At 39.3% G+C, this 71,686-nt stretch overlaps 3 protein-coding genes and 1 long non-coding RNA gene across 9 annotated transcripts; 2 read left to right on the forward strand and 2 right to left on the reverse strand.

Moving 5' to 3' along the window:
* The first annotated feature begins 7,149 nt into the window (after window positions 1–7,149).
* On the forward strand, window positions 7,150–13,979 carry LOC114263473 (B12D protein). The gene is made up of 3 exons (XM_028204022.2): window positions 7,150–7,357; window positions 7,555–7,643; window positions 13,630–13,979. Exons 1-3 carry the CDS (start codon window positions 7,319–7,321, stop codon window positions 13,775–13,777), a joined length of 276 nt encoding a protein of 91 aa, XP_028059823.1. The 5' UTR covers window positions 7,150–7,318; the 3' UTR covers window positions 13,778–13,979.
* A 2,668-nt stretch (window positions 13,980–16,647) lies between these two features.
* On the reverse strand, window positions 16,648–21,324 carry LOC114263474 (E2F transcription factor-like E2FF). Of its 4 annotated transcripts, none has more exons than XM_082899914.1 (11): window positions 20,777–21,324; window positions 20,630–20,697; window positions 20,487–20,539; window positions 20,292–20,369; window positions 20,154–20,207; window positions 19,773–19,854; window positions 19,573–19,640; window positions 19,421–19,493; window positions 19,093–19,154; window positions 18,592–19,000; window positions 16,648–17,005 (listed from the first exon to the last, which is right to left on the reverse strand). In XM_082899914.1, exons 1-11 carry the CDS (start codon window positions 20,866–20,868, stop codon window positions 16,914–16,916), a joined length of 1,131 nt encoding a protein of 376 aa, XP_082756040.1. In that variant the 5' UTR covers window positions 20,869–21,324; the 3' UTR covers window positions 16,648–16,913. The 4 variants fall into 4 exon arrangements, with proteins under 4 accessions (XP_082756040.1, XP_082756054.1, XP_028059824.2 ...); XM_082899928.1 differs by having other exon boundaries at window positions 16,648–17,048; XM_028204023.2 differs by having other exon boundaries at window positions 19,093–19,166.
* On the forward strand, window positions 21,054–25,067 carry LOC114263475 (uncharacterized). Its single transcript, XR_014347206.1, has 3 exons — window positions 21,054–23,246; window positions 24,378–24,473; window positions 24,796–25,067. It is a non-coding gene; the product is annotated as an uncharacterized LOC114263475 (long non-coding RNA).
* Window positions 25,068–30,005: 4,938 nt separating this feature from the next.
* On the reverse strand, window positions 30,006–36,179 carry LOC114263484 (F-box protein At5g03970). 3 transcript variants are annotated; one of them, XR_014347234.1, is made up of 5 exons: window positions 35,842–36,179; window positions 31,852–31,927; window positions 30,870–30,947; window positions 30,462–30,566; window positions 30,006–30,375 (listed from the first exon to the last, which is right to left on the reverse strand). XR_014347234.1 is itself a non-coding variant. In XM_082899942.1 (5 exons), the coding sequence occupies exon 1, from the start codon at window positions 35,956–35,958 to the stop codon at window positions 34,552–34,554; it is 1,407 nt and encodes a 468-aa protein (XP_082756068.1). In that variant the 5' UTR covers window positions 35,959–36,090; the 3' UTR covers window positions 30,006–30,309; window positions 30,462–30,566; window positions 30,870–30,947; window positions 31,852–31,927; window positions 34,421–34,551. The 3 variants fall into 3 exon arrangements, 2 of the variants coding, with proteins under 2 accessions (XP_082756068.1, XP_082756065.1); XM_082899942.1 differs by having other exon boundaries at window positions 30,006–30,309; window positions 34,421–36,090; XM_082899939.1 differs by having other exon boundaries at window positions 34,421–36,090.
* Between the last annotated feature and the right edge of the window lie 35,507 nt (window positions 36,180–71,686).

Here is a 71,686-nt window from a genome sequence, read left to right on the forward strand (position 1 = left end):
GGTGGGAACCGCGCTATTTGCGTTGCTCGGCAGGAAGGCCTTTGTTTTACCCCGCGTGACCTATTTCGAGTTCGGCTCTTCCGAAATGCAACTGAGCTCGATCGTTATGGAGCTCGGCTAGTGAGCATTCGGGCATGCGGCACAGCACGGCCGGGTGAGGCCGAGGTGATTCCGCCGGTCTGCCGGGCTCCGTCAAGATATCCTGACAGTTTGGTTATGTGGTGATTGCTGGATTTGTGCTGACAGATGGGATAGCAGTACCACGTGTCGAGAGACTAATGGGAGTAGATTTGGGGCACAAAAGGTATATAAGCGTATCTGCGCCCCCCATGCTTGGACAGATGATTATTTGGTGAGATACACTTAGACATTCAACTCTCTCATCTCTCTCTCTATCCCTAAGTGTGTGCTAACTTGACCGTCGGAGGGGTTTTTCGGCCACACACCGCCGGGTAGCTTACCGCCGTTGTGTTCGCAGGTTGATCGGACAGACAGGGAGCTTGGAAGAAAGGAGTACGGGCTCGCCGGAATATTTGCTCCCCGTACATTGGTTAACTCACTTTTGGTTATTTTTTCATTAGGAAGAGGTTATAAAACTATGGGGCACAATTAAACTACGGTTATTTTATTACCTAAAAAAAATTAGGGTTTGTTTGGAATGTGAGTTGGCTTTTTGGCTTTCTGATTTTTTTAGCTTAGGCCTAAAAAATCTCGTTTGGGGTAGGTTTTTTAGATTTTTTGATTTTTGTGAGAGAAAAAATGAAATGATTATAGTTTTGATGTGACATTTGATTTTATTGAACTAAAAAGTCCATTTTATCTTTTTGTGGCTAAAATAATCCTAATCTCACCCAATTTCACATGCCAAACGAGCACTATGGAGCACAATTAAAATTTTGAAAGTATAGGGAATTATTATTTTACTTTTGAGAAAGAACAGGGTGAAATTCGTAAATTAAAGTATATTTTTGAATAAATTACACGTCTACCCTGAGGTTTTGATTTAATACATATCACTCATACCGTTTAGAAAATTACACCAATCTCTTATCATTGTAATTATTTAGACGAAACGAATATATTGAACTCTGTGTGTGTCAATTTCCGACCACACTGCCAAACAGGTACTCAGCTGGAGAACACCGGCAGAATAGATTGAGCCCGAATGACTTGTCAACAAAAAGATAAGATTCTAGCAGTGGTTCGTCCACCCGGGTGCACTCCAACGATCAAGTCAGTTATCTCTCAAATATAGCAAAAGTGCTTAACTCGCTATTCAGAATACAAAAGGCGTACTTTAGACCCATGAAGGTACCTCTCTTTTATAATGGTCAGTGACCTAATCCCAATAGAAACCTAGCTTCGATGGACTCTGGCTCAATGCTAATCCTGAACTCCCAGTTAGATTGGGATAAACTCTCTAAAAGTCTAATCTTTACCCAAACTAAAGTCCTCTCTCATTCTAGGACTCTTGTCCCTTATCCGCTTATCTCGGAATCCGGTATCTTCGTAGATAACCTCGGCCTAGCCGAGATCCTCTCGGCGTCATGTCCAAGACACGCGGCACCTCGGCTGGCACCCCGGTACCACCTCGGCCACATGTTGTCATTCAAAAATTATGTCCCCACAACTGCCCCCTAAGTTCTATTACCTCGGCATCCTGAGGTGATAGAACCTATATCGTTTCTTCTATTTAGTACATCGGCTAAGCTCGCTTTGTCCTTCATTATTGAGGTCATCATTCGTTGGCTTAATATGACCAAGATTTAGTCTATTTTGTCAATGCCTTAGAACCAAAACCCATTTTTTTTTTCCAAGTTCTTTAGCCGAGATCATACCCATAGTCGAGATCTTGCTCCATTAAATCAAGAACTCTAAGAGCTCAATACGCGTATGAGCTGTCAAGTACAGTGTTTCAACTGTTTTTGCCACGCATTTTCCCCCCATTGGACCATGCCTGACACGCGCCTTTAAGTCATATCGCACCTGCGTGCGCCGTCTGACAAGCACGTCATCCTAGGCACACTAATTGCCATTTTGCTGCCATTCTGCGTGTTTGATCAAAATCATTTCTCTCTCTCTATCTTTTCACTTCTTTACCATCGTTTTCATGCAAGTTCTCTCTCTCTACTCTCCCAAATCCCCCATTGTTTTAAGCTCTCAAGCTCTGCAACCACTTCCATTCTTCCCCTTCGGCGAAACTTTTTCTGATCTTTTCCGATTGCTGCCATCATTTGACTCCAGCGTGCTCAACACTAGCTTCACTCCCCTGGTAAGCCACTGCTTTCCTTTGTTTCAGTTTCTTGTTTCTCCTCAAACTATTACGTTTGTATACTGCTTCTATGACTTCATTCATGTTGTAAATTTCCCTTACTTGCAATTTATTTATGGATATATACACGTATTCACACACTCGTTCAATTTTGCCACTGTTTTTGGCCTGATTGACGATAAGCTGGAAGTCACAGAAGACTATTACTTCATCAACTTCCATTATTATTGTCAGCTTTAATCCTGCGATCAGTGCTTCATACTCTGCTTCATTGTTTGAGGCTTTAAACCCCAAATGTATGGATTGTTCCAGTATCTGCCCGTCCGGAGATACTAGCACTACTCCTGCCTCCACTCCTTGTCGATTTGAACTCCCATCAACAAACAGCCGGAAGGAGTCGCCGATGTAAATACTGCATGGCCTGCAACAAAGGCTACTATCTTGACTGGACGACAACCCTCAAAAAGATGTCTGTCCCCGAGGACTCACCCCTCCATGATATGGGTCAACTCAATGTCTCTTTCCCTTGCTTTCCTAATCAATCTGAGGATGAGGCCGAGGAAGTAGAAGAGGCTGACGACGAGGAGGCCGAAGAGAAGGAAAAGGCTGAGGCTGACGTTGCCGAGAAAGAATCTAAAGCTACTGTTAGGGCCAAGTCCCCAACTCTAAATGAACAAGTTCTTAACTTGACTCAGGATGGAGAGGATGATGTTCAAAAGACCACTTTTGAGGCTGAGATCGAGACTGCCAACAAGAGCCTAGATGACACACTGTGTGAAATCGACGCCGAGGTCCAAGATGAAAAATCTGCCCAGCTGTCTGCCGAGGCTGACACAACACCAATTGCTAAGGCTGGGCAGACTATGGAAAATGCATGAACTTTGGTTTTTCCTCCTTTTTATACTTTTCCTTCTTACTTTTAGACAGTTGTAATCTTTTGTTTGAAAAATGTTAGCTTTATATTTGATCGATGTGCCCTTTTTGTCTTTGTAGATGAACAAGTGACCTCTTATGCCAAGCCGAAGTGCCTTTTTGTATCTGAACAATTTTTTTCCCTGAATGCAAGTCTTATATTTTCTTCCAAGTGTTGAATGTATGCCTTTTTTTCTATGCATGTTTGCTGCTTTCTTTCATGCTTCCAAACTTATAATATTTTTGCATATCTTCAAAGTGTACCTTAACTATATAATAACTCTGGGATACAATACCTTGAATAAACCTTGACTGTTTGCCTCAACTAATCATTTTTATACCTCTGCTAACACTTTAAAAATAAAAATATTTTTACAAGTGTTATTGTTTTTTTACCTCTATACACTATCTTCTATTAAGACTCCAAGTTTTGACAACTTGGTTGGTCACCTTGGGTAACATGTACCTCGGATACTTTATTCATCATTGCATCGGCTAACTCCAACTTGTAAATTTCTTCGAAATTTCAACAAGTGTTAAGCCCATTTTTTGAAAATTTTAACCAGTGTCAAACTCTTAAGTTTGTTCATCACTCCAGCTCCCTGCCCCCTAATGCGAACCTAAGTTCTACTTAAGTTCACATTAAGCATGTGACTATGGTCTTTTGTCGAAGTTAGATTCAAACAAAGGCTTCCCGAGGTGTTTCAACCTTGGTTTCTCTGTTAATGAACTTAGTTCTATTATGAGTTTGACTCTACCAATATGGCAAGTCTAAGTTAATTCAACTTAGTTCAACTCCATTATATGCAAGTATAATTCAACTCTGCCATATGCAAGTATAATTTGACTCTCCCATATAATAAGTCTAAGTTATTCGTCATATTTCATTCAGAAACATCGCTAACTTAGTTCAACTCTATTATATGCAAGTATAATTCGACTCTGCCATATAATAAGTCTAAGTTATTCGTCATGTTTCATTCAGAAACATCGCCAACTTAGTTCAACTCTATCATATGCAAGTATAATTCGACTCTCCCATATAATAAGTCTAAGTTATTCGTCATGTTTCATTCAGAAACATCGTCAACTTAGTTCAACTCTATCATATGCAAGTATAATTCGACTCTGTCATATAATAAATCTAAGTTATTTGTTATGTTTCATTCAGAAACATCGCCAACTTAGTTCAACTCTATCATATGCAAGTATAATTCGACTCTTCCATATAATAAGTCTAAGTTATTCGTCATGTTTCATTCAGAAACATCGCCAGCTTAATTCAACTCTATTACATGCAAGTATGATTCGACTCTCCCATATAATAGGTCTAAGCTATTCGTCATGTTTCATTCAGAAACATCGCCAACTTAGTTCAACTCTATTATATGCAAGTATAATTCGACTCTCCCATATAATAGGTCTAAGTTATTCGTCATGTTTCATTCAGAAATATCGTTCAACTCTATTATATACAAGTATAATTCGACTCTGCCATATAATAAGTCTAAGTTATTCGTCATGTTTCATTCAGAAACATCGCCAACTTAGTTCAACTCTATTATATGCAGGTATAATTTTACTCTACCATATAATAAGTCTAAGTTATTCGTCATGTTTCATTCAGAAACATCGCCAACTTAGTTCAACTCTATTATGTGCAAGTATAATTCAACTCTACTATATAATAAATCTAAGTTATTCATCATATTCACCATAGGAACATCGCCATAAGACATTTCGGTCTTATCGCACAATCATGGATTTCAACAACATTTTCACGCTTTTTTACAAAGGTTTCGACATCCTTTTGCATGTAGGGTCACCAAAATCCCTATGATATAGCTCTATGGGCAAGGGATCTGCCCCTTGCATGGATCTCGTGTAAAAAGTCTTCAACCTGGAAAGGATGTACACATCGCAATAGAGGTCCAGTAAAAGTCCTTATGTGCAGATGGCCTTCTACCGACATGCAGAACCTGGCTGACTTCAGTCTGACCTTGTGTGCTTCTTTTTTGTCTTATGGGATTTGGGATCTGCTCATTTAGGTTGAGCTGTTGTCTTCTCGGACTTACTCATCTAGGCGTAGTTCTTGTCTTCTGGGATTGGGATCCGAGATCTGCTCACTTAGGCTAAGCTCTTGTCTTCTCGGACCTAATCATCTAGGCCGAGATCGTGTCTTCTAGGATTTGGGATCCGGGATTTGGAATCCGGGATCTACTCACTTAGGCTGAGCTCTTGTCTTTTACTCATCTAGGCTGAGATTTTGTCTTCTGGGATCTGGGATCCGGGATATAGAATCTGGGATCTGCTCACTTAGGATGAGCTTTTGTCTTCTCGGACTTACTCATCTAGGCCGAGATCTTGTCCTCTGGGATCCAGGATTTGGAATCTGGGATCTGCTCACTTAGGCTGAGCTCTTGTCTTCTGGGATCTGGAATCTAGGATCTGCTCACTTAGGCTGAGCTCTTGTTTTCTCGAACCTAATCATCTAGGCCGAGATCTTGTCTTCTAGGATTTGGGATCCGAGATTCTCACTTAGGCTGGGCTCTTGTCTTCTCGGACCTAGTCATCTAGGTCGAGATCTTGTCTTTTAGGATCTGGGATCTAGGATTTGGAATCCGGGAGCTGTTCACTTAGGCTGAGCTCTTGTCTTCTCGGACCTACTCATTTAAGCCGAGATCTTGTCTTCTGGGATCTGGAATCCTGGATCTGTTCAGCTATTGTCTTCTCGCACCTAATCATCTAGGTCGAGATCTTGACTTCTAGGATATGGGATCCGGGATCTGGAATCCGAGATCTGCTCACTTAGGCTAAGCTCTTGTCTTCTCGGACCTACTCATCTAGGTTGAGATCTTGTCTTCTAAGATCTGGGATCTGAGATCTTGAATCCGAGATCTACTCGCTTAGGTTGAGCTCTTGTTTTCTCGAACCTAATCATCTAGGCTAAGATCTTGACTTCTAGGATTTGGGATCCGGGATCTGGAATCCGGGATCTGCTCACTTAGGCTGATCCTTCTATACTTGAAATTCATCTCCTTGGGAACGCTCATGCCCCCTGTCTTTGCATCCCTTTTGGAAGAGTCTTCATTCCGTTAATGTTGACACATTTTCCATCTTCACTAAACCAGTCGTTACCGACATGTTGATCTTACACGATAATGGCCATCTATTCTAACTAAGTTTTCACAGACGGCGCCAAATTATGTGTGTCAATTTCCGACCACACTGCCAAATAGGTACTTAGTAGGAGAATACCGGCAGAATAAATTGAGCCCGAACGACCTGTCAACAAAAAGATAAGATTCTGGTGATGGTTCGTCCATCGGGGGCACTCCGACGATGAAGTCAGTTATCTCTCAAAGATAGCAAAAATGCTTAACTCACTATTCAGAATACAAAAGACGTACCTTAGACCCACGAGGGTGACTATCTTTTATAGTGGTTAGTAACCTAATCCTAATAAAAGTCTAGCTTCAATGGACTCTAGCTCAATGCTAATCCTGGACTTTCAGTTAGATTGGGATAAACTCTCTAAGAATCTTATCTTTATCCAAACTGAAGTCCTCTCTCATTCTAGGACTCTTGTCCCTTATCCGCTTATTTCGGATTTCGGTATCTTCAGAGACAATCTCGGCCTAGCTGAGATCCTTTCGGCATTATATTTAAGACTCGTGGCACCTCGGCTAGCACTCCGGTACCACCTCGGCCACGTGTTGTCATTCAATAATTATGTCCCCTTAAACTCATATCCTCTTCTTTTTTTTTTGCTTTACTTCTGTTCTTTTCTTTTCTTTTCTTTTCTTTTTTTTCCTTTCATTTGCTTTTTTTTTTTTCCAATGTAATTTATTCTATTTTTTTATTAAGAGTTATTATTTTTTATATAAGTAAAAGTTTGTAAAATAAGACTATTAAATACAAAAATAAGAATGTAATTTTTTAAATGTCCAGATATAATGTAATTGGATTAAATATTAGGTATAGTGTAACTTACCCTAGTTTTTTCCCTCTTTTTCGACCGAATATTCGATCCTATAAAAGGCAAGGTCGGAGTAAGTCGTCATTCTCGATCGTCCGTATCTTCTAAAAAATTGCTCTCTGCGTGGTGCCCTCTTCCGTCTTCGCTGTCTGCAGATGGCTTCATCCACTGTCAACCGATGGTTGAGGCCCGAGGTTCGCATCCTTCTCCCCTGGATCTCTGCTCTCTCTCTCTCTCTCTCTCTCTCTCTCTCTCTATATATATATATATATTCATGTCGATCTATGTATGAGTAGAGATCTGTCTTGTCTTGATGGAGGATTTGAGCTATATTTTTCGAGATTCTTGATTTAGTGGATAAGATCTGATGGTGAGATGTGTATGTGTGTAGGTTTATCCATTGTTTGCGGCCGTAGGGGTAGCTGTAGGGATTTGCGGATTCCAGTTGGTGCGCAACATATGCATCAATCCTGAAGTCAGGTAATTCTCTCTTCTCCCAATCTGTTGTTGTATGTAATATTTTGTATCGTTATCGATTTTGAAATTTAATTTAATTTTTTACTCTTGTTTTTGGTCTTTGGGATTAGATGTATACCAGATGCAAATATATATAAGCAATCTCATTATAAAATTTTATTTGTCATCTTAATTGCAAATAAATTTAATCCTAAATACTTCATCTGAAGATTTTTTTTAGGTAAATTACGCTGAGGTTTAGAAAAAAAATATAATTGGCTTCATAAGTTTGGCATAATTACACGAATCTCCCATTTTATTAAAGCTAAAATGATTGGAACTAATATAGATGATGTGAAGATATAGTGTGACAAACATGGTACAATATACATCATTTTTTTTATTACTCTTACCAATAAAAATTGGGTTCAGTGATGTGAATTAAAATTTCAAGGGTATCTAATGCAATTATACCAAACTTGTGGAGCTTGATGCATTTTCTTCAGACCTCAAGGAAGGTTAGATAATTTACCCTATTTTTTTTTGTTTTGTTTCACCAATTGCCCTGATATTGGTCACGGTATATATAGAAATCATAGCAACAACACATACATGAACAGTATTAGAAGTTGTTAAGTGACGCTATCATTTAGATGTTAAACATGTTCAACATTGATATGAAACACAAGTTGCATGGATAATCAAGGAAAGAAAATGGTAAGATTACTTTTAACATGTTTTATCATGGATCTATGGTCCAGTTTGCCTTTCCCTACTATTTGGCCAGTTGGTCTCCTGCAATTCTAATCATTCCTACTTAGCTATATTATGGTGGCAATAGTCAAAAACTTAGATTTTATGTTTATTCCTGGTTACACTTGTTTCTACTGAACTAGACGCTTCCCCTCTAAGTATTCCTGGGTTCTGTCTCTGGTTGTGGTGGCAGTGCAGTTGAAGTTGCTGAAATGGTGGTGTCAAGGGTGCGTGTAGTGTTGGCATGTTTGTGAAGTTGTACTGACTAAACTAGTAGCCAGTTAACGATTTTTTCCCATGTTGCCATGTCAAAACTGAAATATTTAAAAGTTAGGAAGCATAGATACGGGTACGATACGATACGGATACGGCGATACGACAAAATCTGAAAAAGTAAGATACAGATACGGTGGGGATACGTTCAAAAAAAATGTTATTTTTACAATTTTTAGTAATGTATCATACATAAAATTAAAACTTCAACAATTTTTAGTAAACCATCATCAATTCAATTAAATTTTAACAATTTCAACAATATAGCATCACCCATAACAACCATAATGCAATTCAAATTAAGGAGAAAAAAATTTACGAAGTTCATTTATTTATCAATGAGTTTATTTATTTATTTATCTAGACGAGACAGAGTTTATAAGTTTATAAGTTTACAAAAATAAATAAATAAATAAGAGGTAATGTACGGAACCAAAAATAAATAAATAAATAAATAAGAGCCCAAAAAAAAAAAATTCATCGAAGGAGGTGATTCAGTGAAGAAAGGAGAGATCAATGAAGAAAGAAAGAAGAGCTGCTGAGCAGCGAAGAAAGAAGAAGAGTCTTCGAATTTGAAGAAAAAAAAACAGAGCAGCAGACCTGGAGTGGAGTCGCAACGAAGAAGAGAGAGGGAGGAGAAGAAGAAGAAGAGGAAGAGGAAGAGGAAGCAGTGTACCTAGAGTCGTTTGCCCAGGTCAGGCTTCGTTTGATATTGAATGATTGAATCTCTCTTTCCCCAGGTCAGTCTTCTTCGTTTGCCCTAATCGCAGTAGGTGAAGCTTCTCTATTGCTTTACTTCTTTGCTTCTCTCATTTTAGGTCCCGATTTTGCTTTTAAGTTGCCTAAAAAATCCTTCAAATCTGGATCGCATGGAGTCGCGATCCAGATGCGATCCTACCGATCCCGTCGATCCCACAACGATCCCACCACGATCTTACGATCCGGATCGAATAGTGTATATTGAGTCGTAGGATCGTACGATCCTACGATCCGGATTGCGATCTTAACAACCTTTCTCTTGCCTCCAGCAAGTTTCCCACTTCCTCCGCCACTATCTCCGCGTGGTGGAGTGCTGATCTGCGAGTACGCTGTATAATTGGTCTAGCAGTCGGGTGGACATTCAGTTGGTGACAGATGAAGTTTGGGTCAATGCCAGGCATGTCGTATGGTGTCCATGCAAACACTTCGATATTAGAGGTTAAGAATTCTATGATCTCTATTCTCTCAGTGCTAGACAAAGACGAGCCGAGCAAAAAGAACTTTTCTGGGTTCTTTTCGTCTATCCTTATCTCTATCAAGTCTTCCACTGCCTTCTGTTCTGCTGCCTTGCCAACACCCGCAAATAGTTTATTGCTCTCTGGCTCTTCTACCATGTGTACATATCCTTTTGCAGTCCGGCTGCTGTTTACTGTGACGAAGCATTGTTTTGACATGATTTGGTCTCCCAAGACCTCTTCAATTACCTCGGCTTTGTAGGGGAATCGTAGTGCTTGATGGTAGATTGACGCTACCGATCGCATGGCGTGCAACCATGTTCTTCCCAGGATTATGTTGTAAGTGGAAGGGACATTCAATACTCAGAATTTCACTTGTTTCGTCATGGTCCCAGCTTTGACTGGGAGGATTATCTTGCCTACTGGCCATTCTGGCATCGAGTTAAAGCCAACTAGGGGGGGATGTTGCAGGGGCCAAGTCTTTGTCCTCTAGTTTCAGCTGTTTGAAGGTTTCATAATACATTATCTCGCACGAACTTTCTTGGTCAATCAGGATTCGCTTGATGTCGAAGTTCTTGACGTGTAAAGTTACCACCAGTGCGTCATTGTGAGGGCAATGTAGCCTTGCTAGGTCCTTGTTTGAGAAGGATATGACGTTCGTAGCCTCTGTATTGCCCTTTTTGATGGCGGGTTGTGCACTTAGTACCTCTTTCAGGTGCTCTGCCTTCTTTATCATCCCCCTGAGTTCACATACCCGCTCAGGTTCAATGATCCCATGAATAACATTGATTATGCCTTGGGGTGGTCCGTCCACCGGCATCCTGTTTGGCCTGTTGAGGTCCTGGGGGGCTGGCTGTGTTCCTCCTTCAATATACTGGTCTAGGTGACCAGCAGCTACTAATTCTTCTAGATGTTGCCTCAGGGGTGTGCAATTTTCAGTTAGGTGCCCCTTCTCATCATGGAAGGTGCAGCGGGACCTCTCGTCGTAACCCTTTTGCGCTATTCCCAACTTGGCTGGCCGTCGAACGAAGGGTTCATTCTTTATCTCGCTGAGAATTCGGTAGATGGGTTTATTGAACACGGTGGTGATGGCAGTGCGAACTCTTAACCTCCTTTTTTTTGGGTCCTTCCTGTCGACTCGCTTGCCTCGCCCATTCCTGTTTGGTTGTTGTACCGTGTTGACTTTTGCTGCAGTTTTTTTGTCTGGCATTACTGTTGAGCTAGATTTTGCTTTAGCCCGGGCGCTATCTTCCTCTACGCAGATATGTTGGTGTACCCTCTCTATTAGGGCCTCTATTGTGAGGGGTGGCGTCACAGTAATTGAGTCCCTTAACTTGTTTCCGACTGGTAGACCCCTTTTGTATTGCGCGATGGCGAGATTTGTGAGGTAATCTCCTATCTGGTTGAAAGTCTCCCAATTCCGACCATTGTAGGATCTCAACGTTTCCTTGTCGCCCATCTCAATGGAGAGTAGCCGATCGATCTCCACTGGTGTCTTGGTGTTCGCTCTGAACCTAGTCACGAACGCCTCTGCCAATTGTGCCCAAGAGGCGATGCTGCCTTCTGGTAGCCTTTTGAACCAGGTTAGACCTAGGTCGCCAAGGCTAGATGGGAACAGGATACACATCAGGGCCTTATTCTTCCGGTACACTACCATAACCTGATGAAAGTGGCGAAAGTGCATGTAGGGTCTGTCTTCCCCTCATAAGTGGTGAATTTGGGCTGGTGGAAGCCCGAAGGTAGTGGTGTTATATATATATATATCTTATTTGATTATCTTCTTGACTTTTGTTCTCCCCTTTGGTCTTCCTCTCTCTGTCCGTGTCTACCCTCATCTCTCAACACCCATGTTTGTTTCAAACTCTCTGTCACTCTTCATCTCTCGATGATGCTGAGATGATAATCTAGGGGATGATCATGATGTCTGTGCTTCCTATCCATCTCCAGACCAGAGAGAGAGAGAGAGATCGAGCGAGAGGGAGCGAAAGGAAAAGAGAGAGGGACGAACCTGATCGTGATCGACGAGCGTCGAGCTGTTGTTCGTGAACCTGATCGACGAACCTGAGCGAGAGACGACGACGAACTCCTCCTCCTTCGCCGCTGCTATTCGACCTAGGTAAGTTTGGTTGATTAATTTTTTTTTTTTGTTTTATTTTACCTTATTTTGACATTTTACATTTTGACCCCCAGTTTAAGTTTTTGAATTTTTTTTTTCCCGCCGTATCCTTGCGTATCCCGATCGTATCCTTGCGTATCCCAAACGTATCCGAAATTCAAAAATTAAAAAAAAAAAAGGATATTTTTTTCCTGTATCTGATACGTATCCCGCCGTATAGAGTGCGTATCCGTATCCGATACGTATCCGATACGCGTACGGGGCCATTTCAGAGTATCCGTGCTTCATAGTTTAAAAGGAACAAAAAGGTTGTTTCATTTATTTTAGAGAGAAAAAATAGAAACATGGGCTTATCCTTGATCAGAGTTTGGATTCATCTTTGACACCTCTCTCCATTGCCAATAATGGATTTTATGCCAATGCAATTCAAGCATTTGGTTTAGTTATGATATCTTTGTGGGAAAATGATAAAAATTCAATTATTGTGGTTTCATCTACTTTTCCTTTCTTTTAGACCCCGTTTGGGGACTTATCTTTTTAGCCAAAAAGTCAAAAAGTTATCATTTTAGCCAAAAAGCCAACAACTCATACCAAAAAGTTAAAGATTCTCTTTTCTCTCTACTTTTTGCACATCTTTTCGTAATTAGCCAAAAAGTCATCCCAAACATATAAGTTTTTTTTACCTACCTTTTTAGCCAAATAGCCAAAAAGTTACTAAATTAGCCTGTTCCCAAACGAGGCCTTAACTATTTAAAGGTTCACATCCCTCTGTGACTATGATATTCCCATGGGAGAGAGAGCTTGGGAATGAGATTCTTGCTTCGTACGACATTTTCATTCCATCTTGGAATGCTATTCAGGAATCACATTTCATTCTTGAAATCGTCCACGTGATGGAATGAAGAAGACCTCGAATGAATAAAGAAGGCTTAGAATATTCCCCTTCTCCATTCCTGCCACACAATCTAAATGGTTGGTCAAAATCATGCTGATGCATTTAAATTTGTTGCGTCTAATTCTGTCACAGAAACATAGGAAGAAATTTTGTACATGTTCTTGTTATACAGATGCCCCCAGAAGTTCTTGTCACAAGGAACATGTTCCTTCTTCATAGTGAAAAACTTGCAGTTGCTAAAAGCACTTCAAGAACTTGTGTTTGGTTTGTGTTTTTCAAAAAATTTTGAGAAAAATTCTCTACAAATAAGTTTTCAAAAGTAATCAAACCAAACAAATTTTTTCAAATTTTTTTTTCAAAACTTGTTTGGTTTACAAATTTTCCAAACAAATCTCTCTCTCATACACATCAAATCAATCACTTTTCCAAACTCTCTCTCAAAATAATTTTTCAAAACATCTTTTGAAAAAAAACCAAACCAAACAAATTTTCGTACTTTTTATCTCAAAACATGTTTCTCCAATACAAACCAAACAAGGCCACATCGTAGAAGTCATAGTCTCGTGTTTTTCCCTTTATGGGCAAATATTGTTGAACACTTTAATTTGTTACGATTTGAACTTTGAATGGAAAAAAAGTGGCATGTTTTCTTTCTTACACTGAGAATATGTAGATAGAGCATGAAGGTGGCATTGGATTGAGATGAAACTACTATTTTGTGGTTCAGCTAACAATTTTTTTTCTTTCACAAAATAATAGGGTGAACAAAGAAAAAAGGGCTGCAGGTGTGCTGGATAACCATGCAGAAGGAGAGAAGTACGCCGAGCATTTTGTTCGGAAGTTTGTCCGCAACAAGTCTCCAGAGATCATGCCAGCCGTCAACAAATTCTTTACAGACCCAAACTAATGTGTTTCTTGATCATTGAGGCTTGTTTTCATTGTTTACTATGCTAGTGTGGGAATGATTTTGATTGAATTAGAAATTGGGACCTTTGAATATGCTTTACACTCGTATGGTAATGGTACAAGCTTGAATAAGTTTGATGGATACACTTGCCATTGTATGTTTAAAACTGAAGCAACTATATTGATATAATTTTCGTTTGATACTTTTGTTCTGTTTTTTTTTTTCTTTTTCTTTTTTCTTTTTTCTTGGAAATTCATGTGTTGTTATTCTTAGTTTTCATTGTATATGAAATGCTCTGAGAGTCTCAACTTCAACTGCATCAATGCCCACAAAACATAGTTGATGTCTAGTCCGAGGCTCACCTAGGGTACCCGACTGATCATATTGAATAATATAGAATAATTCATAGAAATGGTCATAAGAAACATGTTTTGAACTTAAAACCTCTGAAGGGAAACGTGTTGAGCTCTTTACTGGGTAGTTTAATTTTGGAAAATTGTTTTTGGTGTTTTTTTTTTGTTGATTTTTTCCTCCTTACGTTTAGATACATTTAAAAAATAAAATATTTATAGAAAATAATTTATTATATAATAGTATTTTCATTGTCTTTGGTGAATTTTTTTAAAGATAGATTACACTTTATACTCTTACACTTTATATTAAATCTCACTTTGGTTGTACACAAATTTATGATAGTTAATCCTATGCACTTCTGGTTAAATCTTATTTTGGTCCACATACATGAAATCGTGACAATTAAGCTCTAGTACTTTTGCTTAAATTGTGATAAGTATTAATCTCTCTTTTCTGTTACTTCATTTTTAAATCTTTAACAAAATTCAATCATGTAACAAAAATGTGATTACCAAATGAGGGTAAGAAAGAAAAATCATTTATCTTTTTCACCAATATATTTTGTCCTACGTGAGAGTTATATAACATTATATATATATATATATATAATTAAAAAAAAAATCGTGACAAAAAATTAAAGGTTGTGTCACCGTGTCGAACAAAATTTCATGATTTCTATTTATGCAAAACTCTAATTCTTCTTCTTAAACGTTCACAATTTATGTTTTGTTTTAGTCTAAGAGCATCTCCAATGGTTCACCAAATTTTTCATCAAATCTGAGTAAAAAAAGGATCATTTTCTCAGTCTAATATAGACTGCTCCAATGGTTCTCATCAAAGCAGGGGTCCACAGGTGGGTTGACTGGTTAGTGTATTTTTTATTTATTTATTTTTTTACCTCTTTGAACTTTTTGACCTGTTTGAACCAACTTATTTCCAAGGGAACTGGTCAACCAGTTGGTCAACCGGCCGGTCAACCGGCTGGTTGACCGGTTGGTTTCCTCCAACGGTCACACACAGTAAATTGGTGAAATCTTCCTCCTGTTCTCACTTTGATGAAAAATTTGGTAAATTCTCGTTTTGATACAAATTTGATGAAATCATTGGAGCTGCAAAAAGTGACTTTTTCACTAAATTTCAAATCTGATGCAAAGTTTGGTGAAGCGTTGGAGATGGTCTAAGTCATAATTAAATGTAAAGTGTGTATTAGTGAAAAATGTAAACGATTTTCCTCTTACTCTCATGTCGCAATCACATTCTTATCACATGACTAGATTATGTTAAAAATTTAAGCAATTGAGTAAGAGAAAAAGGACATTAACACTTACGTAGACGTTAAGATGAGATTTGACAAAAAAATACAAGGAATTGACTGTCACAATTTCCTGTGTAAGGACCAAAATAAAATTTGCCTAAAAATACAAGGGGTTGACTGTCATAATTTCATATATAAGGACCAAAGTGAGATTTAATCAGCAATACAAGAGGTTGACTATCATAACTTCATGTGTAAGGGTCAAATTAAGATTTGGTACAAAATGTGAAAGTGCAAAATATAATTTACCTTTTTTTTTTTTTTTTAAGGGTAAATTACAAATACGCCTCTTGAGATTTAATTAAAATGCAAATCGCTCCCTGTGATTTTGAAAATTATTCCACCCCCTGGAGTTTCTAATTCCATAACAAATCATCTATTTTATTAATAAACATTCAAAGTCAATTAACAATTTTTAATGATATTAGAAATATGTTTCAATTAATAATTTAGATAATTTTATTATTATATAAGAGAGCAATTGTAAATTTTATTTTTTAATTAATTTTGTTAAATAAAAAATTCTAACAAAGAAATATTTGTAATTTTTCAAATCATAAAGAATAATCTATACTTTAAACAAACAAAGAATGTATTTGTAATTTACCCTTTTTTTTTAATATTTTAGTTTTTTTTTTAACTTTTAGATGCACTTTTTCATATTTTTCACAAAAATATTGAAGTGCATTTAAATTTTTTTTAAAAAAATTAAAATAATTGAAAAAAAAACTCAATATTTGAATTTGAAAACTAAACAAGATGAGGAGATTTCAGTTTTGTAATGCATATTAATACGAAATCAACAGATGATACATTTTGAAATGTGTATTAATAAGAAATCGACAGATGTAATACTATCGTTTTTATGCCGGTAAAAACTAGGGCTTAACAAAGAATCCGTGAAATCCGTAATCTGATCCAATCCAGTCAAATCCAGTAGATTTGGATTGATTTTTTTGAATCTGTGGTTCGGTTTCAGATTGAAAAATTAAAAATTCATAGTTCACAAATTGATTCTGGATTAAACCTCACGGTTTCAGATTGAAACTGATTCAGATCGTATACAAATAATCTATATTTTTATAAAATTCTTACTACAAAATGTTGAAACTCTAAACAAGAACTTTGTTAGAAATATATATATATATATATATATATATATATATTATTACCCAATAATGTGCAAAGAAGAGCCAGAAACTTCTCAAAACACGAATACTTGCTAAACATATTCATCATTGAGGCATTACTTACATGGTCATCCATCCAAGCTATGAAACTAGGAGTATAAATTACAAACATGGAATTGAAGAAAGAAAAATCATCAATGCTATAATAAATTGAAGCTGGCTGCTCTGGCTGGTGCATCTAAAAAATGCATCCAACAAGAAGCCATAAACTCATCAAGAATCAGTGGAGTTATAGGGTTTCCCTGTTGAACATGTGCGTCGTTATGTGAGTATGGCGTCAGGATACTTCTTGAATTTGCTTCTTCCCGGCAACTTCATCATACCATGATTTCCATGCCTCAACATAATGACCAAAGAGGTCACTAAGAGCTGCCACACCATCAAGAAAACCATCTTCTACATCATTCAAATGCTGCAGTTGTATGAAGTTTATGATATGAGTGTACATGACATGCAGATCCACATGAGTTCGTGATGCACACACTATACATGATCCATGACCAAGCCAAAAACAATCCAGAAAGAAGGATATCAAACACCAAAACTGCTTTGCAATTTTAAACTAGGGATACTCCAGACTATTGGCAATTAAAATACTAAACTAATGCAAGAGAGGCAATAAAAGTGGTGTGTGGCCAAGTGACTCTTCCTAAACATTGTAACTTGGGCATGGACACAGAATAATAGGGATTGCTGGTTTTAAAAAAGAACAGTAACAAAACAGAAGTAAAGATCAACACACAATTCGATAGTTAGTATATCTCAGAAGCATTGTTAGTAATTGGGTCGCCACTTGAAGTGATTTCATAACAAAACAAAAAGGGTGTGTTTGATTGGACGGACTGGAAAATGAGGGATTGGAATTCATCGGACTTGAGTACTCAGACTGTGAATCCCCCGGACTATTTGGTTGGATTGGATATGTATCCTGTGTTTGTTTTTTCATGGGATTAGATGTCTGAATAGGACTATTTTCAGTGAATCCAACGTTTGGTGGGACGGATTGGATAGGATAAATGAACAAAAGACTATTTTACCCTTTTTCAATTGTTTACTAAGTAATAGCAATATTAAACATATCTTTAATATTTTAATTATTTTTAATTAAATAAATTCGTTTTTTTTAAATTAAATAAATAAATAAATAAAATATCAATAAAATTTGTTTTAAATCATTACTGTATAACAAATCATTATTTTTTTTTACATGCAAAACTTTACTGTGTTTGTTTATTTACACAATAAAATAAATTTATTTTTTACACAATTAAATAAATAAATAACCACTAAATTTGATTTAATAAAATTCTGTATAATCTGTATAAAAAATTTATATTATTTTTTTAATTAAAATTTTAAATAAATTTTAAATAAAACACATATTAAAATTTAAAAAATGAAATTAAATAAATTATAAACAAAATTTTAAAATAAAACATGAATAAAATATCTATAAAAAATTATTTAAAAATTTAAATAAATAAAACATCAATAAAAAGTTAAATAAAATTATTTTATTTTTAAATTGAGACATTTAAATTTTATTGAATTTTATTAAATATAATACATAATTAAATAGTAGAGGGTTAAAATGGTCATTTTCGCATCTAATCCCAACAGTGAATAGTCCCCACATTCTACCCACCCCCTAGGGCACAATAGTCCCCCATATGAGGGACATGGAGTCCGGCCGGACTCCATGTCCAGTGGACTAAAAAAAAATCAAACAGCGGATAATGAACACTATTTGGATTGTAATCCAAATAGTGGATAGTCCCACCTCCAATCTCCCCAATCAAACACGCCCAAAGAGTTGAACAAAAAAAATCTGTGATATTTTCATACTTAATCAACCCTATGAAATGTCATTACGATTTGCAATACTGAACTATATCCCAGATATAACCCCAACAGGATACCAAAAAGAACTTGTAATAAAAAAAATTTAAATGTACCTTGGTTGCGATATAGAGGACGATAAGAAGAAGCCAAGTCCTCCAAGCCTTGAACTCGCCTCGCATTTTTGTTTTCTGAATCTCCTACCTTGGGCATGTTGGCTGGAGTGAAAGGGCCAAACACAAAACCCTTGGAGCTATGTTTCCCCTGCTGCTCTGTTGAGTTCCTACCATGTTCATCTTTCAAATTGTTGCGTCTCTTATGCGTTGGCATATCTGCATTCTGGTTTGAATTACAATCAAGTGCAGAATCTGTTTTATATTTCTTTGGAAGAGTGTTGGTGATCTCAGTTCCAAACATTCTTTTTCTAGACTCATTCAAATCCAAAGAAGTTGCATGTCCATTCTTTGGACTTCCTTTCAACCCCAACCACCTGAATGCTGGTTTCCTGCTTTCTGGGTGATGAGTCTGCAAATCACATAGATGAGAAATTATGAAAGATGTTCTTTCTTATGCTTCTTTCCATTTACTAATTCATGATTTTCTGAAATGGATTTTACCTTTTCAATGAGATTCATGGATGAAAAGACATTTGCAATATCATAGAGGCGCCTGACTTTTGCTGCAGAATTATCTTAGGTAGACAGTGTCAGTCAAATCAATACAATTGTTTTTTCTCCCTCCACTAAAATAAATAAGACTAATGCTGTGTTTGGTTGGAGAATTTAAGGAGGGATTTGAAAAAAGAAATGAAAAAGATAGGTAAAATATGAATAAAACATATCTATATTTTACCTAGTTTCACACACCTTTTCATTTTCCCTTTCCAAATTCTTTCTCAAATCCCCCAACCAAACACAAGGTAAAGATGAGTTAAAGGTCAATTACTTCTCATAGCTGTTGGATCATGGATGTCACCAAGCAATGCTGTTGCAGCAGTATCAAGGGAAATCAAATCCACCTAACCAAGGAGATGGAGCATAATAAATAAAAGAAAAAACTAACCATTAATGGATCAACAATGTATGTGTCTAGCTTACACTGGAACAAATGAAAAGCTTGATAAAATTCTGAGTAAGAAGCCCCAGAGATTTCTCCTTCCTGTTGTCTGCCAAAATCATAATTAGAAGCCTATGAAGTCTATTTCAATGAGAATGGCAATCTTAATTAACTTCATGTTCCCTCAAAATCAAGTAAAGGACATAGAAACAAATGATAGAAAAGAACAGAGAGAAATTACCAACTTTACATGACGCTGAGGATTTTTCTTGCCTATCAGTTTTAGAATTGGAAGGCCCTCCCTTGTGATTTTCACTTGAAGCCTATTGAAAGAAGCTCATATTTATTATTAGGGAATAATAGGAAATGCATAAAACACCATTTGGTTGCTAAAATGTAGGACAGAAAAAAGAAATTCAAATGAATCAAAATCTCATATTAGATTAAATAACCAGCTAGGTAATCCACAAACTCTAGCCATATACCAATTGGCTGAGTTGAAACCGATTCTTCATAACCCACGACAAAATAACACGAGCTAAAACATTTTTGATTTTCCTTTAATTAACTCAACTTTTCTCAGTACACAAACAGATTGGGGAACTAGAGCTAGGTAACATACATTGGCAGAATGGAAGCAACCTGAGGTGGAAAAGTTCTCCCTCAATGCTTCTTCCTATTAAACAAATCAAAGTAAGGACAGATGTTCAGCAATTTTTCAATCCCATTTTTTATTTTTAACCACTGAAATTTTGAGTACCTTTAGCTGATCTAAAGCCTGAGGGATCGCACCAAAACCCTTCCAAAAATACTGATTCTTTGCTTTTCTTGATAAAACCTGAGAGAATTGATGAATCCAAATGCGTCAAAAATATATATATATATATATATATATATATCAGCTCAATGAGAGAAGAACCCTAGTCAGAAGAGAAGGAAATACAAAAGACCATACTCCAACACTCTCTAATATGTTGACAATATCATAGATTCGCCGCCTTTCAACACCTGAAAGGTATTATATTCAATAAACAGTCAATAACGAGAAGTTGATAGTTTTTTTAAAACAAAAATTGAGATTAGAGACTAGATCCATACCTAATTGGTTTGCAGCATCGTCCAATCCAATCGATTCCACACCATCACGATTATACAACTTTAGAAAACTGAGTGGGGAGAAAATCAAAATCCGCCTATCTATATATATATATATACACACATTGTGACAGAGAGAGAGAGATTTACTTGGTGCACAAGACGCCAAGAGATTTTTCTTTGCGGCTGTAATAGTATGGGTTTCGAGTTTGAGATTCTGGAGGGGGTGGCAGGGACGACATTCTTCAACCAGCTTTTGACGAATCGATCTCCTCTTCAATGAGATGAAAAAGGAGAGTTCTAGTTTGGTTTAGATGGAGAATTTTGAGAGAGAGAGAGAGAGAGACCGTTAAAAAAGGAGAGGGAGAATTATTGTTTCATTATTGAGAATCACATGGACATGGCGGGTTAATGAATTCAAATGGGGGAATCGGATCTTGGGGGAAGTAGAGAAGTGGGAAAACAGTGGAAATTTTTGAATTGGAGATGAATGCGCGGTAAAAATTTATTTTACCCCGGATCATGTGACCCCTTCCTTACTTGAATCTTGCTATTCGATGGCATAGTTGGTAATTCACATGGGCCCGTTTGTTTGGCCGTTTCAGTGGCCAGATTGAAGTAGGATTGCGGTGTGTGAGTTCTACTTGCGGTATGTTTCGGTGTTGTTTGAAAAGGTTGGCTGCACAATTTGGATGACTTGGTAATCTTTTTTGGCAAGGGATTAACTTGGCTGAAAAACGAGTGACGTTAATGTTATGTTTGGTTGGGAAATTTGAGGAAGGATTTAGAAAGGGAAAGGAAAAAAGTGTGTGAAACTAGGTGAAATTTAGGCATGTTTTATTCACATTTCACCTACATTTTCCATTTTCTTTTCCAAATCTCACCTCAAATTCCCTAACCAAACACATCATAAGCAAATAATGAGCAACTTTAGTCTATCCAATCGTCTCTTCCTAACGTCCAGTACTATGTGAATTTTTTGTTTTTTATAAACATAGCCAGCCAGCCAAAAAAACATTCTGCCGGACAAAAAAATAGCTGGCCAGCCAATTTTTTTTTTTTTTACAATCCCAATTGCACCATTTGTTTTAATATTTATTTTAATATAAAAATAAAATTTTAATTTATTTTATTTAAAAATAATTTAACAATCACATCATTAACCTTTCTTACACTAATACCAAAATAAACTCATTTTTACTTAATCCTCTTCCTAACAATCCTTTCTAACTTAATCCACCAAACAAGTAGGGTCATATCTTCTTTTTTTTTTGCATTTGTATAATGACTTCTAGTTGTTGGTTATGTGAGACTCGCACATAGGTGCGTGGCATTCACCGGTCAAATTGATCTAATTTTATAATATGATTTTAAAAAAAAAATAAAATTATAATTGAACTGTTATATTTTGCAAAATTACGCCATAATGTTCTAGAAAAATTAAAATGGTAATTGAATTGTTACATTTGTGAATTTAGATCATAATTGAACCGTTAAAATTGATTTAGTTTGGTTTAGTTTGATTTTATATTTCTATTCATTGTGTTTGGTTTTAATTTTTTGAAAATTAAATTTTTTATTTTATGTATTTTTTTATTTTTAGTGAATCTTTTCAAAATTTTAAATAATTTTTTATTTTTTTAGATGCACCTTACTTTGATGTATCTAAAAAATAAGATATTTATAAAAAAAGAATAAATACACAAAAATACGAAAAATGAATTATGATTTTTTTTAATATATATATTTGGTATTTAGTGAATTTTTTAAAGATTTTTTCACAAATATTATACTTTTAAGTGTATTTATGTTAGTTGTATTTAAAAATTAAAAAAATTACTTAAAATATTTTTAAAAAATCAGTAAAAACAAAAGAATACGGAAAAATTTCAGTTTTCTGAAAAGTTAATTACGAATCCTAAAACCAAACAAACTAATTAATTTTATATAACAATAAACATGATATATTTTTCATCTTAGTATACAAACCAAAAATAATTAATTTGATTAAATTTATTATAGCTGATCGATTTCATAATCAATACTGGTATTCAAACCTAATGATAAACTTTTGTTTTTGCAATTTTTATATATAATAATGACAAAAATAATAATAAATATATCACGGTGTGGTTGGATTTAAAACAACAACCTGATATGTAACCGAAAATCGGATCAATTTGAATAATTCCATCGTTCAACACACTCACAGAGATTCAAGCTATAATTACCGGTTCAAATGGGCCATTATTTTGGATTTGATGATTTAGAAATTTCTAAATTCGAGTATGTACTTGTGCTAACAATCATATATGATCTACAACAAAGGATTTATGTTTAAGAGATGGTGGGACTCTTGCTATTTTGGGAAATTTTTTAATTCTGAATTTTCTTGTTGCTAGATGGTTTGAAAATTGCTATTGACTTAGCACTTGTTGAAGTATTAGTCTATTTGTTTTGTTGTGGTACTGTTAGGAACTCTTCTCTTTTGCTTTTATAATTCGAGTATGTGACTTAGAGAACTAATATGTATGTGTTTATATTGACTTCATTTTCATTTGTTTCTTTTTAGTTGGCCGGTCAAATTACAGGTACTACAACCATTTTCTGAATTGATGAGGTATTTACCTAAGTTTCTTAAAATTTGAGTAATTATAAACTTTAAGTGTATAATCTAAAATAATTCTATGTATTAATATTGGTGGGCTGTTTTTTACTGAATTAATGGTATTCTTACTATTAATATATATAAGTTTTTTCCTAACATTCTCCATTCATGTGTGTTGTAGTAGTCATTGTGCTATTATATGTAGCAATGCCTTTGCTTATTACATACTACACAGCCATTGAAATTTCACGGTTAAAATTTTTCTGTCTCTTGAGAGTAACTGTTAACCAAAAATGCTTTATACCCCCACCGGGGGTCGACCCCCAGTGAGGTGGAGGCCCGTGATTGGGCGAAAAAAAACTTTTTTTTTTTTTTTGGTTGTCAGCCAGTAGAGGCGCACCACCTCACTGGGGGTGCGACCCCCACTGGGAGTATTTAGCAGGGTTGAACTGTTAACACCCTATTCATTGTTTAAAGCAAATTATACTTGTTTCTTGTTTTGTTGGATGTGAGAGTGCTCCATTTTGTTTTTCTTCGATTATTGATTTTATGGGGGATTTGTATATGCTTGTAGGTATATAGGCTTAGGTGCTTTGGTTGTACAAGGTTTATGCCTCCACCTTTCTTTTATGGAATAAATATGTTTGTTCTATAGTTCATTTTGAAGTATAAGAAGGTTATAATTTTGTCCAAATATAGTGGATACTGACACAATTATAAAATGTCTCCATTGTTACTTGAAGAAAGCATAATATGGCAGTTCGGATTATAAGCTTAATTTAGGTAATTACTAATTATAAGTTGACTTTTGTGATGATGGTGGTTGATTGAAGAATGAATATACTTCATCAAGTTCTTGTTGTGTAAATTTTTCTATAGAGCAAGTTGAGAGGACATTTAATTGAGATTTCTAGACAAAATGATAGACGAGAAGATAGAGAGAAAAAAAAAAATATTGCCAAAAATTAGTTTTAATGTTAAGTTAATAAAATTGATTTAACGCATTCTATTCGATTTAGCCTTTTTTCAAATGAGTGGTTGGTATGAATTCTCTCGTCTTTGAATTTTTGTAATCACATAGGTCGCGATCTTTGTGTTTACTATAACCTCTTAATAGATCAATGTCTTTTGTGTATTTTACAGGTTGAGAGCTCTGTTTCTGTTCCTACGGATGGACAATGGCCCAAACACCCTCTGATATGGTCTAGCATCTATCCCATTTTCACACCAAACTATGAGGTAACTATCGTCTATCATTTTGTCTATTTTACAGAAAACTGAGTCACCAATATTTCTATCTTCTAAAACCACAGAGAAATACAATCTTTCTAATATGACATCAAAATCTATATGATAAAGCATAGTAAGCAAGCATTCCATAGCAAAAGTCAGAGTTCTTGTTTTAACAAAATGATAAATAATAGATGAACAACTCAAATCATATATTAGCCTTCTAAGAAACCTTCTGATTGATTAGAACTTCAGCTCATGCTTTTGTCCCTAGACGTTTTCATTTGGATTTCTAAGAAAATGGTGTTGATCATCATCTTTGGTTTGCCAGGAAAGAGCATTAGGGAAGGCCACTGAAGCCCTTCCTTTGCCAGCATTCTCAAACTGGGCATGGCAAATGCAAAGCCATAGCGTGGTGTTGAAGTCGATTGTGGTTGATATCTTCATAGAGTTTTAATTCATATAATGAACTATGTTGAACTATTTTGATCCTATTTTGAGTTTTAACTCATATAATAAACTATGTTGAAGTGAATTTGGGTACTTTGTGTTTTAATTTTTGTAAAATTTTATTTTTTATATATTTTTTGTGGTTTGGGAGTAGAGTGCCTTTGGTGTGTGGATTTTAAATTTTTATTTTATTTTATTTTATTTGATTGGATGACAAATTTAATTTTTGTGCATTTTAAGTTATGAAATTAAATGGTTGCAAAACATTTTCTAAATTGACTTTTAGCGACGAAAATGTGTAGAAGAGAAAGTTATTTGTCTTTTAGCGACCAAAAATAGTTGTCGTTAAAAATGTCATTATTTTGTTTTTCGCAACCAAATTGGGATATTTTGTGACGAAGTATTAGCAACCAAATGTTTAGTCTTCTAAAATCAAACATTTTGTGACAATATAAAATTGGTCGCTAATTGTCATTTTTAGTGACGTTTTCAAAAATTTGTCACTAAAGACTTTTCTAGACGCACTTTAGTGACTTTTTTAGTGGCAAATTTAATTTTGTCACAAAAATTATTTTTAGACCAAAATAATGGTTTTAAGGACCAAAATAATTGGTCGCCAAAAGTCTTTTATGTTGTAGTGTATTTTCCTATCAGAATTTTTTATTTAACAGAATTAATTGAAAAAGTAAAATTTCTAACTGTTCACCTATACAATAATAAAATTATCTGAATTATTAATTGAAATAAACTTTTAACATTATTAAAAATTGTTAATTAACTTGATGATTTATTAATAAAAGAACCTATTTGTTGTGAAATTAGAAATCTTAGGGGGCATAATATAACTTCTAGAACTATAAGGATAATTTGTAATTTAAGTAAATCTCAGAGGATGTTTTTGTAATTTATTTCAAATTTAAAGAAGTGAGATTGATAATCATTAATAAATTTATATATATTTTTTATAGAGGGAACCCAAGGAAAGTTTAGACGGTTATAATAAGTCATACGGTAAATGAAAAGTTTTAACAGTTAAAATAAGTTATGCATGCTTATTTGAAAAACAAGGTTAAATGAGTTGGTTGGATTTAATAACATGTTAAATAAAGAAAATTGATAAACCATTTAGTAGTTGTGGAGGGATGGTGGTGGAGTGATAGTCAGTGCCGGCCTGGGCATGGGCCAACTAGGGCCCCTCAAAATAGATCTAGAAAAGGGGTCATTCTATTATGGTTTAGTGTAATATATTAGGTATGTTTTAAGTTTAAAAAAAAAAAATTAAAGAAGGCACAAACTAATTTAAAATAAATTGACTCATTAAAAAATTGAAAGTCCCATTCAAAAAAATTAACATTGTTATCCATTGAAAATAGACCAAAAAAAGAGTCCTCCTATTATAGTTTATTGTAATATATTAAGTATATTTTAAATCCTTAAAAAAACTAAGGAAGACCCAAACTAACTTAAAATAAATTGACCCATTAAAAAATTGAAAGACCCATTTAAAATAACTAGCATTGTTATCCATTGAAAATAATTTTGCCAAAAAATTAGATTATGCAAGTATAATTGATTTATTTGCTTCTAAAAATGCAAGAAGAGCGATAATCAAATGACACTTATTAATTGTTGTAATGTAATACTAAGTATTTTTTGTGACTTTGACATAATTTTTTTGTCTTTTATCTTCATTTTTTTTCATTCAATGAAAAAAAAATGTGAAAGGCCCCAAAAATTTATTAGTTAATTATTGACTTTAGGCCCCAGAAATCTTAGGGCCAGGCCTGGTGATAGTGATAATAATGGTGGTGAAAGTGGAGGGAGTGGTGGTAGCAGTAGATAGATAGTGATGATGGTAGGGTTAAAGTAAAAGACTCTTATCATTTGAATGACATATAATATTTAATAAATATTTTATTTCATTTTTACTTATTTAAATTGTACGAGTATCACGTGTCTACTGTTAAGTGTATTTGTTTAGAAGTCTTGCCACATTTACTGTTAAGTGGACGTAATTCCTATAATGTATTTTTATGATTATAGACAAGAAAAATAGGTGGTAGCTCGAAAGTCTGTGGCCCGATTTTGGGTCGAATTTTTTTTTTTCTAGCATTTGAATACACAGAGAGAGAGAGAAAAGAGAGAGAGAAGGAGAAAAGAGGAAGAGGGAAGAGAGAAGAGGAAGAAAAGAAGAGGAAGAGAGAAGGAGGACGACGGCGGAGAACGATGGCGGAGGACGACGGCGGGTTGGTGCTGGTTCTGCCGACGACAGGCTCGTGCTGGTTTGTGCTGGTTCTGCCGACGACGGAGGACGACAGCGGGTGCTGGTTCTGCCGACAACAGGCTCGTGCTGGTTTGTGCTCGTGCAGCAGCTCAGCCTCCGCCGCTCCTCCGCCCCTGGTTGATGCCCCCTCCTGTCCAGTTCTCCCTTCCCTTCCCTTCTTCTTCTTCTTTTTCTTCTTCTCTCTTCTCTTCTTCTTCTTCTCCCCTCTTCTTCTTCGTTTCTGATTAAACACAGGAAAAAGGCCACAAAAAAAAAAAAAAACAGGTGTCGAGCCAAATTCGACCCACGAATTTCGAGCTACCAACCGTGGTTGTATAGACAATAGCTGTGTTCACATTATTAAATCTAGCCATCTTTAATGTTTAGTGAAAAAGCCAATATATATGTATATATATGTAGGGAATTTGTAAGACCTGGTTTTATGGCTCTACCTTTTTACATTTATTTATTATTTTATTTTTAATATTTAAAACAGTATTGAAACAAACTTTCTTGAATTTATAGAAGCGAGATTGTTAATCATCTATATATTTTTTTATAGAGGTGGTGAACAGGAAGTTTGGATAGTTATAATAAGTTAGAAAAATGTTTGGTGGCCACAATATTCGCGGCTCAAATGGCTCGAATTGACCAAAACGACGTCGTTGACGTTGTTTTGGTCAATTCTAGCCATTCGAGCCTGGGAAATTCGGGCCCTCTATCATTGCTGAATAAGTTATGCGGTGAATGAGAAGTTTTGACGGTTAAAATAAGTTATGCATGCTTATTTTATAAGTTAAGTGAATTGGTTGGATTGACTAATATGTTAAAAAAAAGAAATTGACAAACCGTTTAGTGGTTGTGGAAGGGTGATAGTAGTGGAGTTGTTACAATCCAAACTCGGTATCCGGAGGTTCGGCGTCACAACAAGGCAATAACTGAATTATTCGAGTGTTGTAGGAGTGATAGCGACAGTAATGGTAATGGAAGTGGAGGCAGTGGTAGTAGCTGTAGACAGGTAGTAATGGTGGTGAGGTTAAAGTATAAGACTCAACTTGAGTGACACATAATATTTAATAAATACTTTATTTTATTTTTATTTATTTAAATTATACAAGCATCACGTGTGTCAAACAGTCTTATCAGATTTATTGACAAGTAATGTAATCTCGGTATGTATTTTTATGGTTAGAGATAATAATTGTGTTCACATTATTAAATCTATCCATCTTTAATGCTAATGGAAAAGCGCAAAAAAAAAAAAAAAAAAAAAAAAAAAAAAAAGAAAGTAAGTTTATGTGTGCAAAAATAAACACAGAATATGATACAATCCTCTCATAAATGGTGAGATCCACATGTGGGACCCACTTCTTGTAAAAGGATTGTGTCCTATTTTGTGTTTAATTTCCATGTTCCTAGCATTACTGGAAAAAAAAAAAATGAAGAATTTGCAGGAACTGATTTTACTACTCTACCCTTAAAGTTTTTTTTTTTAAAATTTTTAAAATAAAATGAATAATGTTGAAACTTTATTCTTAAATCTATAGAAGTGAGATTGCTAATCATTTACATATTTTTTTAAAGAAGCGGCAGATGAAAAGTTTGGATAGTTAAAATTAGTTATTATGTAAGAAATGAGAAGTTTTGATGGTTAAAATAAGTTATGCATTTTTATTTAATAGTCTAAGTGAGTTGATTGAATTGAAAAACATGCCAAATAAATGAAACTGACAAACCATTTAGTGGTTGTGGAGGGTTGATAGCGACAATATGGGTAATGGAGGTGGAGGTAGATGGGTAGTGATGGTGGTGGGATTTAGGCAGAAGACTTCTATCACGACACATAATATTTGATAAATACTTATTTGAATTGCATATGTATGACTACTGACTTTCATTGAGTTTACTATATATAATCTATTTAAATTTTTGTATGAATTTAAATAACTTTAAATGAGTTTAATTGGCCGGATTGAATATTAGGTTTAGTTAGCCACCTCTTCAAGTGGAGGTAGTCACCTCCAACTTTTACTTAACTCAAAATATTATCTGAACTAATTTTTATTGTGTCATTTTTCTGAAATATTTATACTCAAAAAAAAAAAGAAAAAAAAATTGATATAATTTAAGAAATTTTTTTATTCCTACACTATTTATTTAAGGAAAAAGCTTTAGTACAGGTTAAAAGCCCTTATTTAATTTTGAATGAAATATATATATATATATATAAAATAAGTTAAAGGTGTTGATTTTACCTTCCCATTAAAAGGACAAAGTTTACTTATTTAGCTCCCTCAACATGGCTCCATACTTTGGCCAAATATACATTAAAAAAATTGAATAAATTGTATACATAATCATAATAGGTTCTCTTAAAATTTTAATTTATTTAATATTTCATTACATGTTTATATTTTAATTTATTTATCATTTTATTCCATATTCATCAGCTTATGAAAGAAATGATATCATACTAAAGATAGTTGTGACATAATTTTATATTGCTGCAAATAAATTTATGCGACAATTATCTGTCGGAAAAAAATGAAGAAAAAGAAAAAAACAAATGCTATACTAATTTTTGTAGCATCGCTATACAGGTTTTTTCACAACTGATCATATTAAAGATAGTTGTGATAATAATTTTTCATGCGACTTCTGTTGCAAAAAATAAAAAAAAAACAACGACGACGACAACAACATTTAAAAAACAAAAAACGAAAAAACAAATGCTACAATATTTTTAGTGGCATTCGCAAACAGTTTTTTGAAACGACGCTTGGTGGCATTTTCCACACAACGCCGGTAAATGTCTAAGAAATTAAAACAATAAAATATGTATATCTGTTTCTCTTGCAACAATAATTCATTAAAACTTGCCCTTATGATCAATCACAAAATAATGTTTGATATAATTGATTTACATTCAACATACGAAAATAAAATGTTCAAATAGCTCCAAGGCTTAAAAAAAAAGAGGGGGGGGGGGGGGGGGGGGGGAGAGGGGGATTGGAGAAGATGAAGTTCAGGTTGAAAAAAAAAAAATCTTGAAGCAGTATCTTTCCGGTTCTTTAATTGGATCTTCTTCATGTAGAATTCAAGCTTGAATTCCCCCCAATATATCATATATGCCTGTGTAAGCAATTTGGGCGCCTCATTCATTAATAGAAACCACAACTGTAAAGAGTTTTATAGTACCTAGTCATCATGGCAACAATAAAATCAAGCAATCATGATATACCCATAAGGATCTTCAATAACAATGAACCAATTAACAAAAATACCTTTGAATAGCCTCCAGATCTCTGTATGTATGCCCTTATAGAAAATACACAATAGTGCAAACAAATGTGCTCATCATAAACTCCTTGGATTTTCAAAATATTATCCTACATAAGAGAAATGAAGTGGATGTCAACTCTAATGCAAAAAAAATACTCTCAAAAGTGCGAATATATTGATGAGTTGCAAAATTAACAGCTTCTTAAAACAAGTGTATAAGCTCAGCTTAAAAGAATCAGTCCCTAGAAGAAGAAAATGCAATGGTTCATAACATGCCACTCAAAATACTAATACATCAAGGACAAATTTCTGATGCAGCATGCAATAGAAATAAAAAATATTTGATGCAACCATACAAGTGTGATGACACAGTCCTGTAAATATTATACAATTTGATTTCATGGCTTCACCTGCTGCAATGGATGATATGTGACTAGCGGAGAACTTTGCATTCTCACAGGCAAGGCATATCTTCAGATTATTATTACCTACCAAAAAAAAGGCATATCGTCAGATGTGATCAAACTGAAATTATGGTGATGCATAGGACTGTATTAGTGGAGAACTAGTGTCCATATTAGATAATGATGGTGATGAATTAATGGAGAGGTTCATGAGTTCTTTTCCCCTCTTAAACAAAACCAATTAAGCTAGAGAAAATAAAGAAAATGAGGTGATAGAGCTGTGCGCTCATCCACAGCTAATGTCAAGATAGCTAGATAATGATGGTGGCACCTTCATGGGAGTGCCTTAAAGCATGGGTCATAGCTAGTATCTCTACATTGGTTGTAGGTAGGTAGCACAAGAGTAGTACTAATATATTTTCAATCTCTCATTCCTTGGCAGTGCTTTATGTAGGAAAATGCATTAGTCCCATAAGACAAGTGTAGTATTTAATTTAACCACTGGTTCAATAGTTAAATTCGACCTACTAATCTTGAGATAGTGGGTTTGAACCTAAGAACCACCACTTTGTCCAAATTATGCCAAAGGAAACGTTACGGACCCCCTTCAAATGGGACTGAACAGGGTGTAGTTCTTTTTCATTATTATTTATCATATTCCATATCCCATATACTGTATGTAAGTTGGTGCATTGTTGTGGAGGAATTAACTAGATCTTTTTGAAAATGAACAATTAATGTACAATATTGATTGAGAAAGTCATTTCATGCAATTACAATTCTAGAAATCTAATAAAAAAAATCTCTTTCCCCAAAATCAAACGAGGAATTTTGACATATTTTTGTTTCTTATGGTCTTCCGACACACCATAAGACGAACACTCAAACCCTAAATGCCGTAAAGCCTTCAAAAAAAAGTATGATGCAACAATTCAAGTGTAATAATACTGTCATTCAAATATTACATAACTTGATTTCATGGCCTCACCTGCAATGGATGACGTGTAACTAGTTGCAGAACTTTGCATTTTCACAGGCAAGGTATATCTTCAGTTTATTATTACCTACCAAAAAAAGGCATTCATCAGATGAATTGCACTCAAATTATGTAATAAGAAATAAATGAATAAGTTGATAGAACTGTATTAGTGAGGACTAGAGTCTACATTGGACAACAATGGTGATGAATTACATGGAGGGTTCAAAAGTTTTTTTCCCCTCTTAAACAAAACCAGTTAAGCTAGAGAAAATAAAGTGAATTGAGATGATAGAGCTGCATTCATCCACAGCGAATTTCAAGATAACTAGATAATAATGGTGGCAACCTTCATGGGAGTGCCTTAAAAGCATGGTTTAGTATCGCTACATTAGTTGTAGGTTGGTAGCACAGGAGTACTACTAATATATATTTACTCTCTCATTCCTTTGCAGTGTTTTAAATAGGAAAATGCATCCCTTAAGATAAGCCTTGTATTTTCATTTAACAACTAGTTCAATAGTTAAAACTCAACCTACTAATCTTGATATTGTGGGTTCGAACTTGAGAACAACCACTTTGTGCAAATTATGCCAAAGGTTAGGTTTGTACCCAATCTACCCCCTCCTAGAAAATTGATTATTTTATCCAGCACCCATCCTTAATTCACAATTTTCTCAAAACATGCCCAAAACTATTTTGTATTTGATGTGCCTAATTTCCCGGCTTGCCAAGCTTTTCTTTGAACACAATTGATCCATTTTTCTGTTAGTTTGTTGAATCATCTTCTTCGTTGCAACATGGTTAACATCCATCTTTTTAAAAAATTGTTTGCCTCTTTTTGCTCTTTCATCCATTTTCATGATTATGGAAAACTTCTTCCCAAGGTCTGTGGCCCTTTTCATATAATGGGTGGTTGGTCCCCATTCTTTGATTCAACTCCCGGGTGTCCTTTGACAAATCCGTTATCAATTTTCTAGTTGTTGCTATTGATTTTTCTATTTCTGCCATCTTTTGATGATGACCAATCATTTTTTCTAGGTATACTTTGATATATCCTCTTTCATTTTGTGAGTTGTGGCTTCTGTTATCTTTTAGTGATACCAATCGTTTCATCATGGCAAACACACAAACCTACTTTTCCTTTTTTCAGGCATTTACTCGGTTTCATTCTTTTGTTTTTGGTGAAGCACTTGCTAGCTTCTCAATTCTCTTCTCGCCTTTCCAGACCCTTGGTTAACATTTTCTAGCTACCAAAATTTATCTTCAATTTTGTATCATGGAAAATTTTGAAAGACTCACTTTGGTTTTGACAGCAAATTTGTTGGGGGCAGTAGAAGCCTAATATTAAAAACTGTACTAATAATGGGTATGTCTATGCAAGGAGATATACAACTGTATTAGCCATACAGAGCTCCTTCAATATGTATTTAGAACACAGACAAAATATTTCTATTTTATTAATCTCCTTCCTTTTACTTCACTTAAAAATAATCATCCTACCATATTCTTTTTATAGGACTACATAGAAACTCGAGTTACATAAATCACACGCCTCTAGAAACCATTTTCTATTCTTATGCAACCTATTAAACATATTCATGTATTTTCTTAAAATGAATGTACAACCCAACATAAATTTCTAGAAAATTGTGGGTTACTTTTTCCAGAAAGTAAATCATGAAACACGTTATTAAGACCCTAAGTCACCAAAAGGTGTTCGCGGTGCAGGTACAGGAGCTTGAGAGCATCTTTTATGAAAATACCTTCAGAGCGGGAGAGGCTCTAGAGTGTGTACATACATATATATTTTAATACATCATACACAACAATATATTGTAGTAATAAATGAAAAGGTTGACATGTGGTTAACACATACATAGTGGTATGGTGGTTTGTCGTTTCTAGTTTCATATTTGAAGTTGTCAGATCAATTCTTCTAGTTACTAACTTTTTGTCCTTTTAGCACATAAAAGAATTTGTACGGGTGGGCCAGTGCAGAATAGGCACAGCACAGCCATCACCACGTGGCCACTAATTATTGGTGAATAGGGAATTTGGTGTAGATTCACGAATTTGACAGCCACAATTTGTGGATTTGCCCATTTTCTTCATCAATCCGCCAATCCGCACTACGGTGAGCAATCCAGCCACCCTACCATGCAGATTAGGTGACTGAGTTAAAAGCTATTTAAATAGTAAATATATCGGTCTGCCTTTCATCTTGTATTAATTATGTTTAAAGGGCACCTTCAGGATCTACTCATAAAATTGGTAAAACCTGTCTAGTCTATGTATTATTGTTAAAATTCAATTGAAACCATCACAAAAAGAAAAAAACTCTTCTTGATCGCCATTAAAAACTAGTAATGGCACTTAATATTGTCCATTTTTTTGTACACACTTTCCTTCTCTTCATGACAGACACAATCTCAGGTAACATGTCCTCAACAAAGGAAGTTCATAAGAGTAACTGATAAAACAGTTGTAACAACAGTTTATAGGCAGTACAATTTATTGATAACATGAAAAAAAAAAAGAAAAAAAGAACAAGATACATAATTTAGGAAAACTTAATCACCATCTGAGAGGGTTGAGAACGTTGTCAGTCAAGTGAACGAGCACAGATGGCATTACCACGCGCCAAGAAACATCCACTACAATGCCAACTGGATTATTATGTGACCATACAGGATCGCTCTGCAGCTCAAGTCAACATGTACTACTGGCATTACTAGACCTTGAACGCTTCACACCCCTCCTAACGCGTTTAGGAAGCGGTGTCGGCCACATTGGGAGCACAAATGGAATCACCACGCGCCAAGAAAGGTTTTCATCGATGCCAACTGGAATACAAGAAACTTCCAACCGTTTTGTCTTAATGTTATAAGCGACAATACAAGATCTCTCCTCACATCTTAAATACACGATATCCAAATTAAATGGATGGTATGCCAACGGAATGAAATGAACATGAAATAAATAGCTACTTATGTGAGGATCATCCGACCAAATTTCACCACGTGTAGCTCGATGCACTAAATTCCACTCCCCCTTTTTATAATCTCTCATAATCCACATACTAAAACAGAAATCCTCCGTGATATCAGGAGCTGCCTCAAAATACCTAAGCATCCCTTGGCACTCCTCGCACAAATGGTAAGATCCATCATATTGATTTTCGCTTTCCATGTCTCTATAATTGGGCAAATCGATCAGTCTACATTCCTCAAAATTGTAAGGATCAAAGGCTACAATTCGATGTCCATAGGCAAACCAATGCATTACCCCATTAAAAACAAAAGGGCCACCACGTTTGCACAACTTAAACGGTTGAGGGAAAGAGAGCCTATAGCAACCCCATTTACGGGTCTCCGAAGAGAAGACCTCGAAATTGAGATAAACAGACTCTACAGGGTGCCATTCAACACGAACCACCTTGTAGCTAGTGACCATATTATCCTGATTAGCGAAAGCAATCAAGCCCTCGCCGATAAAAAAGGGGTGCAGATTTAGACCACCTTCTGGGGGTTTGGGTAAAGTAACCCATTGTGTGGTTACAGGGTCACACATATAGTAAGTTAACGGAGCCACCAAGCAAGACAGAAGCAAGCCTTTGCTCGTTGCCAAGATCTTAAACAGTTTCCTGCGTTGTTGGTGTTCTTGGTGAGTAGACAGAAACAACACAGAGAAATTCTCAGATGGGTACACATCAGGCGATTCGGGATCCAGACGCTCGAGAATTTGCCGAAAATGCGATACGTATACGTACCGATAAAGGATTCGGAAATTGATTTTCCGAGACACATACAATTGAGAAAACGAGGGTTCGGAAATTCGAGAGAGCCAGTTTGGGGACACAGCTTTGAACCTAAAGACCCATTTGACGGGCAATCTGAGAACAATTTCTTGGATAAGCGAATCGTGAAGGTGAGGTAAACCTAATTGGGAGTGATCAACATCAACAACTTGCTCATCAGATTGGGGATTTCTGCTACTAACCTTAATCGGAGAAGGTAGTCGGCAGGGTGTAAGCTCACGACAAAAGTCGCCACTATTTCCGTCGTCGCCGTCACCGTCGCCGCCGTTGCTTCCACAGCTGCTTTGGGGGCTCTGCATGGTTGCAATTGGAACCAGAGAGAGTCTCTCTCGATCTCTCTCTGTGTCTCTCGGAGGAGAGTAAAGTAAAGGCAGTGGCTTGTGATTGTGTTGTGTGCGGTTGGGCTGGGGCCAGTGGCCGAGATAGTGATTGATTGCAAGTGATTAATGTGTTGGATGGTGTTTATATGCGGCTGTCTGTAGCGTAGCGCCTACTCAGATGTCTTGCCAGATTTACTGACAGGTAGATTTGTATCGTAAATACGTAAGTATTTATTTATGAGTTATGGCAGGAATTAAATAAATTAGGTAATTTACAAACACTCCTTGAAATTTGGTAAAAATATAGGAGTTGGTTTGACAAGGGCTCATTGGTCTTTTTTGGCTTAATAAGCTATAAAAGATAGAATAGGCTCATGAGCCACAACAGACAAAAACATCTCATCCAACCCCATAATCATTACACTCTTCTCTCACAAAAAAATTAAAAAAGTCAAAAAGCCAAAAAGTCAAAAGCCCTTCCCAAACTAAGCTTTTGAGCCCAGACTCATATAGTCAAAAAGCTAAAAAGCCAACTCACTTCCCAAACGGAGGCTAGATTTTTTTTTGAGGTTTAAAAAATTATCTCGCTCTTTGGAATTTATATTTTCATAACAAATTATTTCTTGAGGTTTTTATTTTTATACAGATTCTCCCTAATTTTCCTTAATTTGTTATGAAAATTTGACCCTCAAGAAGCAATTTGTAATTTCTCAAACCTCAGACAAATCTGTATTTTTACCAAACCTTAAGGGGAGTGCTTGTAATTTGCCCAATAAATTATTAAATTTTTTATTAAATTTCTAATTTCCATATATATGTGATTTGTGTAAGTCTTATATCTATGTAAAATTTACTTCATAACATTTTATTTTATTTTATTTATTTTGCACTCACACTATCAAATCTACTAGCATTAAAATTAATGTGTATTTAGAGATTCTTTGGGATAAATTAAAATAAGTATATATTTTTATTTTATTTTTTATTTTTTAAAGTTATATTATTTTTTTTATATTTTTTAATAAAAAAATTAAAAATATGTTTATTTATATCATTTCAAACAATTCCTTAATACCAACGATAACTACCCCACCAAAAAAAGTTAAAAATATATATTTTTTCAAATATTCTATTAAATTTTTTATTTAACATTGTAAATCTCACACGAGCATTTAGTTAATTAAGAGTAATGTTAAAGATTTTAAAAATTTTATCAAAATTTTTATGAAATGTCTCACATAAGTATGAAATTCACATCACATGGGAATCCACATGGTGTAGATCTCACATTTGGTAAAAATTTTATAATTTCTAACATTTTTCTTTGGTTAAATGTTTTATAGCATCTTTTTGTATTTTTAACCTTGCTCAAAAAAAAAAAATATATATATATATATATATATATTACTTAATTTTATACCTCTTTGAGAAGTTTTACAAAAATTCTATCTTCAAATTATCTAAAAAAAAAAAAACAAAATAATGACTAATTGTGTTTTTATGTTGATAACTCAGTATCTAACTAAATAGAACAATTAATTCGGAATATCAAATTCATCGTCCATTAGTGAGGGGATTCAATTAAAATTAAGGTGAAGTATCTTCTGAAAAGTGTTTTTTTTATAAAAACGTGTACTCATAACATTATCTGAATTAATTTGTAGTGTTATTTTTTTCCAAGTGTTTATAAGGGAATTTTTAATCTTGTTTGTTTATAGAGACAACCCCCATCCAGTATTAATTAATTTTAAATTACACATATTTGGTTCCTCTAATTTTTCAAAAATTAAATTGTTAATAAAAGTTAATATATCTAAGAATTTGGAAAGATGGTCAAAATAAGCTTTTTGGTAAAAAACTGTTTAAAAGCAGCTTATAAGCAATTTTTTTGTGAGAGAGGAAGTGGGTTATAATTCGGGAAGTAGATTATAACCCACTTCCCAAAAGAGGCCGAAATATAGGATTCAACGTAAAAAAGTTAGTAATTTGAATAAAATATTTAAAATATATATAGTTTCTCGCCGCTAGTATCTATAGAATATCTTACGATTGCTATCTTTTTATAACTCAATATGAATATAAAAGAACATGTTTATTTATTTATGTTTTTCATATTATTTTTTATATTTTACGTAGTAAAAATTGATATTATAATTGATATTTTCTTTTTAAAAATTCTATTCACCTACTCCATGTTGAAATTTTAAGGCTGTTCCTATCTTTATCATTGATTTATAATTATTTTTTTAGAACGTACACTAAATTAAAAATGTTCCTAATTTATATGCATATAATTACGATGTCATCATTTTGTATCACCAAATTATATGACAAAATAATATTAAATTCTTTCATAATTAGCTCCAAATAAAGAAATCAATCGTAAATCTTGATGTCATCAAAGACGCATAATATTTCTCAGTTTTTTTTATTTTTTATTTATTTTTTGTTGGGCACTTACTTACCGAGAATAACATGTGATATATCAAGCACAATTTTAAAATAGATGGCAATAGAAAAGTTAAGAACCCAGAAAGGAAGTCCACAAACATAGATTATCCGAATTTTCCTTTTTCAACATGCATCTGGAGAAGACTTTGTGTGGGGATATATTTTCTGAATACCAACACGTGGCATGGTGACGCCGACGTGTCAGCCGAGGTGCCACGTGCCCTGGTAGTTAAGCCGAGGTAATCTCGGAGAAGCCGAGGTCATCTCCGAAGATATCGGAATCCGAGATAAGGGGCAAGAGTCCTAAGGCACAAAGGGGACTGAATCAAGATAAGGATAAAACTCTCAAGGAGTTATCTTTATCACTTAAAAGAGTCCAGAGTAAACAGTGAATTAGAATTCATAGAAGTCATACTTCTAGTGGGACTTGGATTGAGTATATTATAAAAGAGAGGCACCCCCATGGGTCTAAGGTATGTAATTTATACTTTGAGTATTCAATTTAGTACTTGATTATCTTTGAGAGATATACTGACTTGATCGTCGGAGTGCCCCCGGGTGGAAGAACCACCGCCGGAGCTTTTTTCTTTCTGTTTCAGGTTGCTTAAGCCATCTATTCTGCTTGTGCTCTCCAGCTGATCACTAAACGGGCAGTGTGGTCAGATTTTCACCCACACAATTTGGCGCCGTCTGTGGGAACGAAGGAAGAATAGATGGCCAGTAACGGACAGCAGGAAAATATTGGGGATGACGCTCCCACTGGGAGTGGCAGACCAATTGACCTTGACATCGAAGGAGATAACCACAATACAGAAGCCCGTGACCAGGGTCACAGAGAGAACGACGTCATCCCAGAAGGCGACACGTCAAAAAGAGCAAACCAAGGAAAATACTACAATGAAGATAACCTCTAGGTATGGAGGGACATGTGCCTACGGAGGGATGAGGAAGTAAAAGAACTAGCAAACAAGTTGGCGGACTTCCAGTCAGTCGTCAACTTCATGATGCAGAATAATGTTATGCAGCCACCATACCCGCTGCAAGATACGCCGATGCCGGCGAACAACACTCAGAAGGATGGAAGAAAAACAATTCCCGAGGTCCCTCAGCATACCAGAAGCGGAAGGCATTCTCACCGGCCTTCCAGGGAAGTCGGACGGGAAAACCCAAGGCAAGAAGAGTCCCGAAGGACACACCACATGAAGAATCCAGACCCCAAAGAACATCGACATGTTCAGGGGCAAGTACTCCATTTTGACACAACCCATGAAGAAAGATCCAAACGACCCCACCACGAGGCCGAAAGCAGTATACCAAAAAGACTAAAATCCAAAGACAGCCGAGCTCCAGGGAGGAGCAAAGAAAACTTAAGGGACTACCTCAAGAGGAGGCAGCAGAATGCAGAAGCCGAGGTAAATTCCCCAGTGAAACCGAGGACAGCCTTCTCGGTGGAACTGGACAAATTCGAACCGCCCAAAAGATTCAGTATGCCGAGGTTTCAAATCTATGATGGTAAGTCAGATCCAAACTTTCATGTTGGGCTATACCTAAATTCAATGGCGTTGTATAGCGGGAACGAGCCGTTGCTCTGCAAAGTATTCCCCTCATCCTTTGGGGAAATTGCATCTGATTGGTTCCATAAGTTACCAAAAGGAAGCGTAAAGACATGGGAAGGCTTGGCCGAGATGTTTGTGGCCAGATTCGTGACCAACAAGCTGCAACCCCTGAGGGTTGATGCTTTGATGGCTCTACGAATCACCAAAGAAGAAGGCCTCAGGGCCTATGCGAAGAGGTATTACGAGGTGTTCAACCGAATACCTGAATGCAACCAGGAAGTAGCAGTCGTATCCTTCAAGAACGGCCTGAAAGATGACTGCCCACTACGGAAATCTTTGGCAAAAACATTGCCAAAAAGCATGGAAGAACTCATGGCAAGAATTGAGAAATACGCCAGGGCCGAGGAAGATACATCGGGAAACAAGGAGGTGAAACAAGAAAAGGGAAACGGCTCACCAAAGCGAGGCCGAGTCAACAATGGACCGACCAAACAAGAAATAGAATTGAGAAATAAACAGGCGGTAACAACGGTATTCCGGATCCCAATCCATAAAATCCTAGATCGGATTTGAAATCAACCTTATTTCAGGGCCCCAGCAAGAGCACCGGGGGAATTCATGGGAAGGAACGTTGGTAGACGTTGTGCCTACCACAATGAAGAAGGGCATCCAACTCAAGGTTGCAAAGCCTTAAAAGCACACTTGGAAGACCTAGTAAGACAAGGCCTTCTGAGGGACCTGGTCGATGAGGCCAGAACGAGGGAAGAACAGGCAAGGTTGCCTCAAGCACCAGCGGCACCCCCTCCCCCAGCACAGCTACCACAAGCAGGAGAACCAAGGGTGGTTAATGTGATCCACTCAAGGGTCAACAAAAATGAAGTCAGAGGAGAAACCCAGAGGGTAAGACATTTACAGCATATCTATCAAGTCGGGGAAAAGAGACATCGGCCAGAAGAATACCAAGGGCCGATGATAGCCTTTACTGAAGCCGACCTAGAACTGGTCCAACATCCGCATAATGATGCCTTGGTAGTATCCCTCCAGGTTGGGGAGTGCCAAGTAAAACGCATCCTAATAGACCAAGGCAGCTCCTGTGACATCATGTACGTCAGATGTTACAAAGAGCTAGGCCTTCACCCTGATGACCTAGAACAATCCAGCGGCCCGATGGTCGGCTTTAATGGAACGCCGACATGGCCACTGGGCGCAACAAGCTTGGAGGTACAAGCCGGCACTAAGAAGATCAGGACGGAATTCCTGGTAATTGACACACCCTCACCATACAACATCATCCTGGGAAGACCGTGGTTGCATGCAATGGGGGCAGTTCCCTCGACATTGCATCAACTACTCCGGTTCCCAACAGAGCATGGGATTGAAGAAGTCAGAGGGGATCAACTACAAGCCAAAAATTGCTCCATGGCAGCAATAAAGTCCACCTGTAGTATACGGGAGCCAAAGAAAGCAGAAGTTGAAGATGAGGACATGGAAGTCCTAGAAGACGTCGGGAAAGAACCAGCCGAGAAAAGCGAAGAGGCGTTAAAGAAAATCCTCGTCCAGGAGGGCGACGAAGAACGATTTTTTCTTCTCGGCTCAGGCTTAGCTAGAGAAGAAGAAAAAGAACTGGAAGATTTTTTATGGACAAACATAGAGGCGTTCGCCTGGACACCTTATGAAATGCCTGGCATTGACCCCAAGGTCACTTGCCACAATCTGAATGTCGACAGATCGGCAAAACCTGTGATTCAACGAGCCAGAAGGCCGACGTTAATGCACGTCGAAGCAGTCGAGGAAGAGGTAGACAGACTCCTTGAAGCCAGGGCCATCCGAGAAGTCCAGTACCCAACGTGGCTGTCCAACACAGTAGTAGTAAAAAAGAAGAATGGCAAGTGGAGGGTTTGTGTAGACTTCACCAGCCTCAACAAAGCTTGCCCAAAAGACAGCTTTCCTCTGCCCAAAATCGACCAACTGGTAGACGCCACCTCGGGACATGAAATGATGAGTTTTTTAGATGCATACAGAGGGTACCACCAGATTGCTATGTACCCTCCAGATGAGGAGAAGACCGCGTTCATCACCCCGAAAGGCCTGTACTGTTACAGGGTAATGCCTTTTGGGTTGAAAAACGCAGGAGCAACCTATCAGAGGTTAGTGACAAAAATGTTTAAACACCTGATTGGCAAAATGGTAGAAGTTTACATCGATGATATGGTCGTAAAGACCAAGGAATCAAAAGGTCATCTTGCCGACCTAAAAGAGGTCTTTGACATACTCAAAAGATATCGGCTCCGACTCAACGCCTCAAAGTGCGCCTTCGGAGTTGGGTCAGGTAAATTTCTAGGATATCTGGTAACAAGAAAGGGTATTGAAGCCAGCCCAGACCAAATCAAGGCCATCCTGGAACTACAGAGTCCAACATCGGCAAAGCAAGTTCAAGTGCTCACTGGAAGGGCCGCAGCCCTAAACCGATTCATCAGCAGAAGCTCAGACAAGTGCAGACCCTTCTTTAACCTGGTGAAAAAAGTCACAGACTTCCTGTGGACGGAAGAATGTGAAGCTGCCTTAGCCGACCTAAAAAAGTACTTGACCACAACCCCGGTCCTCTCTAACCCAATCCCAGGGGAGGAATTGTTTTTGTACTTAGCAGTCTCTGAACACGCAGTCAGTGCAGTACTAATCCGAGAGGAAAAAGGGGAACAGAAGGCTGTCTATTATGTAAGCAAGACTCTGGCTAACGCGGAAACAAGGTACCTACCACTGGAAAAATTAATGCTAGCCTTGGTAATGGCCTCAAAGAAATTGAGCCATTACTTTCAGGCACACAAGATTGTGGTTCTAACAGAACACCCACTGAAGTCCTTATTACATCAAGGAGACTTAACAGGAAGAATAGCAAAATGGGCAGTAACACTAGGCCAGTTTGACCTAGAATTTAGGCCAAGAACAGCAATAAAGGGCCAAGTTTTGGCCGACTTCGTCGCAGAACTCACACCTGAAGCCATCACACCTCGGGCTCCGTCAAGCCAAGAGGAACATTGCCCCGACAAGCAAAAGGAATCCTAGTCAAAGACAAAAAAGCAAGAGAAAGAAAAGCTCAGACCATGCAGCATCTACATCGGCGATTCATTCAGACTATTCGTCGATGGAAGTTCAAACCGCCAGGGAGCAGGAGCAGGAGTACTGCTGATATCTCCAGATGGAGAAATTGTAGAACAGTCCATCCGTCTGGGGTTCAAAGCCTCCAATAATGAAGTAGAATATGAAGCATTAATTGCAGGGCTAAAGCTAGCAGCAGCAGCAGAGGCAGACGAGGTAATTGTTTTTTGTGATTCACAATTGATTGTTAACCAATCAACAGGAGAATTTGCAGCCAGAGACGAAAGAATGTCGGCATATGCAAAGGAAGTCATCCGACTGGCAGCCCTATTCCAGAACTGCAGATTACTCCAAGTAAGCCGAGATGACAACACCCACGCCGACGCGTTAGCCAACTTGGCCAGCTCAATTCAAACTGGAAAAACAAGGACAATTATGATCGACTACATGTCGGCCCCGAGCATAGATAAACAGAGCATTGAACAAGAAGCAATGTGCGTGGGCCTTGGACCAAGTTGGATGGATGCAATCATTACATTCCTAAAAGAGGGGAAGCTGCCAGAAGACCATAAAGAAGCACATAAAATTAGGCTAAAATCGGCCAGATTCAGTCTAACAGCGGAATGCCATCTCTACAGGAGGTCCTTCACTGGACCACTTTTAAGGTGCGTACATCATTTGCAGGTTGAAGATTTCCTTTACGAGATTCATGAAGGAATTTGTGGAAGCCATGCAGGGGCAGATCGTTAGCCCACAGGGCCATTACCCAGGGGTATTGGTGGCCCTACATGCAAAAGGACGCCGAAGCCTATGTAAAAAAGTGTGAACAATGTCAAAGGTTTGCACCTTTGATACATCAACCAGCTGCCGACCTAAATCCAGTATCCAGCCCTTAGCCGTTTGCCCAATGGGGCATGGATCTGGTTGGACAACTTCCCCAAGCAACTGGGCAAAGAAAATACTTGCTGGTAGCAACAGACTACTTCACAAAATGGATAGAGGCAGAACCTCTTGCCAAAATCCGAGATGTGGACGTCAAGAATTTTATTTGGAAAAACATAATCACCAGATTTGGGATTCCAAGAGCAATTATTGCCGACAACGGGACACAGTTCGACAGCAAACTCATCAAAAACTTTTGTGCAAAATTCAAGATCAAGAATTATTTCTCAACACCAAATTTTCCTCAAAGCAATGGGCAAGCAGAAGCATCCAACAAAGTAATCCTGGATGGAATAAAGAAGAGGCTCCAGGCAGCAAAAGGAAAGTGGGTGGACGAATTGCCCAACGTACTTTGGGCATATCGGACTACGCCGAGAAGATCAACAGGAGAATCCCCCTTTGCCATGGCCTATGGCACAGAAGCAGTCATCCCATTGGAGATCGGCATCCCAGGGATCAGAACCTAGGGAGTAGAGAATGGCACCAATGACATACTGTTAGCCCGAGACCTGGATTTATTAGAAGAACGAAGAGAGAAAGCTGCGATTCAGCTCGCAGTATACCAGCAACAGCTTGCCAGAACTTACAACAAGAAGGTTAATCCAAGAGATTTTCAAGTTGGTGACCTAGTCCTAAGAAAAGTCGTCGGGAACAAGAAGGATCCCAGGGAAGGCAAGCTTCGCCCAAACTGGGAAGGACCCTACAGAGTCACTTCAGTATTAGGCAATGGAGCATATCGGCTTGAGGACAATGAGGGCAAAGCATTGCCCAGACCTTGGAATACTTGTAATTTGAAATTTTTCTATCATTAGATAAACATCATTGTTTGGCCGATATTATCAATAAAGTCTTTTCAGAATCCTTTCAACATGATCGATTGATAAAGTTATGCATGGATGTTTTTGAAGACATATCAAACTCAGGCAAAGCTAAGCCGATGTTATTCCTTAATTCACTTGTTGAAATTTGTAGCAATTTACAAGTTGGAATTAAGCTGATTCCTTATCTTCACTTGTTGAAATTTCTAGCAATTTACAAGTTGAAGTTAAGCCGATGTTATTCCTTAATCCACTTGTTGAAATTTGTAGCAATTTACAAGTTGGAATTAAGCTGATTCCTTATCTTCACTTGTTGAAATTTGTAGCAATTTACAAGTTGAAGTTAAGCCGATGTTATTCCTTAATCCACTTGTTGAAATTTGTAGCAATTTACAAGTTGGAATTAAGCTGATTCCTTATCTTCACTTGTTGAAATTTGTAGCAATTTACAAGTTGAAGTTAAGCCGATGTTATTCCTTAATCCACTTGTTGAAATTTGTAGCAATTTACAAGTCGGAATTAAGCTGATTCCTTATCTTCACTTGTTGAAATTTATAGCAATTTACAAGTTGAAGTTAAGCCGATGTTATTCCTTAATCCACTTGTTGAAATTTGTAGCAATTTACAAGTTGGAATTAAGCTGATTCCTTATCTTCATTTGTTGAAATTTGTAGCAATTTACAAGTTGAAGTTAAGCCGATGTTATTCCTTAATCCACTTGTTGAAATTTGTAGCAATTTACAAGTTGGAATTAAGCTGATTCCTTATCTTCACTTGTTGAAATTTGTAGCAATTTACAAGTTGAAGTTAAGCCGATGTTATTCCTTAATCCACTTGTTGAAATTTGTAGCAATTTACAAGTCGGAATTAAGCTGATTCCTTATCTTCACTTGTTGAAATTTGTAGCAATTTACAAGTTGAAGTTAAGCCGATGTTATTCCTTAATCCACTTGTTGAAATTTGTAGCAATTTACAAGTTGGAATTAAGCTGATTCCTTATCTTCACTTGTTGAAATTTGTAGCAATTTACAAGTTGAAGATAGGCCGAGGTTATTGCTTAAGTTCTCATAGCAATATGTGGGTTGCTTAAACCCAAGGGAAGATGCTTAACACTTGTTGAAATTATTTACAAGTTTATGTTAAGCCGACATACGATCACCCGCTGAGGTACACAGAAAGTTACAGGTTAAAATAAAGGCTAAGTATATTGTTCATTACTTGTTGAAATTTGTAGCAATTTACAAGTAGGTAAAGATAACCGTCTAAAACTTGTTGAAACTTAAGAAGGAGCTTGTAAAAGTTTACATTCCGAAATATATGTTCTATACTTGTTGAAATTTATGAAAAGATTGCAGGACAGTATCTTGCCAAAGTAAAAGTTTTATGGTTATACCCGAGGTATATAACCCCGAGAAGATTGCACAAAGGAAGCAACATGCAAAAGATTTTTTTCTAAGTACAAGACTATGCAGAAGCAGTCAACAGAATATCACAAGATCAAAACATCCAAAGAAAGAATTGTTGCAGTTACATATTGAAGAAACCACATCAACCAAAAGAAGGAGTTTTGCATTATCCAGAAAGTAAAGAAGTACAAAGTACAAGGTGCAAAAAAAAAAAAAAAAAAAAAAAAAAAAACATTTTCAAGATTCTTCAGTATCAGCCACTGCAGGAACGGGGACCTCGGACGATTCAGGTGGAATCTCCTCGGCCACTTTCTCCGCTTGTATTTCGGCATCTATCTCTGCCAATGTTGTGTCAAGACTTCTTTCAGTCAGAAGACGGTCAGATGATAGATACCCTTGAACAGACTCCCTAGGCACTTCCTCAGCATCATCACCCCCCTCATCTTGAGTTAAGTCCATAACCTGCTCAGCAGGAGGAGGGGACTTGGCTTCGGCAGCATTCTTGGGTTTTCTCACCAAGGCCTCACCATCATCTTTTTCTTCATCTTCATCCACGGCCTCGGCCTCAGACTCTGATCCACCTTCAGGAGGAGGTTGAAGAAATGGTAAAGGAATAGCGTCGGCCTGGCGCAATGGCGAGTCAGCAGGAAGATCAAGCTTCTTTATCAAGGACATCCAACCAAGGGAAAATCCCCTGTTGCATGCCTGCCTGACTTGAAGCTTGTAGTCTTCTGCGACGTCGGCCATACCTTGAGCATAGGCCTTTTCGTCGACCTCTTTGATTTCGGCCTCTTTAGTGGCCAGAGCTTGCTGGAGTTCTTTCTCCGCTTGGGCCTTCTGAACCTCGGCCTCTCTCTTCTCGGCCTCAGCAACCTTTCTAACGGCCTCAGCAGCTTCGGCCTTCTCAAGAGCTAAAGTTTGAACCTTCGTTGCAGCCTCGGCCTGATCCTCCAATTTTTTCATTTTTGCTTCAAGGGCCCGTATCTCTCTCTTCATTGAAGATGCTTCCCTTTTCATATCAACCAACCTTTGACGATTTTCAAAGGATTGCATGGAAAATGAGTGGGCATGCTGAATGGCCTGCAAAAAGAACAAAAATGTGAGACAGTACTCTCAGTGAAGAACGGAAGAAAAAATCACAAGTACGAACAGAAATACTTACTTGAGCAGAGTGTTGGAGCATAAGAGCGTAATTTTCATACTCACTAAGCTTGGCATTTCGCTCCAAGTCATTTGGTAGAAGAAGAGCAGTGCTAAGGGCGACAACAACGTTAATGTCGTCAGCACTTTCACTAGCCATAATAGGCCTATCCTCCAGAGATAGATCAGGGGCCCAGGGGACGTCGGGCTTCTTTGAAGCCGAGGTCGTCGCAGACGATGACCTTGGCCGCTTTGATTGTGTAGACCCTGAGGGTTGGCCCTCAGCAGATCTCTTTGTTGAAGTAGAAGCTGATTTTTTGCTTTCAGCTAGCTTCGAAATCGGCAAAGCATCCTCAGCCTCGGCATCTGTAGCCTTGGCCTTAGGCTGAACCTTTTTAACTCTCTTTGGTTTGGGTGGGAGCATTGATTGCGTTGGTGCGGCTTCGGCGTCAGTTGGGAGATCGGCAAGAAGGTCTTGGACAACAGGCCTTGGACGAACCATTTCGGCAGTCTTTACGAGCTTTCGTCGGCGTTTACGTTCAGGAATTGGTATTAAGTAGGGGGCCGAAGTTGATGGAAGATCGGCTGGGTCAGATGTGGACTCTTGGTCTGTTCGGGATGTAGAAGCAGTTAAGGTTGTGGCTGTGGGTGGAGAAAGACTCTTCTTCCTTTTTCTTGGGATGTCGGGTAAGGTGGATTTGTATGTAGGGATGAAGTTTAGTAATACTGGGGCTTTTCGTTTATGGATTGGGAGGCCAAGAAGTGTTTTCAGATCTGTTCCTGGGAAGAAGGATTGGCGAAAATTTTTCGGTGGCTGATGAAGGTCTGCAAAGAAACAGACGTCAGAAACAAAGTATTAAAGTCTTAAATAAAAACAACTAAAGTGTTGACTCAGGGCTCTTACTCTTGCCCTCTGTAAGTGTTCGAGGAAGAGGGTAGAGGTGGACATCTTCATCTGGGCCAAATTCCCAATTTCCAGAAGCAATGAGAAAATCATCTCCAGCCCCCTTGTTGGAGTTTGGGAGGTCGGCTATAATTTTGTACTGAGTGGATCTCGGCTTAAGATAATAGACAAAACCCCTATCCTTCAGATCAAGAGGGTACATGGTATAACAATATTGAAGGTCGGCTAGGGTGATTCTAAGGTTTTCTTGCCTAGCTAAGGCAATAATACCGTTAATTACCCTATAGGAATTGATAGTAAGTTGCATAGGGTTCAGCTTATAGAAATGGAGAACTTGACGAAAAAGGGGATCGAGTGGAAGCCGAAGTCCACATTCGGTAAAAGCAACTATTGGAAAAGGCATTGTGTGGTCCGTGGGCACAATGGTATCATTATCCCCAACCAGCTTAAGATGAACATCGGCTGGGATAGAGAATTCTTGCCTAAAATATTCAAGTTTTGTCAGGGTATTTACCCTATGCCTCCACATACCCATTATGTTGGCTTAAACTAAGAGGAATATGTTTCAGAAGGTGGGCGTTTTTCAGGTTTCCCTAAAGATTAAGGGTTCTACAGACAAATCCCAAATCTATAAGGTATGGAGATAAAGATCGAGGGCACAGATCTGGGGCAGATACAAAAAAGAGAAAACAAAGATGAAGTTTCAGATTCAAGAACAGAGGTATAGTTCTCAGAAATAATAGAAATACAGAAAAAATCAAGGACAACGGCAAAGAGAATGATGAAAAAGCATAGAAGTTCAAGGTAAAAGCCACAAATTCAAGATACAAATAAATCCAAGACCTCGAACAAGATCAGTAATGGCAACAGACAGACAAAAGCACATAAAGAGAATGAAAGAATTGAAGGAAAGGGTCTTACCAGGACAAATGAAGCCGAGGCAGTACTCGCCGAAACCCAGAAATTGATTGCAACAGCAAAAGAGGGCTTTTGCAAGAATGAGGGATTAAAGAGCCGTTCCAGAAGAAAGAATGGAGCAATGGCAGATTCGAAGAAGAATGAGTTTTCAGAAGGAGAAAGAGCAAGAAGACGGAATGGAAAAGTGAAGAAAAAGATAGAGGCAAAAGAAAAGTTTTGTCAAAAATGTGAAACGGCGGCAAAATTAGGGCAATCATTACGCCTAGGGTAACGCACGCGTCAGACGGCGCAGACGAAATGAACAGACAGCTTCAGGCGCGTCACCGACACGCTCCAATAAAGACGCAACACGTAAAAGAAACAGTTAGATATGCATGACAGCTCATGCGCATGGGAGAATACGATCGAAGCCTTGTTCTCCGAAGAGAACACGTCGGCTGAAAGTAGATAATCTTGGCTAAATAGTTTTTGAGCCATTACTCAGAAAAGAAGTGACAAAATTTCGGAATAGGTTCCATCACCTCAGAATGCCGAGGTAATAGAACCTAGGGGGCAGTTGTGGGGATATATTTTCTGAATACCAACACGTGGCATGGTGACGCCGACGTGTCAGCCGAGGTGCCACGTGCCCTGGTAGTTAAGCCGAGGTAATCTCGGAGAAGCCGAGGTCATCTCCGAAGATATCGGAATCCGAGATAAGGGGCAAGAGTCCTAAGGCACAAAGGGGACTGAATCAAGATAAGGATAAAACTCTCAAGGAGTTATCTTTATCACTTAAAAGAGTCCAGAGTAAACAGTGAATTAGAATTCATAGAAGTCATACTTCTAGTGGGACTTGGATTGAGTATATTATAAAAGAGAGGCACCCCCATGGGTCTAAGGTATGTAATTTATACTTTGAGTATTCAATTTAGTACTTGATTATCTTTGAGAGATATACTGACTTGATCGTCGGAGTGCCCCCGGGTGGAAGAACCACCGCCGGAGCTTTTTTCTTTCTGTTTCAGGTTGCTTAAGCCATCTATTCTGCTTGTGCTCTCTAGCTGATCACTAAACGGGCAGTGTGGTCAGATTTTCACCCACACACTTTGCAATTGCAAAAATTCAACACAAAAAAGTGTTTATGTTCTGCACAACAAAAAGCATTTGATACTTGAACAATGACATGTAAACTTCGTTGTAACCACAATTTTCAATGGCAAATAGTTTTATGTGATGCCTAGCGATCTGAAGTGTAAAAAAAATGTCCAGAAAAAAAGAGAGAACTGCTATACAATCTTTAACAATGCTTAGTGGTGTTATCTAAAAAATGCCGTTACATGTCTGGGAATCATCTATTTCTCTTGCCACAATAAGAACTCGCCCTTATGCTCAATCAAAAACTAATTTTGATACAATGCTTCATTCAACAATATGAGAATAAAATGTTCCAATAAAACAATCAAGTCATCTCTTTAGCTCCAAGGCTATAGAAAAAAGAAAGAAGAAAAAAAATGCAAAAAGCAGGATTATAAATTCCAAGATATATACTGTTCAGATTAAAGAAAAAATTGAACTAGCATCTTTTCCTTCCTTTATTTGGATCTTCATGTCGAGCTTGAGCTTTTTTCCTCGAATATATATCTGTTTAAGCAATTTGGGCACTTCATTGGGGAAAAGAAACTACTACTGTAAAGCATTGTAAAGTACCTAGTCATCATGACAACGATAAAATCAAGCAATAAATGATATACCCATAAGGAACTGCAATAGTAAGGAACTGCAATACCTTTGAATAGCATCCGGATCTCAGTATGTATGTCCTTATGGCATGAGAGGGTAATTTATAAGAAAATTTATAAGAAAATTTATAAGTAAAATGGCCATGAAGTTATTCCGGTCCACATGAGGCTTGAAGTTATTCCAGTCCCAAAAAGCTACGGTTAGCTCGGTCACCATACTAAAAGTTATACCGGTCATGGCGCACATGCTAATTGTTAGCTCGGTCCAATCATGCTGTGGTTTGTACAGGAGGAACCGAGGTAGAGTTATCCCGATCTGATCTGCGGCTTAGCATAGCTATGCTTACCTCGGTCATATTGGAGTCCGACCATGGAAAAGCCATCTCACTTGGTTTAAGCAGTGAGGAAGGTGTTGAAGGATAAGTATTATCTTTCAGGAGTGTGAATCCAAGAAGGACTCTACATGGAGGAGTAAGAGTCCTACTAGGATTATGCCATGCGGAACCTATAAAAGCTCACAACATCACCTTTGGAGAGGTAACACACAACTTTGATTCTCGAATACACCGAGCTTTTTGTCTTTGTCTATTTTGCTGACTTAGGCATCGGAGAGGTATCCAGCACACACCTGCCGACTAGCTCACGTTTGTGTTTTCAGGGAGTAAAGCGACGACGTACGGAGGAGCGCAGACTTGATCAACAAGATTATACGAGAAGGTTTATTTCTTTCCCGTACAATTGGCGCCGTCTGTGGGAATTGCAAACTAAAACAAAACCTCTTGATCAAGCTTTTCCTCTTTAAAAGCAATGGCGCACAACGAAGATTTGCCGCAGTCCGCCATCGACGGACAAACACCAGAGGGGGGTGCAAGGCGCGAAGGCCTACCTTCTATCCCTCCCATGGCAGACTTGGAGCCACAACGACAAAATCCCAGGAGGGATGAAAGGAGGAGGAGGCGGATTAACAGCTCCCGTCACTCTCGTTCACGAAGTCCTGACAGACAAAGGCGGAGGATTGATCCTCAAGTTCTGGAGGACCGCGTGAAGGAGCAAGATGAATTAATAAGGAAGATGGCGGCGGACATGGAAGCCATGAAACTCCAGATCAAGGAAAAAGGGGTGGCGACAGGAGAGGGGCGCAAAGGCAATGCGCCTCCTCGTTACTCAAAAGATCGTAGTAGGCATACCGCGACATCGCAAGCAGAAAGTAGAAGCCTCAGGATGAGTGACACTCAATTAAGGATTTCCAGAACTCGTTACTCCAGGTCTGAGAGAACGAGATCATTAAGGTCTTACACAAAGGGAAGTACCTATCAGCCCTCACACACGCACCATACATCATCCAGGCAAACGGAGTTGCCTAGATCGTCCGACTTACGGACTGTGCTTGAAGAAAGGGCGCGACAGAAGGAGGATGCTAGGGCACGCGACCCGCACAAAGTTTCAGCCCTTCGGCGGTTGGCTCCTCGGACGCATGGAAGCGTCGAGGTTGGAATGTCAGTACCATACCTTGCCTACGAACCAACAGATAAAGCGTTGGCAAGACTACATAGCTCGCCGTTCGTTCCGGCGATTGAGAACGCATCATTACCCTCAGGCTTCATCCAGCCTAAATTTACCACGTACGAAGGGAAGACAGACCCTTACATTCACCTAAGCCACTTCCGCCAGGTTATGGCGGTATATCGACGAAACGAGGCTTTGATGTGCATCCTCTTCCCATCAAGCCTTGGTGACCTAGGCTTGACTTGGTTCGAAAAACTTCCAGAAGGCAGCATAGCCTCCTGGGCGCAATTGGCGGAGGCATTCGAAACAAGGTTCAGAACAAACACCAAAACCCCGGTGGAAATTGATCAACTGCTCTCTATTGACATGGCGAAAAAGAGTCATTAAAATCCTACAATAGCCGCTACTGGGAGACCTTTAACCAGATTGGGGACTGCCCCACCAATCTTGCTATCGCACAATACAAAAGAGGCATTCCAGTCGGGAACAGATTAAGGGACTCAATCACTATGACACCGCGTCTCACGATGGAGGCCTTAATGGAGAGAGTGCACCAACATATTCGGGTAGAAGAAGATGGCGTCCGTGCTAAGGCAAAGTCTAGCACGACCGCAGTACCAGATAAAAAGACCGCGACAAATGTCAACGCGGTAGAACGTCTGAACAAAAACGGACGCGGCAAGCGAGACAACGGAGAGGACCAGGATAAAAGATGGTTGAGAGTCCGCACTGCCATAACCATGGTATTCAAGAAACCAATCTATCGGATTCTGAGTGAAATACGCGATGAGCCTTTCGTCAGATGGCCAGCTAAGCTAGGAGAAGCACAGAAAGACTACGACGAAAGATCGCGATGCACCTTCCACAAAGAAAAGGGGCACCGCACTGAAAATTGTATGCCATTGAGACAGCATCTGGAGGAGTTGGTAGCAGCCGGTCACCTGGATAAATACATTGAAGGAGGGACGTAACCAACCCCCCAGGACCACAATAGCCCCAATGGAATGCCAATTGACGCCCCACCTCAAGGCGTGATCAACGTAATTCATGGAGTATTCGAACCTGAGCGCGTATGCAAGTTCAGGGGCATGATAAAGAAGGCTGAGCACTTAAGAGAGGTACTAAGTGTCCAACCTACCATCAAAAAGGGAAGAACGGAGGCCACAAACGTCATGTCTTTTTCAGACAAAGACTTGGAAAGAATATATTGCCCTCACAACGATGCACTGGTCGTCACCCTCCGCGTCAAGGACAACGACGTCAAGCGAATTTTGATAGACCAAGGTAGCTTGTGTGAGGTAATGTACTACAACACCTTCAAACAACTGAAATTCGAGGACAAAGACCTGGCGCCAGCTGTATCCCCCCTGATCGGATTCAACTCAATGTCAGAGTGGCCAGTCGGCAAGATCATCCTTCCAGTCAGGGCAGGAAGCGTGACAAAACAAGTGGAGTTTTGGGTGTTAAAGGTCCCTTCCACTTACAACATAATCTTGGGAATAACATGGCTGCATGCCATGTGATCTGTAGCGTCATCCTACCATCAAGTAATGCGGTTTCCCAACGAAGTCGGGGTAATTGAAGAGGTCTTTGGAGACCAGATTATGTCCAAGCAATGCTTTGTCACGGTTAATGGCAGCCGCGCTGCCAAGGGATATGTTCATTCGGTGGAAGAACCTGAGAGCAATGAACTGTTCGCAGATGTCGACAAAGCAGCTGATCAAAAAGCGGTGGAAGACTTGGTAGAGGTAAGAATAGATGAAAAGAACCCAAATAAGTTTTTTTTGCTCGGTTCGTCGTTATCCAGCACTGAGAGATTAGAGGTCTTAGAATTCTTGACCTCTAACATCGAAGTGTTCGCCTGGACACCCTACAACATGCCAGGCATTGATCCAAACTTCGTCTGTCACCAACTCAATGTCCACCCATCCGCCAGACCAATCACTCAGCGCACTCGCAGATCGGCAATCCACCACGCTGAGATAGTGGCGGAAGAAGTGGGAAATCTGCTAGAGGCAGGAGCTATCAGAGAGGTGCATTACCCCAGATGGATTTACAACACAGTCGTGGTACCAAAAAAGAATGGCAAATGGCGTGTCTGCGTCGAATATAAGACAGTCAACAAAGCATGCCCAAAGGACAGCTTCCCCCTACCGCGGATAGATCAACTGGTAGACCTAATAGCGGGGTACAACCAACTTAGCTTTCTTGATGCGTACAGAGGCCACCATCAGATCGCCATGTACGAACCAAACCAGGAGGTCACGTCCTTTACAACTCCAAGAGGACTGTATTGCCACAAGGTCATGCCCTTTGGCCTCAAGAACGCAGGGGCAACATTTCAGAGAATGGTCACCAAGATGTTTGAGCCGTTGTTAGGCAGAACAATGGAAGCTTACATCGACGATATGGTGGTCAAAAGCAAGGATGAGAACAACCATATAAGGGACCTAGGTGAGATGTTCCAGATTCTGAAGAGGCACAAGTTGCACCTTAATACATCTAAGTGCGCATTCGGTGTAGGATCTGACAAATTCCTAGACTTCTTGGTGACCAACCGGGGTATAGAAGCAGACCCCTCCCAGATCAAAGCTATTCAGGATCTGGAGAGACCTAACTCAGTAAAAGAAGTACAGCATCTCACAGGCATGGCAGCTGTACTCAACCGATTCATTAGCCGGTTGTCAGACAGACTACGACCATTTTTTCAAGCATTAAAAGCCAAGTTCAAGTGGGACGAAGAATGCGACCGCGCTCTCCAAAGCTTGAAAGAATACATGTCTTCTTCACCACTACTTGTTACCCCAATACCTAGAGAAGAACTCTTCCTGTACCTGGCGGTCTCTCAGCACGCAATTAGCGCAGTATTGGTCCGTGCAGAAGGAATCCAACATCTGCCCATTTATTATGTTAGCAAAACATTGCTGGGCGCCGAAACGAGGTACTTGCCACTGGAAAAACTGGCCTTAGCCTTAATGATGGCCTCAAGAAAGTTGTCGCACTACTTCTACGCCCACACCATAGTCGTCCTCACAACTTTCCCATTAAAAGTTTTGTTTGATAGGGCAAACTTTTCTGGGCAAATCTTGAAGTGGGCAGTAGAGTTGGGACAATTCGACATCAAGTTCCAATCCAGAACCGCGATAAAGGCCCAAACTTTGGCAGGCTTTGTCGCAGAATTCACCCCAGGAAGTCATCATATCTGCCCAGTCGACCTGACTGATGCAACCGAACTAGGGATAGAAGTTGACGCCGGAATAGCGCAACCCCTAGTGCAGGATATTCAGTCAAACCCCAAGGCAGACCAGAGTAAAGAAAGCAAGGCAGAAACGAACCATGCTACACTAAGTCAAGACTCACCAACAAATAAAGACTTGGTTCAATCAGATAGCGAGGGGCAAACAGCGAGTATGGACCTTAAAGAAAACACCAGCGACATTCTTGACCCCACGGCATCGTCTGATCCCTCAACTTGCTGGAAATTGTTCGTCGGAGAGATATGGAAGCTCTTTGTGGATGGAGCATCCAACCGGCATGGTGCAGGACTTGGCATAGTCCTCATCTCACTAGACGGCCTGGTTGTGGAGCAAGCAATCAACCTTGGCTTCCCAGCATCAAATAACGAAGCGGAGTATGAAACACTTCTTGTAGGACTCAAATCAGCATTCTACATGAAGGCCACCGAAGACTCACAGTTGGTGGTAAACCAAATTTCTGGCGACTATGAAGCAAAGGATGACAAGATGGCCAAGTACTAAGAATTGGTCAGAACAGAGATCAAGAAATTTGAAGTAGTAAGAATAGAACAGATTGGTAGGGAGGAAAACAACAGAGCAGACGAATTAGCAGGCTTTGCGTCAATGGCAGATACATCCATCCCTCACCCACTACTAATTGATTACCTACCGAGACCAAGCATTGAGGACCCCGAAGTAGAAGAGGTGTGTTACACCGAATTAGGCCCCTCATGGATGGATCCCATCATACTGTTCTTAAAAGACGGCGTCTTAGCGGAAGAAAAGAAAGAAGCCAACAAAATTAGAGCAAAGTCGCAGCAATTTTGGCTCTTCCCATCTATGACATTGTACAAAAAATCATTCTCAGGACCTTATCTAAAGTGTGTCCACCCTAGCAAAGTAGAAGCATTCTTGTTCGAAACACACGAAGGGGTCTGCGGAAGCCACCAAGGAGTAAGATCGTTAGCTTACAGAGCCATTTCACAAGGATACTGGTGGTCATACATGCAGGCAGACTCGGAGAAGTATGTGAAGAAGTACAAGAAATGTCAGAAGTTCGCACACCAAATACATCAGCCGGCCAGAGAATTCCTACCATTGACCAACCCATGGCCTTTTGCAATGTGGGGCTTGGACATAGTAGGACCACTTCCAACAGCACCCGAAAACATGAAGTTCTTTCTCGCAGCAACAGACTACTTCACAAAGTGGGTGGAAGCAGAAGCATTGGCATCAATCAAGGAAAAAGATGTGAAGAAGTTCGTCTGGCAGAATATCATTACTCGATTTGGCATACCTAAAGCCCTAATATCAGACAACGGCACCCAGTTTGATGGCAGAATCTTTAGAGACTTTTGTGAATAATACAAAATAGAGTTCTACAATTCTACACCAGCATATCCCCAAGCCAACGGCCAGGCGGAAACGTCAAACAAGGTCATCTTGGATGGACTGAAGAAAAGGTTAGAAAGAGCAAAAGGAAAATGGGCTGACGAGCTTTCTCATGTTTTATGGGCTTACCGCACCACACCTCGACGATCAACAGGAGAAACACCATTCTCCTTAGCCTATGGCATGGAAGCAGTAATTCTGCTGGAAGTTGGCCTCCCCACAATTAGAAGCGAAAATTTTGATCCAGACTTGAATGGAGAAGCCATAGCATTGGAGCTCGACCTTGCAGAGGAAAGAAGAGACAGAGCACTGGTTCACATTGCCTCATACCAACAAAAGTTATCCAGAAAATACAACAAAACAGTGCATCCAAGACAATTCAAGATCAGAGATTGGGTGCTGTGCAAAGTAATGGGAAACACCTTGGTCACAGGAGATGGAAAATTAGGGCCTAATTGGGAAGGACCTTATCAAGTGGTCGGATTAGCTGGCAAGGGGGCATACCATTTAGAAGATGAGGACGGCAAAGCAATTCCCAGGCCATGGAACACTGCCAATCTCAAACTATTTTATTTTTAGCTTTTCTTCAAAATACTTGTAATTTTTCTTTTCCCCAATAAAACAAGTAGCTTTCTTTTTAGCATAAATGTTTTATTCTATAAAAATCATTTTAGTGAGTTAGGGGCATTGAAAACATGGGTGACAGGAAAAACCAGCACCCTTCTTAAGCCTAGGATAAGGATCCAGGTTGCAGGACGTTTGGTCGGAATACCCAAACACTTTACTCTAGGTTGGCTGGAAAAAACCAACTTAGAGGTTGACTGGATTAAACCAACACCCTTCCTAAGCCCAGGACAAGGATCCAGGCTATAGGTCATTTGGTCGGAATACCCAAGCATTTTACTCTAGGTTGGCTGGAAAAAACCAACTTAGAGGTTGGCTGGATTAAACCAACACCCTTCCTAAGCCCAGGACAAGGATCCAGGCTGCAGGACATTTGGTAGGAATACCCAAACACTTTACTCTAAGTTGGCTGAAAAAAACCAACTTAGAGGTTGGCTGGATTAAACCAACACCCTTCCTAAGCCCAGGATAAGGATCCAGGCTGCAGGACGTTTGGTCAGAATACCCAAACACTTTACTCTAGGTTGGCTGGAAAAAACCAACTTAGAGGTTGGCTGGATTAAACCAACACCCCTCCTAAGCCCAGGATAAGGATCCAGGCTGCAGGACGTTTGGTCAGAATAACCAAACATTTTTCTAAATTGGCAAGAATAACAAATTTAGAGGTTGGCTGGATTAAACCAACTCTTTGTACTCTTCATTCGAAGTAAGGATATCGGCTAAAGAGTGGTTGGCTGGATTAAACCAACTCTTAGTACTCTTCAACCGATGTAAGGATATCGACTAAAGAGTGGTTGGTTGGATTAAACCAATTCTAGTACTCTTCAACCGATGTAAGGATTTTGGCTAAAGAGTGGTTGGCTGGATTAAACCAACTCTTAGTACTCTTCAATCGATGTAAGGATTTCGGCTAAAGAGTGGTTGGCATAATTAAACCTACTTTTAATACTCTTCCGCAGAAGTAAGGATATCGGCTAAAGAATGGTTGGCTGGACTGAGCCAACTGTTAGTACTCTTCAGCCGAGGTAGGTATCTCGGCTGAAGAGTGGTTGGTAGCTATAATTAGATTGCAAGATCAAGACCAAAATAAGTATCTCGGCAAGTGAATGCTGTACCTCATCCAAGACTTCGATTAGAAAGTAAAGTACAAGCATGAAGATCAACCGAAATAAGAGTTGAACAAAAAAGCAGACTTCATTGAAAATTCAAAACAAGTACAAAAGGTGGGGCCTCAGCCCGGTTACAATTTGCTTCCAACAACAAAGAAAAGAAAAAAGGCAAAAAGAAGAAAAATACAAAGTCAGTTAAACAGATCATCAAGGTCGGCATCAATATTAACTCGGAGCCCGGTTTCACTCGGTAGCACAGTCTCGGTTGGAAGAACGGTTTCAGTAGGCAGCTCGTTGGTTAGATCTTCCATCATTAGCTCTGACCGAACTGACTGATCGACGGGATCACTGACAGCCGGGGTATCTTTGGGCACGGTGTCTTCTTCATCATCTGAATCCTCAAGAAATTGTTACTGAAGGGCAGCAGCATATTCCGTCATAGAGCTCGGAATGAAGTATGCTGGAGCATTGAAGACCTCGGTCTGTGGACCGTGACCGAGTTGCTCTATAGCCGCCCTCCAACCGCACTTGAAGAAGAGATCCTTGGCAGCTTCACATTGTTTAATGTAAGTCGCCTCCCCCTCCTTTAAACCCCGGAGCTCGGCGTCATCAGCATCCTTCTTCAGCTGCTCTATCTCGGCGTTTTTCTTACCCTCAAGTTTAGCAAGTTCGTGCAGATATTTATCTTTGATAACGGTTGCAGCCTTTTGTTTTTTTACTTCAGCCGAGCTGACAAGTCCGGTCAGACGACCATTCTCGGATTTTAGCTCGGCTATTTGCTGCCTGGCTTGTTCCAGCTCAGCAGTTTTTTCTGTTACTTCGGCCAGCGCTTGCCTTGTAGTCTTTCAGAGTTCAAGCACTCGCTTATGAGCGATGTGACTCTTCTGCATGGCCTGTAAAAAGAGGGGGACTTGAAATCAAACCGAGATAAAAGTAGTGCAATTCAGTAAGATTAAACAGAAACAGCTACTTACGAGCACCATGGATTTGGTGGCCGAGTGGATGGCCTTTAGCTTGGTCAAATTTTTGTGATGCTCCATGTCTGCTGGAAGGCAAACACTCCTGGCAAGGTTGAATGCCATCATGTGATCGTTCTCAGCGACCACCGAGTCAGTATCCTGGATATCTCGGTTTTGGAAAGTCATTTTCGGAGCCCACTTGGAGGAACTAGCCCGGTCAGAACGCTCCGGTGGAGGGCTCGGTGGAGGGCTTGGTGGAAGGATGGTTTCATCTTCATCAACAGGGCGTTGCTCGGTTTGGGTAGTCCGGGCGCGCTTGCTTGGGCGTGATGAAGAGGGTTGTTGAGATGGAAGGGCCACCACTATTTCTTGAGTCTGGTTTTGTGGCGGTACTTCGGCTCGGTGGGTTTCGGTTAAGAGGGCCCTTACTCTGTTCCTCTTCGCCATTTCTTCTTCTTCGGTAGTACGAACCAGGTTAATTTGTGGCAAGTTGGGGTCCGGTTCGGGAGAGGCTTCCAGTAAGAAGTCTGTTATTCTGGCTTTACGTCGGCTGCTGTATCTGTACGTCGGTTCAAAATTCAGCAGCTTGGCCCAACTTCTTTCTGGATATCGTAGTGCGTTGCGAAGAGTGTTCAGATTGGGGTAACTGTATAGTGATTGAAGATGGGTTGAATCTGCATAAAGAAGACAACTGTTAGATCGATTCAGGAATAGGAAACCGAAATAAAACAGAAGCATGCAAAGAAACCGAAGTAATTATACCGGGGGTTCCTTTATTCCAGTTTATACTGCGGCCTGGGATCTGGGCTTGGTGGTCTTCGAAATTGCTAGATACCCAGAAAAAATCGTCATCGTTTAAGTCTTTGTCCGGTGTGTCCTTTATTATTTTCTCATACCGGCGTCGTATTCTTAAATAATAAACCCACTCGTCTTCTTTTGAGCCTATAGAATATTGGTGAAAGAGTTCGGCTAAGCCGAGGTTAATACTAGCACGGCGGTTTAGCTCGGCTATACCATTTATTATGCGGTATGAGTTTGTGGAAAGCTGAGTTGGGCATATCTTAGTTTGCCTAAGGAATTCACAAAGTAAAGGCTGTACAGGGAATCTTAGGCCGGCTTCTACAATGGAAAAGAGGGTGAAGGGAACAAAACCAGGGTTTCCCCAAGGTATGATATCTTGTTCGGCTAAGGTGAGATGGACGTCGTCAGAAATGTTATACTCCCTTCGGAATTCGGCCAGGCCACCAGATGTTTCTACTAAAAACCTATATTTACCCATTTTTGTCTTAAGTTATGAATAAATTATACTTGTGATTAAGCTCGGTCGCAGAAGTGGGCTGAGTAGCTCGGTTGAGCGCTCAAAGGAGTGCCTGGGCAACCTAAAGTTTGCAAAGTGAAAAAACAAAGGTGTTAAGCACAGACCGTTGGACCGTGCTAAAGAGAAATAAAGGCAAGATATATCAAATCTTAGCCCGGCTATGTGAAATGCTACGTGTCTTAGCCCGATTTTGAGCAAGGGTTTGGTTATCTCGGTTTGCATTAGGGATTTGGTATCTCGGTTTATACAAGGGGTTCATTATCTCAGTTCGTGCAAGGGTTTTGTTAGCTCGGTTGAGCCTCTAGGGGTAGCACTCGTAGTTCGGTTGAACTACGAAGGCTGGTTTAGCCCCAGTCATAGCTCGGTTGTGGTCGAGGCTTTCAAACATAGTATTGCATAGACCTAGTACGGTTCAAAAGATCGGCTAGTCGAATCACAAGGAGGTTTTATTTCTTGAAATTACTGGTATAGCATGACGTATTAGTTCGGTTGGATAAGTCTGACTAAGATTCACAGCAACTGCAAACAACTTTCTAGTCCGGTTGCATCATGATTCTGGATCGAAACTAGTGTTTTTCATGTTATTTCTTGAATCCAAGTCGTTCTATTACTAAGTTTTTGCAGAAAACACAAAGCTAAACAGAAAATAGAAGCAGACATGGCGTGTTTTGAAAAACACATAAAACAAGTGTTATGGACTAAAAAAGTGCGAAAACCAGAAAAATAGAACAGATTTGTGTTACTCACCAAGGTAAGAGGAAGGAAAGGGAAGTAGAAAATAGCCACAAACGCAAGCTTTGCAGATGCAAAACAATGGAGACGCAGGCAAGAGAGAGAACAAGAGGAAGAAAAGATGAGTAGTGTAGGAAGTGATTCGGGAAAAAAGGGGTTTCTACTTTGTGAAAGGCTTTTTGGCGGAACTGTTCAAAAGTTGTGAGGTACGAAGAACGGCGTGACAGCTGTGCTGGGCCAATAAGAGTCTGCCACGTGTCCATTGGGATAAGAAGCGATTCAGTTGCTGTGATTGAGGAGACGTTTTGACCGAACAGGTGCAGCCCGGTGTGGATTTAGTTCGGTTGGAAAAGCTGAAGAGTTTTAGCTCAACTGGAAAGGCTTAAGGATTTAGCTCGGTCGTTAGGCTAAAATTGTTAGCTCGGCCGATAAACAGATAATCCCAATCATGCTACATAGATGGAATTAAAGGGCATTTGAGAGGGTAATTTATAAGAAAATTGGGCCGAGCTGGGCAATGGGCCGTTATGGGCCACCGTACGAAGGACTGAGTAAAATGGCCATGAAGTTATTCCGGTTCACATGAGGCTTGAAGTTATTTCAGTTCCAAAGAGCTACGGTTAGCTCGGTCACCATACTAAAAGTTATACCGATCATGGCGCAGTGATATTTGATCGGTCGGAACCATGCTAATTGTTAGCTCGGTCCAATCATACTGTGGTTTGTACAGGAGGAACCGAGGTAGAGTTATCCCGGTCTGATCTGCGGCTTAGCATAGCTATGCTTACCTCGGTTATATTGGAGTCCGACCATGGAAAAACCATCTCACTTGGTTTAAGCAGTGAGGGGGGTGCTGAAGGATAAGCATTATCTTTCAGGAGTGTGAATCCAAGGAGGACTCTACATAAAGGAGTAAGAGTCCTGCTAGGATTATACCGCGCAGAACCTATAAAAGCTCACAACATCACCTTTGGAGAGGTAACACACAACTTTGATTCTCGAATACACAGAGCTTTTTGTCTTTGTCTATTTTGCTGACTTAGGCATCGGAGAGGTATCCGGCACACACCCGCCGGCTAGCTCACGTTTGTGTTTTCAGGGAGTAAAGCGACGACGTACGGAGGAGCGCAGACTTGATCAACAGGATTATACGAGAAGGTTTATTTCTTTCCCGTACATGGCAAATACAGAATAATGCACCCACATGTTTGTAAGAATTCTGAATGTTTTTCTATATATTCAACTTATAAAATTTACAAAGAGTGCATAAGTTATATAGCCCTAACTATGACTGAAAAAAAGGAAATATAAAGATTCCTATTTACACCACCACAACCTTGCCTAATTTGCCTAATTCCTAATATACACAATTATGCCATATATACATATATTCTCACACCCCCGCTCAAACTCAAGGTGTTTTAGCAGAAAACACGGAAAGTTTGCTAAGAAGAAACTGAAACTGAGTGATAGTGTGAGTCTTGGTGAAGAAGTCCGCAAGTTGCAAAGCCGAGGAGACCAAAGGAAGCAAGACAGAACCAGACTGCAGATGTTAGCGGACAAAGTGACAATCAATCTTAATGTGTTTTGTCCGTTTATCGAAGACAGTATTGTGGGCAATCTGAATAGCACTGCGATTATCACAATAGAGAGAGGTTGGAGAAGACTAAGGTATACCCAAATTAGAGAGAAGACAACGAAGCTAAATAAGCTCAGCAGTAGCATGAGCCATAGTACAGTACTCAGCTTCGGCAGTAGAGTGAGCAACAACAGTTTGTTTCTTACTTTTCTAAGAAATCAAGGAATCACCCAGAAACATACAGAAGTCAGAGGTGGACTTGCAATCATTAACATCACTAGCCCAATTAGAATCAGTATAGGCCACCAAGTCTAAAGAGGAAGTAGAAGACAACACACTACTACAAAAATAGTTAAAAATCACATTTTCACAAATGAAAATATCTCACTTTTATTGGAAGTGTGTTAAAAAAAATTTGATGAATTTTTTAATCATACTTGATTTGATTAAGTGTGATAATATTTATTTTTTATTTCACTTTTCAATTAAGTATGATTATATATATATTTTTTAATCACACCTTCTAATTAACATGTAATTAAAGATACATTGAATTTGGTTCAACTATTTTTTTTAACTTCCCTAATCACAATAATGGATCCAGTTTCATACACATGCGAAATGAGAAGTACATGAATAATATATCAACACTTGTAGGATCTTTCAATGATTTAAATTATTTATTTTATGTAATATTTCATATATATTATTTATAATAAAAATTAAATCGATATGATAATTATGATATTTTTATTTTATTGTGTTTATTTAAAAGAAAAATCAACAATAATTGTATTTTTTGAAACCATACCTCAATCTTTTTAAAGACAAACGTAATAATACGATTATCAAATTGATCTAATTATTACAATATGAACAATTTAGATTATTGAAATGAGACCAATGATAAGCCTCACAAATCTGAACATGCCAATCAATTTTAGATTTTAAGTGAGAGAAATCCAACCCAGAATTATAAATAATAATAAAAAAAAAATTGACTACAATAATAAATCAAATCTTAACTTTCTAGTTATTTTAATTTAAACCATGAATTTTTTAAATGGTATAAATTATAACCATCCATAAACAGTTTAAACCATTGACAGCCATCTCCTAGCCTTACCATTATCCATCGCCATTCCTTTTTCTTTTCTTTTTTTCCCTCAATTTTTTTCCGTGCATCATTACTCCTTTAATTCTCCGTCTCATTGTCACCCCCTCTCATTTTTTTTTTATTCCGTGTGTTTTGAGAAGTTAATTAAAAATTAATTTTTTAATTTTTTTAATTTATTTTATTTTTTTATAAATAAATTATATAAAAAATGTTATATAAAAGGTGATATGACCTAAAATGGATTAAAAACTGAAAGTTAAATATTAACCAACTTTCCAATAAAGCACGTAATCCATTGTTATTGTTATTGTTATTTTTCAACATCTCGGACAAAAAGTGATTATTTATTTATTCATATTTTTAAGATCTAAAAATCATATTATATTAAACATAAAACTTAATAACATAAGTTGTCAATTCATAAACCAGTTGAATTACATTTCTTTCTATCTTAATAATACAAGGTAACTCAAAAAAACTTACTATAATATATAATAGCATTAGTAATAAGGAAAATGTCTCGTAGCATTTGAGCTACGTAGCATTGTAGTAGTAATAATTATAATCCGCCAATTTGTTGCGTCGCCTACCTGCTGGATCATTTTGACAAAAACTTAGCAATTAGTTTTGACAGTAATATACTATACAACAATGCTACGCAGCTCAAATTTTGTAGCTCAAAAGTTACTCAAATGGTCAAAACGACGTCGTTTTGAGTACAGAACAATATAAAAATAGCCAAAACGAAGTCATTTTGGCCATTTGAGCCACTTTTGAGCCACAAAATTTGAGCTACGAGACATTTTCCTATACTATATTCCGTTGTCCACAGCCCAACGAATTCATTCCAAACATAAACATGCCTTAGTTTCAGCGAGTGAATTTTGTAAAGGAATAAATTATTTATAGTGTTTCTATTTCATTAGTCATAACCACAATCAATATTGATAGTACTGCGGGTTCCAGATAGAACGGGTCGAACTGATCCACGCTTCCCAAACTGATATCCGAGTGACCAAGCCCACAGAAAAACCTGCACAAGAGTTCAACGGGGAACGGGGAGTCTCCCAGCGAACCCTCCGACGAGCAAGTTAGAGAGAGAGGTGGAATGTAGAGATAGATTGGAGTTAGAAAGCTTAACCTTCTTCCAGTCTTCGACGTCTACTTATATCCTCTAGTAATCATTTCGTTGTCCCTTCCGACCTGTCACCATGGCCGAAAGTCTATGCTCTACCTTACCTTGTTAATGGTGAAGGCGTTCTGTCTCGACGGAGAGGGGTTATCGCAATAAATGCTGTAAGGGGCTTCATTAATGGCGATGTGCAGTGGCAATAACTTTGCAGATCTTTGTCTGCTTATGTGGCTTGCCCCTCTCTTGCCATGCGTCTTGATGTCATTGGTTCTTATTGTTACGTGGGGCTTTAGGAATGCTGGGCTTTAGTATTTGAGTTATGTATTGGGCCCTAAATGCTGGGCTATAATCTTTATGGGCTTACCCATGTCAGTAGTCCCCCATTCCCAAGTGCAGCTTTAGTCCAACGAAGGGAGTAATGAAGAAAATGAGAGTTGTGAGAGACCGGCAGGGTGAAGGCCGACGGAGAGGGGTGACCAACCATAAGGAGGGCCGACCGCGAAGGGTGGGTGGTGCGGTGCGGGGCTCGAGAAGTTGCGGGGCACGTGTTGAAGTGAAGTGGAATAGATAGGGAAGGGGAAAGGGGAAGTAGATCGTGGTCGTACAAGTGGCAGAAGCTCGTAGTGGGGAAGGTTAGGCGTTGGGTAAGAAGTGAAACGATAGGTCATTATAGGGTATTGAAAAAACAGTTTTGGTAGATTGTTGAAAATTTTCAAACTGGCGAAATTTAATTGTGACCCTTGGAACATAGGCAAACCTTGGGCTTTTGGTATTATCCGTTTTACGTATCTTTTTGCAAACAACCAAAATATTCCAAGTGTAAACTCCTTCATCGCTAGTGATACACCCCTGCAACACTTTGTGAATTTTCTTGTGCCCGCATCCAAAGCTATTCGCAGACACACAAGAGAGATGGCCCAAGAAGAAGCAACGACCGTGAGGGTTGATCCATTAGGCGACGACGATGTGGTGGGTTTGGCAGAACAATAACGTACGGAGCGTAGGGAATGGGAGGGAGCAGGTCAAGCTGTGCGGACTCGCCCCAGGACAATAATCTCGGCCGCGAGGCCCATTAGTCAGGTGGAGCCAAACCATTGACACACCAAACTAGATAGGTCCGTATTGACAGCAGAGGAATTGAAGGGAATAAGGGAGAAGTATCAAATTCCCTCGGAGATGGGGGTAACACTGCCCACATCCAAGGAAAGGGCGTCAGATGTGCTGCCGGGTGAGTTCAACTTGTACGATGAGGCATTACGAGGGGGTTTGAGGCTACCTCTTCCCCAAGTGGTGGTGGATGTGTTGAACAAGTTGGAGGCGACGCCAGGGCAGCTGATGCCGAACACCTAGAAGATAGTAATGGCCTGCGCAAGTGGCTGGCTTCAGGCGACCGGAGGGACGGCAATGACAGTAGATGAGTTCTTCTCCTGCTATAAGGCCTCGAGTCAACAAGAGACTTGGGTCACTCTGCAAGCGGTGGCAGAGCGAGGGCTCGTGGCGGGTCTTCCATCGTTGGTGAAGGGATGGAGGCTGAGATGGTTTTTTGTAACTGCGAACGGTGGGGCGGGAGTTCGTGCAATGTGGAAGGTGTCCACCAAATCGGTCGAGCCCAAGTTGGACAAGGCGGCAGAGGACCGAGTGAAGAGGGTGAGGGAATGGAGGAAAGAGAAGGGAGTGAGGTGGGACGAGTTGGTCCTGCTTTCAACGTTGTTTGCCCTGAACTTGTGGCCGCAACCGTTGGAAGAGGATCTGACAAGAGAGGAGTTAGCGAGGCAACGGAAGGCGGAGGAGGAGGAGGAAATGAGGTTGCTCGCCCAAGCGAACAAATACAAGGAGACCCAACTGGGGCCTGCTCCGAAGTCGATCGCGAGGAAGCGGATCCGACTGCGCCCCAAGTCGTTGGGGGAGAAGGATCTTGGCAGCTTTGAGCCACGACCGCCCCTAGTGGACCCTCTGAAGGAGAAGAACAAAAAAGAGATTGAGGTTTTGAAGAAGAAAATGAGAGTGAAGAGGAGCCCGACTTGAAGAAGAGGAAGGAAGTGACGGTGGAGGTCACTTCCATAGCGAAGAAGGCAGAGGGAAGGGGAGTGGGGGCTACTCCAGAAGGGGTGGTTGTCCCAGAGGCGCAAGGGGACAAAGGTCAAGGGGCCCAAGAGGAAGAAGAGCCCATGAGTGCCATGGACCCCAAGATGCAAGTGGAAAGTGGGTCAGCTAGCCTTGGGGAGGGGGTGTGGCAGCAGCCCAAGAGGGGTCTTGCTCCCCAAGGAGAGGGGGTCAAGCTGAAGACTGCCATCTACCATGCGCCAGTAGTGTCTGGGCGACTGGAGGGAGAAGGAGGTCCAGCAAGGACAGCTGCAGACTGCCTTTTGGAGATAATGGAAGAAGCAGTCGTGCGCTCGGTGGCCGGTTTCACTGAGGCTGAGCTGCTAAGGGGGTTGTGCTCTGCCCAAATGGAGTCAACTGCCTTAGCAGGAGCCCTACTGAGAAAGGCTGCGGCTGCCAAAGGCGAAATAGGGCCATTAAAGTTAAAGTTGGAGGAGGTAAAGGCCCAACTGGAAAGTTTGAGGAGGGAAACTGCGGGTTGGAGGAGGACCGCACAGAGCGTGTAGGTTGGAAGAGTCCTAGAAAGCCAAAAAGATGGAAGTGTTGGCGATGGTGCAGGGGTATTCAGCCGACCGAGCCAATGCTGAGCTGCTCGCGACTAGGTTGGAGTTGGAGATACAATGCCGCAAGGTGGTGTCACTTAAGTTCCAGCTGGTTGGCGAGCAGAAGAAGCTAGAAGAGGCCTAGAGAGCCTGCACTGTCGCCAATGATCGGTTTGAAGAAGCCATGACTAGAAATGAAGATCTGCGCACTCAGTGGGTCAAAGAAAAGGAAGAAGCAGACCTGAAGATCGCTGAGTTGGAGCGGGATCTGACAGACGAGCGCGCCAAGGCAGCGACAGAGAAGGTGGGGCTGGAGAAGGAGTTGGAGGAAAAAAAGACCAAGTCTGCCTCTGAGAGGGCAGCATACCCCGACTTATGCGTCACAACAGTAGAGCAGTTCAAGGGGTCTGCTAACTTCTAAATGGCTGTCGATGCCACGATCGCCCGCAACAAGGCAAGAGAGGGGTCTGGGGAGGCTGGCTCGTCGGGAGCGACCGCTGGGAGCAGGAGTGAAGAAGATATGATCCAGAGCTTCCAGCGGTCAGACTTCTACAAACATGAGATGGCCGAGTTCTGGGACAGCGGCTGGAAGATGTTCAAACGCAAAGCAGAAGAGCTGTTCCCAGACTTGGACTTCAACATTGTTAGAATAGAGGAAGACGACGTGGCCCAAACCCCCTTAGACGAAGGTGTGAACGAAGAAAACCTTGTTTCGAGTGAGGAAGATTGATGAAATGTAAATTTTGGCACTTTGCTTATAAATGGAATTTTTCTTGGTGTTTTGAGTGTTGTTGTTGTTTGTTTTTTTTTTGTTTTTTGTTGAGAGTGTAATTTCTACAGTAAACTTATGTATAAGTTTGTGGATAAATAAAATTATGAGTTGTGTTTGTCACACTGTTGTCTTTATTTTTGTAAATCTGAAATGAATGGGAATAGTTATTCAAATGAGGCTTGACTTGTAAAGAAACAGACGGACTTGTAAAAGTTGATAAGTGGGAAACAATCTGACTTGTAAGGGAACCACAATGCAAAGTGGAGTTTAAAATGTAAGAATGTCAAAAAATGTGAATTTTCAAATCACGACCTAGTAGGGAGCCAGTCTGGCGTGTAAGGGTCCCAAAAAATGAAGTTTTAAATCACGTTGTAAGGGTGTTGGGAGGCTTAAAAACATGGACCTAGAATTTGACTAAGTAAGGCAACTATGTCACAATCGTGAAGTTGCAAGAGTGGCCTTGGCCGAGCTCATCATTCGTGCTTAGTTTGGGTTGAACCATGATTAACTTGGCCGAGCTCTTCATTCTAGCTGAGGCCTTTCATGCTCAGTCTGGCTGAGGCTTTAAGTAACTCAGTCTGGCTGAACACTTCGTGTTCAGTCTGGCTGAGGCTTTTCATGTTCAGTTTGGCTGAGGCTTTATGCTCAGTCTGACTGAGGCTTTAAGTAACTCAGTCTGGCTGAGCTCTTCGTGCTCAGTCTGGCTGAGGCTTTTTATGCTCAGTTTGGCTGAGACTTTAAGTAACTCAGTCTGGTTGAGCTTTTCGTGCTTAGTTTGGCTGAGGCTTTTCATGTTCAGTCTGGCTGAGGCTTTTCATGCTCAGTCTGGCTGAGGCTGCAATCAAAGCGTTATTGAAAGACCACACAGATAATTGATATGTAAGCTTGTTGTCATTAAAGTGTAGCCCATTTGATCAGAGATTTGCATCACATGAGAGGAGGATAAGAGCATTTAAGTGCGTAGATTGTCAACAAGGAAATACAACAAAAGATTGATACAAAAATTGAACTTTTATTGAAAATAGCGCTTCAAGTGCTCGGCATTCCATGGATGGGGGAGATCTCGGCCCTCCATGTCCTGAAGTCGGTAAGTGCCCGGACGAGGTCTGGCTTTAACAACGTAAGGTCCTGCCCACTTGGCTGCCAATTTGCCCTCAGCTGGATTTTTTATGGCAAAGGTTACTTCGCGCAAAACAAAGTCCCCCACGGCGAACTCCCTCGGTTGTACTTTGCATTTGTAATATGTTCTCATTTTCTGTTGGTATGAGGCCCGTCTGACAGCAGTGGTTTTTCAGAGCTCTTTAATTAGGTCTAGGTCTGCTTAACGCAGCTCCTCAGTTAGTTCTGGATTCGGATGTAGAATTCTTGGGGTAGGCAGACCGATTTCCACTAGGATGACCGCCTCAACGCCGTATGTTAAGCGAAAAGGGGTCTTCCTAGTGGGGGTTCGAGCGATAGTGCGGTAGGCCTAGAGTACATTCGGTAATTCCTCAGCCCAGAGTCCCTTAGCAGCTTCCAGCTTAGTTTTGATGATCTTGAGAAGAGAACGGTTGGTAACCTCAACTTGGCCATTGGCTTGGGGATAGCTTGGGGAAGAGAAACATGGCTGGATTTAAAGTTCTGCACAGAATTTCCTGAACTTGGCATTGTCGACTTGTTTGCCGTTGTCAGAGACGATGGCTTGAGGGATGCTAAATCTGCATACGATCAACTGCCAGATAAATCTGGTTGTGTTCTGCTCAGTAATTGTGGCAAGGGGTTCTGCCTCCACCCATTTAGTGAAGTAATCAATGACGACAATGGTGAATTTGGTTTGGCCTCGGCCAGTGGACAATGGGCCAACGAGGTCGATCCCCCATTTGGCGAATGGGTAGGGACTGCAAAGTGTGATTAATTTTGTAGGTAGAGCATGGAGGATGTTGGCAAAACGTTGGCACTTATCATATTTGAGCACGAAGTCTGTCGCATCTTGATTGAGAGTAGGCCAGAAATAACCACAGCGAAATATTTTGTGGGCTAGGGCCCGGGCACCCGAATGATTACCATAGATACCCTCATGGACTTCCCTCATAACGTAGGTTGCTTGAGAAGGGTTGAGGCATCGCAAGTATGGGCGTGAAAAACCACGTTTGTACAAGAGGCTACTGACAAGAATGTAGTTGGGTGATCGGGCCCTGACTTTGGCGGCCTGCTGTTTTTCGGTTGACAGTTCCCCTGTTGTTAGAAATAGGAAGATGTTGGCCGCCCATAGAATAGGTTCACTTTGGAGGAAGTAGACTTGCTGCTGAGTTGGGGAAATAGCAGGGTGGGCCAGGTACTCGAGGCCGACACCGTGGCTGAGGTCTGACTGGTCTGCAGAAGATAACTGAGCCATTTCATCTGCCTTGGAGTTTTCCATCCGAGGGATGTGCTTGATGTGGAAATTATTGAAGAGGCGAGCGAGAGGGAGTGCAATATCCCTATAAGCCCGCATTGTGTCTTCCTTGGCATCGAATTCCCTCGTGATTTGTCCGACAATGAGTTGAGAATCGTTGAACACTTGGATGTGGCTGACACCAATGTCTCGGGCGAGGCGAAGACCGGCGATTAATGCTTCATACTCAGCCTCATTATTGCTTGTGTCGAAAAAGAGCG

The sequence above is a fragment of the Camellia sinensis genome, chromosome 1 (genome assembly GCF_055761805.1).
Source record: "Camellia sinensis isolate YWXY chromosome 1, ASM5576180v1, whole genome shotgun sequence".
NCBI lineage: Eukaryota > Viridiplantae > Streptophyta > Magnoliopsida > Ericales > Theaceae > Camellia > Camellia sinensis.

Coding starts and splice junctions, on each gene's coding strand:
- LOC114263484 (XM_082899942.1), bottom strand. CDS start 35,958: ATGCAGAGCCCCCAAAGCAGCTGTGGAAGCAACGGCGGCGACGGTGAC.
- LOC114263473 (XM_028204022.2), top strand. CDS start 7,319: ATGGCTTCATCCACTGTCAACCGATGGTTGAGGCCCGAG. Junction 7,358..7,554: donor ACCGATGGTTGAGGCCCGAG/GTTCGCATCCTT, acceptor GTATGTGTGTAG/GTTTATCCATTGTTTGCGGC. Junction 7,644..13,629: donor TGCATCAATCCTGAAGTCAG/GTAATTCTCTCT, acceptor ACAAAATAATAG/GGTGAACAAAGAAAAAAGGG.
- LOC114263474 (XM_028204023.2), bottom strand. CDS start 20,868: ATGTCGTCCCTGCCACCCCCTCCAGAATCTCAAACTCGAAACCCATAC. Junction 20,208..20,291: donor AGGCTTTAGATCAGCTAAAG/GTACTCAAAATT, acceptor TTTGTTTAATAG/GAAGAAGCATTGAGGGAGAA. Junction 19,001..19,092: donor CCATGAATCTCATTGAAAAG/GTAAAATCCATT, acceptor TGTGATTTGCAG/ACTCATCACCCAGAAAGCAG.